At 40.4% G+C, this 72,089-nt stretch overlaps 1 long non-coding RNA gene across 3 annotated transcripts; it reads right to left on the bottom strand.

Annotated features, from left to right (window-relative positions):
• Nucleotides 1-34,542: 34,542 nt before the first annotated feature.
• LOC130273700 (uncharacterized) lies at nucleotides 34,543-69,288 on the bottom strand. 3 transcript variants are annotated; one of them, XR_008844086.1, is made up of 3 exons: nucleotides 69,167-69,288; nucleotides 39,981-40,095; nucleotides 34,543-35,338 (listed from the first exon to the last, which is right to left on the bottom strand). It is a non-coding gene; the product is annotated as an uncharacterized LOC130273700 (long non-coding RNA). The 3 variants fall into 3 exon arrangements; XR_008844088.1 differs by lacking the exon at nucleotides 69,167-69,288 and adding an exon at nucleotides 43,326-43,462; XR_008844087.1 differs by lacking the exon at nucleotides 69,167-69,288 and adding an exon at nucleotides 42,287-42,387.
• Between the last annotated feature and the right edge of the window lie 2,801 nt (nucleotides 69,289-72,089).

Genomic DNA, 72,089 nt, shown 5'->3' with positions numbered 1-72,089 from the left:
AATGGTGTCACCCCATACCTACCCCCCTTCCACATAATAAAGTTTTTAGCCTGTTGTAACGCATACCACTGGTGTAGCGCATTGTGAAAAATTCCAGTAAAATAATTAAATATACCAATTGCCACAGAATGGAAAAGCGCTAAAGAGGTTTTCACCATTTAAAACTACAACTCCCAGAATTACTTAAATGGGTACTCCACTGGAAATTATTTTCTTTTGAATCAACTGGTGCCAGGAAGTTAAAATCTGAATCCCTCAAGTAAGTAATTTACAAACCTGCTTAACTTTCTGGCATCAGTTTATTCAAAAGAAAATGTTTTGCAGCTGAGTACCCCTTTAAGCAGTGGTGAGGTTATGCTGGGAGTTAAGTTTCACTCATCTTAACTGCAGAACTTACAAGTGACTATAGCTCTGATAGAACATAATGAGGACAATACACAATAATATCAGTGACTACAGGTGACGTCTTCTCTATAGTAAGGAGAATACACGATGATATAAGTGACTACAGGGGACGTCTTCTCTATAGTGAGGAGAATACACAATGATATCAGTGACTACAGGTGATGTCTTCTCTATAGTGAGGAGAATACACAATGATATCAGTGATTACAGGTGACGTCTTCTCTATAGTGAGGAGAATACAGAATGAGATCAGTGACTACAGGTGACGTCTTCTCTATAGTGAGGAGAATACACAATGATATCAGTGATTACAGGTGATGTCTTCTCTATAGTGAGGAGAATACACAATGATATCAGTGACTACAGGTGATGTCTTCTCTATAGTGAGGAGAATACACAATGATATCAGTGACTACAGGTGACGTCTCTATAGTGAGGAGAATACAGAATGAGATCAGTGACTATAGGAGACGTCTTCTCTATAGTGAGGAGAATACACAATGATATCAGTGATTAGAGGTGACATCTCTATAGTGAGGAGAATACACAATGATATCAGTGATTACAGGTGACGTCTTCTCTATAGTGAGGAGAATACACAATGATATCAGTGACTACAGGTGATAACTTCTCTATAGTGAGGAGAATACACAATGATATCAGTGACTACAGGTGACGTCTCTATAGTGAGGAGAATACAGAATGAGATCAGTGACTATAGGAGACGTCTTCTCTATAGTGAGGAGAATACACAATGATATCAGTAATTAGAGGTGACATCTCTATAGTGAGGAGAATACACAATTATATCAGTGACTACAGGTGATGTCTTCTCTATAGTGAGGAGAATACACAATGATATCAGTGACTACAGGTGACGTCTCTATAGTGAGGAGAATACAGAATGAGATCAGTGACTATAGGAGACGTCTTCTCTATAGTGAGGAGAATACACAATGATATCAGTAATTAAGGTGACATCTCTATAGTGAGGAGAATACACAATGATATCAGTGATTACAGGTGAAGTCTTCTCTATAGTGAGGAGAATATAGAATGAGATCAGTGACTATAGGAGACGTCTTCTCTATAGTGAGGAGAATACACAATAATATCAGTGATTACAGGTGACGTCTTCTCTATAGTGAGGAGAATACACAATGATATTAGTGACTACAGGTGACGTCTTCTCTATAGTCTTTCCTTATCTAATTCAGATGGAACATACCACCGGGTCCAGCTAAATGTTCTCTCTGCAGAACATGACGCCCAGACGGCTCCTCACTATGTCAGCACATTCTGATCCTCTATATGAAAATAATTATTATTATTATAAACCTGCCAGACACTGTATCCTCTAAATATAATAAACTAGTATACACTAGGGCTGCACGATATATCGCAAAAACAATCGAATAGCGATTTTTGTTTTTTTGCCATATATCGATATGGCCCCCGGGAAAATTTGCGATTATCTGCCCGGGCGGATCCTGTGTGTGGCTGCAGCGCGGGCCGGCCAGGGCAGATAAAAACAAATTTAAATATTAAAAGTCTGTGTTTCCCAACCAGGGTGCCTCCAGCTGTTATGAAACTACAACTCCCAGCATGCCCGGACAGCCAAAAGGGCGCAGGGATAAAAAATAATAAAAACATTATGCTCACCTCTTACCGGTCCCTGCATCTGTACACCTCCGTGCGGTCCCGGTGTCTCTATACTAGCTGTAGGACCTTTACCTTCAGCTAATCACTGGCCGCAGTAGTGTCACATGTCAAGCCAGTGATTGGCTGAAAGGTAAAAGTCCTGAAAGGTCTGCAAACACACACAAACCTAGCGTGTGTGCTGCCGGGGAGGAGGAATGTGACGGGAATATGTGACAAGGGGTGGAGGTGGCAGAATGTTTAAGGGGGGGAAAGGGGGAATGTGACAGGGGGGCAGATTGTGACGGGGGGCAGAATGTGACAAGAGGGGGGAATATGTGACAGGGGGAGCAGAATGTGACAAGGGGGGGAATATATAACAAGGGGGGATATGTAACAAGGGGGGAATATGTAACAAGGGGGGGGGGCAATATGTAACAAGGGGGGCAATATGTATCAAGGGGGGGGCAATATGTAACAAGGGGGGCAATATGTAACAAGGGGGGCAGAATGTGACAAGGGGGAGGGGGAATATGTGACAAGGGGGGAGGGTGAATATGTTACAAGGGGGGAGGGGGAATATGTGACAAGGGGGGGAGGGGGAATATGTGACAAGGGGGAGGAGGGGGAATATGTGACAAGGGGGGGAGGGGGAATATGTGACAAGGGGGGAATATGTGACAAGGGGGGGAATATGTGACAAGGGGGGGAATATGTGACAAGGGGGGGATATGTGACAAGGGGGGGACAGGGAATATGTGACAAGGGGGGGGGGATATGTGACAAGGGGGGGGGAATATGTGACAAGGGGGGAGGGGAAATATGTGACAAGGGGGGAGGGGGAATATGTGACAAGGGGGGGGAATATGTGACAAGGGGGGAATATGTGACAAGGGGGGGAGGGGGAATATGTGACAAGGGGGGGAGGGGGGATATGTGACAAGGGGGGGAGGGGGAATATGTGACAAGGGGGGAGGGGGAATATGTAACAAGTTGGAGCAGAATGTGACAAGAGGGGGGAATATGACAAGAAGGGGAGGGGCAGAATGTGACAAGAGGGGGGGAGATGTGAAATGGGCGGTGGGCACAAAATGGGTGAATAGCTGTAAAATTGAGGAGATTGGACATGAAATAAGGGGATTTCACTATTTATTTATTACATTGCATCACATATCGAAATCACAATATTTAGGCCCATAATCGCAATCGCACATTTTTCTCATATCGTGCAGCCCTAGTAAACACTACACTCTATGATTATAAACATCACACACCGTGCCCCCAGCAGTAGCACCCCCATCATCCACCAGCTGATGCTATTATCACAGAACAGGGGGGTAGGGGGAATGCGGGGGTGGGGGGTGCCCTGGCAACACTCCCCAGCAGTAGCACCCCATCAGCCACCAACACCCCCCCCCCCCCATTCCCCCTATGGTAATAGAATCAGCTGCTGGATTATGGGGGTGCTACTGCTGGGGGAGGGTGCTGGTGGATGATGGGGGTGTTACTGCTGGGGGGTGCTGGTTGATGATAGGAGTGCTACTGCTGGGGGGGGGGGGCGGGTGCTGGTGCATGATGGTGGTGCTACTGATGGGGGGTGCTGGTGGATGATGGGGTGCAGCCTCATCATCCACCAGCAACACCTCCCCCCAGAAATAGCACCCCCATCATCCACCATGATCAGCAACACCTCCCCCCAGAAATAGCACCCCCATCATCCACCAGCACCCCCCCCTGCTGGATGATGGTGGTGCTACTGCTGGGGGGTGCTGGTGGATGATGGGGTGCAGCCTCATCCCCCACCAGCAACACCTCCCCCCAGAAATAGCACCCCCATCATCCACCGTGACCAGCAACACCTCCCCCCAGAAATAGCACCCCCATCATCCACCAGCACCCCCCCTGCTGGATGATGGTGGTGCTACTGCTGGGGGTGCTGGTGGATGAAGGGGTGCAGCCTTGTCATTCACCAGCAATAGCACCACCATCATCCACCAGCACCCCCCCCCCATCTGGATGATGGAGGTGCTACTGCTGGGGGGTGCTGGTGGATGATGGGGTGCAGCCTCATCATCTACCAGCAATAGCACCCCCATCATCCACCAGCACCCCCCCTTCTGGATGATGGTGGTGCTACTGCTGGGGGGGGGGGTGCTGGTGGATGATGGGGTGCAGCCTCATCATCCACCAGCAACACCTCCCCCCCAGAAACAACACACCCATCATCCACCAGTACCCCCCCCCCCCCCCGCTGGATGATGGTGGTGCTACTGCTGGGGGGTGCTGGTGGATGATGGGGTGCAGCCTCATCATCTACCAGCAATAGCACCCCCATCATCCACCAGCACCCCCCCTTCTGGATGATGGTGGTGCTACTGCTGGGGGGGGGGGGGGGTGCTGGTGGATGATGGGGTGCAGCCTCATCATCCACCAGCAACACCTCCCCCCCAGAAATAGCACCCCCCCTTCTGGATGATGGTGGTGCTACTGCTGGGGGGTGCTGGTGGATGATGGGGTGCAGCCTCATAATCCACTAGCAACAACCCTCCCCAGAACTCCCACAGCACCCCATTTTCTCTGTACCTTGCAGACTGGTTGCTGGCTCGGCTGCTCCAACTGTCCCCGGGCTCACTAGTGTGGGCGGCGGCGCGTCATGTTATCGCCGTCCATCTAGCTCCGCCCGGACGTGTGCCGGAGCTAGGGTGGGGGAGGAGTTTGGTGCTGTCAGCGCTGAGGACCGGGGGGGGGGGGGGAGTGCTGTCAGCGCTGAGGACCGGGGGTGGGGGGGCGGGGGGGTGCTGGCAGTGTGGTGTCACCCCATCAGCCTGGTGCCACCCGCACCCCGGTCACAACGCCACTGGGCAGCAGCAGCATCAGGAGTCCTGAAAGTGACCTGGTGACAGAGCGGGGCAGTGGGTACCCACTGATGAAGGTGGGTTTAAGAAGGAGCACTTGGCATCAGATGTGTCGCATCAGGGGGTGGCAGGATCAGAATTGTAGATGAGGCAGGCAGGCAGAAGAAACTTGTCTCTTTTGTCAAAGTGTTGGTGTGCACAAATAAGTATTGAGGATACGCATTAGCTAAAAACATTCGTTTTAATAATATTCTTAGGATAAAATATATGGACCCAAATTTTTTTTTAAATCAAACAACAGGTAAGGTGTGCAAAAAACACCACGTGCCATCTACACCACCAAGTATTGATGTGGTGCAAAAACCTCTAAAAGGTGGAAGGGAACAATGTATGGTCCATTGTAACAGGTGGGGATAAAAACTGACCCTGTAAGGCCCTACTCTTGCCCTATTAATTCCCTTCTTGACAACTTGGCAAGTGTTACTCGCCCTAAATAGGGCAATCCCACAAAGGAATCTCTCCCTGTTTCCACCTAAAAACACTGGGAAATATCAGGGTTTTTAGGGGGAAATAGGGAAGGGAACTTGCAAAGAAGGGAATTAATAAGGTAAGAGTAGGGCCTTACAGGGTCAGTGTTTACCCCCACCTGTTACAATGGACCATACTTTGTTCCCTTTCACCTTTTAGAGGTTTTTGCATCACATCAATACTTGGTGGTGTAGGTGGCACATGGTGTTTTTTTGCACACCTTTCCTTTTGTTTGATTAAAAAAAAAATTTGGGGTCCATATATTTTATCCTAAGAATATTATTAAAACTTAAAGGGGTAGTCCAGTGGTGAAAAACTTATCCCCTATCCTAAGGATAGGGGATACGTTTGAGATCGCGGGGGGTCCGACCGCTGGGGCCCCCTGTGATCTCTCTGTACAGGGGCCAGGCTCTCCGGCCAGATAGCGGGCGTCGACCACCGCACAAAGCGGCGGCCGACACGCCCCCTACCGCACGAAGCGGCGGCCGACACGTCCCCTCAGTACATCTCTATGGCAGAGCCGGAGATTGCCGAAGGCAGCGCTCCGGCTCTGCCATAGAGTTGTATTCTGACACGCCACCTTTGCCTGACACGCCACCTTCCCGCGGGCTGTCGGGGCTCCGTACAGGAGATCTCGGGGGGCCCCAGTGGTCGGACCCCCCGCGATCTGCAACTTATCCGCTATCCTTAGGATAGGGGATAAGTTGTTCACCACTGGATATCTCCTTTAAGTTTTAGCTAATGCATATCCACAATACTTACTTGTGGTCTGATGCAGGGGAATTTCTTTAACTGGGGAGCAGCATCTGAAATATTTTTTGCAGTATCCATATTTATGAAGTGTTGGTGTGGCACCCTGGTTAATCTACTCTGATGCATCAGGCATTGGTGGGTGGAAATCCTGCCTGATCCAAGTCTGATCCATCTTGACAAAAGGTCAGTCTCTCATTTTTGGTGGACAGGCGAGTTCTCCTTGGGGCTACTATGGCCCCCGCCTCACCAAAGACCCACTCTGATGGCACAGTACCGGCCGGGCAGGACAACTTTTCAAGGGCAAACTCTGCTAGTTGCAGATTTGGCTGCCCAGTAGTCCAGCGGATCTATACAATGTGTGTTGGCAGGGTCATATCAAGGTATGCCACCACCTGCTGGTTCAGGTCCTGTTCAAGGTCTACCTTCTGATGATGAAATGCTTCACTATGCAGGTGAAGAAAGATACTCATCAATGACTGTAGACTCAGGCTGCTGCTGATGGAGCTGGTACTGCTCCTGTCACCTCACCCCTCCCCAGCAGCCATGGCAGTGGAACATGAGCGCAGAGCCCCCCCCCCCCCCCCCCCCCCCGAGTCAGACCTGCAAGAGAATGGACGATGGCAAAGATAGGCATCGGCCAACTGACTACGTAGGATGTCTCTGTAGTAGGTCAGTTTTTCCTCCCTATCAGTGGGTGTAAAAATTGCCCCCATTTTGTGACGGTATCAAGGGTCCAACAAGGTGTGGAGCCAGAAGTCATCACAGAATGTGGAGGCGGAACCAGTGTGACCTGCCCAAGTTGCTGGTGTGGCTGTGCAGGAATCACATTCACGCAGTGGGCCATAAAGGATATTGTCCCTGACTGTAGTTACAGCTCGGCGCTCCCATGCACTTTGGTACACACCGACAGGCTCATGGACTGGCCCCCCTTCTGTTCCACATTTTTGTGCAGGGCTGGTACTGCTTTTTTCGCAAAGAATTGATGGCTTGGGACTCTCCGACTCGGCTCAGCACAAGCCATCAGTTCTTTGAAAAGTGCAGAGTCCACCACTTGAAAAGGGAGGGACTGCAGCACCAGTAACTTACACAGGAGCACATTCAGCTTCTGCACCATTGGATGAGTGGGCGCATACTGCTGTCTCTTGGGCATCGCTTTGCTGATGGATTGCTGCCGAAATGACTGACGAGAAGTTGGAGGAGCAGGAGCATCTGGACCGACAGAAGATGTGTATGACAGACAGCTCCCTTCGGCTGAGGTGGTGGAGCCTTGGCTGGCTGAAACAGGGAGCGGCGTGCCACTGGGTAATGCAGCAGGCTGGACTACCACATCAGAGCCACGGTTCTCCCAGGCCACTTTATGGTGACCCTGCATATGTTGACGCAGGGCTGTGGGGCCAACTGCCACTCTTCACCTTCTGCCGACACATCTTGCATGTGGCCATGTTAACATCCTCCAGATGCTTCATTAAAAACTGCCACACCCCTGAGTAGCTGATTTTCCCCCCAACAGTCCTTACTGACTGACTGCTACTGCCACTGACTCCAGGAACCCCTGTTCCACTACCTCCCGGGCAGATATGCTGCTGCAAAGCAGTTGATCTACCCCTTGCACCTTTGGCTCTAGACTTCCCACTGCTGCCACTATGCTGACTCCCAACCATGCTAATAACTTGGTGGCTCAGCTGCTGCCTCATGGGCAACCTGCAACCCTCTTCTCCTGATGAGGATGAAGCCCCTTCTGCACCCAGCTCCCAAGTGCGATCAGCTTCATCATCATCATCGAGTTGTTCTGCACAGGACTAATGTCCTCCTCAGGATCCTCAACGGTGTCTGTTTCAGGAGCCTGAGAGCTCACAACATCACCTCCCATGCCACTCTCATCACTACTTGCCCTCCTAGCAGAGGAAGCGGCTAATGTCTCCTCCAATTCTTGGCTGCTGACTGTCCTTTAGTAGATCGTCCTTACTAAGTAGTGAAGCTAACCCACAGCATACAATTCTTCCGTGGGGGAGGGAACAGCATAAAACAGAGACATTTGGTGAAAAGGGACTGCTTCCAGGCTATGCCAACTGAGGATTGTGTCTGAGGAACCCATCGACTGTTGACTGTGGGTGTCAGATGTCACTTGGGATGAAGTGGATGACCGAGTTAACCAATCAATGACGGCATATGGGTTGCTGGTCGAGACACGACAGCTAGCTGATATCGGGAGCTCAGGCCTCTTGCTAGTTGCTACGACTCCTGCTGCCACATGCTGCTAGTCTGCTGCGACCTCTGCCTGCACCTGATGAATTTAGGCCTCTGCCACTCCTCTGTGCATGTCCTGGCACTTCTCTGCCTGACATACTTCTACACCAGCTGAGTGCATGTATGTTACACTTATGAGAGGACAATACACTCCACTATGATTGCAACTGTATTAGGCTATGAAAGCAGGTGTGTAGGTTTGGCTGGCCTTTCAGAGTAACTAGGCCCCTATGACTTTAACAGGAACAAAATTGTACACCACGTAGGTGTATGTACAGGTTACACTTATGAGAGGAGGACAATATGCTCCACTACGCTTGCAACTGTATTAGGCTACAAAACCAGGTGTGTAGGTTTGGCTGGCCTTTCAGAGTAACTGGCCCAAATGAGTTTAACTGGAAAAAAATTAATCGGCCATAACCTTGGTGTATGTACAGGTTACACTTATGAGAGGACAATACGCTCCACTATGCTTACAACCTGTATTAGGCACTAAAAGCTGGTGATTATGGCTTTTAGTGCTCACCCTAACTGACCCCTATTAGCTTTAGAGTTTTAGTACACCCCAGTGCAGAAGTACAGAGTTGCTGTGTATTACAGCCCAGTACAGTATTATTAGGCACTAAAAGCTGGTGACTTTGGCTTTTTAGTGCTCACTCTAACTGGCCTGTATTAGGTTTAAAGTTGTAGTACACCCCAGTGCAGCAGTATAGAGTCGCTATGTAGTACACCCAAAAGTGTACTTTCTCTCTCTCTCTCTCTCGCCTGTCCCTGCTTTTCTGCAGTGATTTGGGCTTGTGATGAATCGCTGTTGTAAAGTTTTTTTTTCTGTGGAGCACACACTGTCTGCTCTCTCTGCCAAAAAATGCTGAAATTCCTGTCTGCAGCAATGGCTGACGATTATATAGGGCTGTGACATCACAGGGGCATCCCAAAATTCCCTGCCCCATGTCCTCACAAGTGGATCTGCCAGGCCCCCAGCCTGCAGAAAATTGTGTCCATGAAGCATTAAAACGAATCGCGGCGATATTCAGATTCATTGCAAAGCAAATTTTTTATGAAATTCGTTACGAATTTGAAAATGACAGATTCGTCATATTGGATTCGCTCATCTCTACTGTAAACCACCGCACAGTGCTCCAAAATATCTGGCTCTTCCATAGAGATACATGGGGGGGCATGTCAGCCACTGCTTTGTGCGGTGGTTGAAAGTAGTGATGAGCGGCATTGCCCATATTCGAATTTGTGATATTTCGTGAATATATAGACGAATATTCATCCAATATTCGCAAATTTTGCATATTTGTTATATTAGCATATGTGAATATTCGCATATTCGCGTATTGGAGGAAGAAAACAGTGAGGAGGTGGGCAACTTTACTACTGGTTGCTAGGGATGTTGTTGATAACCTCTGACAAGTGTATTGGCATAATTCTAATTGGCCCACAAGGGAAAAGAATGAATATGCGAATATTCAAACATGCGAATATTCGCACATGCGAATATTCACGTCTGCGAATATGCGCATATGCAAATATTCACATATGCGAATATGTGCATATGCAGGATAAAAGCGAATATTCGCAGTTTCAAATATATAGCAAATATATTCACAATATTCGCGAATTCGTGAATTTGCGATATTCGCAATAAAAATTCGAAATGCGAATATTCGCGCCCAACACTAGTTGAAAGTAATTGCAGACTGGAGGTCGCTCCATGCATGAGGAGAGGTGCCGGGCAAGAAATCATGTGGTGTCCTAGTGGTTGGACCCCGCGAACAGACACTTATCCCCTAGCCTGTAGGTAGGCAATAAGAACTTATGTACCGGAGTTCCCTATTTAAATGTAGGGTATCCCTTTTTCCCATTACGCTAGTTATTCATACATTGACATCTTATGGCTTCTGATAACCAATTGTAGAATGCTAGGACTTACCAGACCTGATCAATAGTTGTTAATTTTTCTTAAAGGAGTAGTCCAGTAGTGAACAAGTGGTGAACAACTTATCCCCTATCCTAAGGATAGGGGATAAGTTGCAGATCGCGGGGGGTCCGACCGCTGGGGCCCCCCGTAACCTCCTGTACGGGGCCCCGACAGCCCGCGCGAAGGGGGCGTATCGACCCCCCGCACGAAGCGGCGTCCGACACGCCCCCTCAATACAACTCTATGGCAGAGCCGGAGTGCTCTGCCATAGACCTGCCTTTGGGGCGTGTCAGCCGCCGCTTCATGCGGGGGTCGACACCCGCTATCTGGCTGGAGAGCCTGGCCCCCGTACAGAGAGATCGCAGGGGGCCCCAGCGGTCGGACCCCCTGCGATCTCAAACGTATCCCCTATCCTTAGGATAGGGGATACGTTTTTCACCACTGGACTACCCCTTTAAGTTTCTATTTGCTGGTTCTGAAGGTAAGTAATGACTCTTTTCCTTTCTCTTTATGATCTTTTTAGTTTCATACAGTGATAAAGTTTATATTTACTCCCTTTCTGTGGATATGACATATCTAAATTTCCAAAATATATTCCCAACTATTTTTCTTTTAAACAAGTTAATTAATAAAATCAGCAAGAGGAAAACATTTATACAAAGCATTTTTGTTAAATGTGCACTAAGGTAGGATTTTAATGAGTCCTTGTATTATATATACTATTTTACTAACATCTCTACCTCAAACCTCCACAGCTTCCAATGCGTTAATCAAAATTCTAATAAACTCATAGCTTCCCCAAATATTATGTGACAAAAAAGATAAATAAGGCTGAAGACATTCCAATATGACAGAATATATATATATATATATATATATATATATATATATATATATATATATAGTAAATTTGAGTAGCCGTATTAGTCCAGTGATGCAGATGCAAATCATAAAATGTTGCAGTATCTTGTAATACCTTTTTTATTGGACTAACAGCATTTTGTAGAGACAAGCTTTCGGGATTCATCCCTTTATCAAGTCCAAATTTGCTTTGGACTTGATAAAGGGAGGAATCCCGAAAGCTTGTCTCTACAAAATGCTGTTTGTCCAATAAAAAAGGTATTACAAGATACTGCAACATTTTATGATTTGCATATATATATGTGTGTTTCCTCTATGTTTAATTCTCATCAACACATGGCTGTTTGTTCAAACAATGACAGATCTATTTTAATTATACTCAATTGATAAGTGTGGACATTTTAAGTCTATGTAGACTGTAATTAGTGTTATTTATGTCCTACACAGAATGTGGGTTGAATCTTATGGTGCTATTAAGTCTTACTGTAATGCTTTGAATATTTTTATAGCCTTATTGTGTGCTTATCCACTCTTAGTTGGAGTTGCCTTTTTGACCCTCATTTGGTGTATGTTTTTAATTGTACTTATTTGGTATTACATATTGTGGTATTATTGACTGGTTTGTAGTATTCTGCTGTATTTGAGTCTCCACAGTTATGATAATGATATGTGGACGCAAATAACTTGACATGCATTTATAGATTTGTAATCGTAGTTGTCCGATGGGACTTCTGTGTATAATATTTCAATGTGGCCTGCTATACATCATGGAGTAATAAACAATAAACATGTAAAAGTTTTAGAAAAATAAAACAAGACATAGTAATTAGTGTTGCTCGCGAATATTCGCAATATGAATTTTATTTGCGAATATCGCATATTCGCGAATTGGCGAATATTCGCGAATATAGCACTATATATTCATAATTACGAATATTCTTTTTTTTTTTTTTTTCGTTTTTTTTCACAGTACACATAACAGTGATCATCCCTCTGCTTCCAGCTTGTGTGGTGTAAAGAAGGCTCTAATACTACTGTGTGAGACTGGTGTGCGAATTTTCGCATATGCTAATTTTCGCACACGTGAATATTTGCATATGCGAAAATAAAACGCGAATATTCGTGAATAGATGACGAATATTCGTCCATATATTCGCGAATATTCGCAAATTCGAATATGGCCTATGCCGCTCAACACTAATAGTAATCCCTAGAAACTGCTGTGACACAATTGTATTATGGTTCTTATTGCATTTATTGTCTCACCTAGGCATCTTCAGTACTATACTAATATGTATTGATTTTTAAAATGTTCTTTAAAAAAGAAAAAATTGCATTAAAGGAGTAGTCCAGTGGTGACTCAGTGGTGAACAACTTATCCCCTATCTTAAGGATAGGGGATAAGTTGCAGATCGCGGGGGGTCCGACCGCTGGGGCCTCCTGCGATCTCCTGTACGGAGCCCCGACAGCCCGCAGGAAGGGGGCGTGTCGACCTCCGCACGAAGCGGCGGCCGACACGCCCCCTCAATACAACTCTATGGCAGAGCCGAAGCGCTCTGCCATTGAGATGTATTGAGGGGGCGTGTCGGCCGCCGCTTCGTGCGGGGATCGACACCCGCTATCTGGGCCGAGGCCCTGTACAGAGAGATCGCAGGGGGCCCCAGCGGTCGGACACCCCGCAATCTCAAACTTATCCCATATCCTTAGGATAGGGGATAAGTTTTTCACCACTGGACTACCCCTTTAGGGAAACCAGAGGGATACAGTTATGTTAGGGAAGAATGACAGATCCTATCAATTTATCTATATAGGGGTATTGACATGTAAAAATCCCAAGGCAATAACAGGAACATACTAAAGAAATGTTTTGGATAAAATCTGTGTCACAAAAGGATAGGAGGCTGGGTTAAAGTAGAGTAGAAAAGGGTCCCAAAAATGGTAGGTCAGTATTGTGCTATATTTCCTAATACATTTGCTATATTAGATTCAAACTGACAGATGAATCAGCTCCACTAACCTGAATAAACAGGGTGCTAGTGTAGGTGATCCTGAGTAAAAAAAATGTATTGCTTACCCCAATCCCTTCAGCCGTTACCAAGATATAGCACAATCCTGCAATATGCAATTTAACTCTTTATTGCACTGGGGGTGGGTTTAAGGACTATCTACACTTCTGACCACCACATTATTTGTCAGTCACCAGGATTACGGGATGAACATCGTCATTCCACTGCTTCATTTCCTACAACAGATGGTGGAAACAATGGCTGATCAGGGTACTGGAGACGTGGCGCATACATCTTATGGCCACATGAGCCCTGTGGGGGCTGAACTGGAAGAGGAGGGGGAGGAGGAGGAGGAGGAGGGGGAGGAAGACAGTTCCTGTAGGTTGTGCTATATAACCTTTTATTACTTATAATATGATGTATTGTTTCTTTAATTATTCAGAGGGAAACAAAAACTCCACATTTGGTAAGCATCTGTAATCTGATATAAATGAACATTACCTGTGACTTTGGGACTATGCAGGGGCAGACTGACCCGCAGTTACTGTGGATTCAGGACTGAGCAAAGCACTGAGCAGAGCAGAGCGAGACTGCACACTGCACCCCCCCCCCCCCCCAATCAACCAGTCACAGTGTCTCAGCACTCAGAACAGTGACTCCGCACTTTCATCTGTTGTTCGGGACACAGAATGCTTCAAGACACAATTTTCTGCACTACATGTTTTTCTCTATGTAAATGTCCCTGCACTTCTCCTGCTCTGTGTATCATTAGCAGAGAAAGACAGCAGAGCAGGGATGAAGAGGACCTGATCGTTGGCTCCACCCCCAGCACAGGAAGAGGACAGGGCCGAGTGCTGACAGGCTTCCCGGGAACACATAGGAGCCACTTCATGTGAGGGTGAGTGATGTCCCTGTGGGCTGCCTCTTTCCCCTCAGATCAGCAGTATATTCTGGCTGGGTGATGTGTACAGTAGCAGCCCAGTGGGCTCACTTTCCCTTCTCCAGTGCCCACAGGTCACCAACACGTCACATTACCAGAACAATTTTTGGGAAAAAGCGTGGCAAAAATGGTGCAGCTTTACCGCGATTTTTCGAAATTGCTGTAAAACTGCGCCATTTTTGCCGTGATTTTTCAAAAAGATTGTTCTGGTAATGTGACGTGTTAGTGACCTGTAGACACTGGAGGAGGGAAAGTGACCCCATTGGGGTGGCAACATGTCAACACACTGCTTGTTTATTTATCATTAACACCTTAAGGGTACATTCACATGTACAGGATCTGCTGAATATTTTTGCTGCATATTTTGGGCAGCTGACTTTGCAACCCATTAGCTTCAATAGGTAGCAAAATCAGCTGCATAAAATATACAGCAGATCCTGTAAGTGCTTCTTCACAAGGACAAATCTGCAGTGTATTTTACGCTGCAGATCTGTTGGCAATGGACCCTACAGTGCTGCCTCCATCTGTGTCTGCTCATAGCGGCAATCCACCGCTACGAGCAGACACGCTTCAAGGTGCATGTTCGCCTCGCGGCCGCTCATCCTGTTCCCTGAGCTAGGCCGAGAGAAACCGCGATGTGTGCGAGTATACTGCGCATGCGTGCGTCGAACATGCACATCAAAGCGTGTCTGTTCATAGCAACAGATTGACGCTATGAGCAAACACAGATGGAAGCAGCACTGTATGGTCCATTGTCGGAGGATTCGTCCATGTAAATCAGCCCTAAAGACACAAAGCATACATGTACGCACAGTGCCTGCTCTCACTTCCACTCCTCCGGCTAATGCCAGACATCACCAATCAGGCTGATGTCCGCATAGGGGTGGGGCAAAGGTGTAGCCAGGGGCCGACTGGGGGCCCTTGCTTTATTTGGTCCGGGGGCCCTAAGTGTTGTCAGTCGGCCCCTGGGACCATGTTATTGATTTTCAACACCAAAAGGCCCAATTGGGTTGATATAGAAAAATAGTTTTAACAGGCCTCTACAACAAAATCTATATACGCAAGACAAAAATACATAATTCCTTTTTTATGATTTTGCCATTGGGATGAGATGGGGCACTCCGACATCAGGCAAAAGAAAATTCTGCAGGATTATATAACACTGCTTACCTGCCTGCCCATTTCCAAAAATCCATTTGTTTTGTGGGTATGTATTGCTCTCACTCTTTATCATGTACTTCCTTGTTGAGCTGTTGCAACAATTCCCAAAATGTATTACTTTCCCAAGCTCTTAATAAAAACCTTCCCAACCGGCCCATTCCTTTTCCACAGCATTCCTACCAGTTCTATGCCCAGAGCGCTACAGAACATTGCCCTATAGAGCAATATAGTCTGCCGAACTTTTAATCTTGGGATAACTTTTTTTTAGTTTTTTTGGGGTTGTGGAAAGAGAAAATATTTCATTGCTCACCACTCAGTTTGAATAATGTTGTAACTTTACTAACTGGGTCTTTACAATTCTAGTGATACTGTATCATATACAGTATGTGTATTTGTTGTTTTTACACTTTTGAATAACAAGAGCATTTTTGTAGATAGGTATTTTTTTTATTGTATTTTTAACTATGAGTGATAAACTGATAGGCAATCTATTAGGCTGTGCTTAGTTGGACCAAGCTGCCATTGCTTCCCAAGGTTAGACTCCAAACCTTGTTAAATATGTATCCAAAAATAGAAAAGCGGCACTTTATATAGATGTAAAAAGTGATTTTCTTCACCCATCCATGTTACAGAATGCTAAAAAGGCAAAAATAAGCATTTTTTTTACATAAATGGGTGAATAAACCCACTTTTTCACTTCTACATGGATACATGTCTAACTACCTAGGTGTCACAGTAGTGGGATTCTCAATAAAGATTCTATATCATTCATATAGATGGAATCATATTTTTCTTAAATTTTACAATACTGATAGTGGGTTAACTAGGATTTGTCAAGTGTAGTAATAGATGATGCTGTACTTGCCTACAGACAGATTTCTGAGTTATAATGTTCCTTCAACTTCTTTATGCTTATTTTGCAGATGACATATAATCATCACAATGGACATTAGGAGCAGAAAACTGCAGAAGAGAGATATATTCTTGTCTATTAACTTTTATATCCTCAGAAGTACTGTATATTATTTATGATCAGATAACTGCTCAAAGATCATTACACAGCGTGTTAGGTTTATGTGCCCCTTGCCATTTAAATAACGCTAAACCAAGATGGTGTCAATTTTCATTAATAGATTGGATCATCTTCTAAATGGATAGAAATGGAGAATTTTCCAGCTTGACATTTCTTCTCTCTATTTATGCTATACAGTTTTACAGAGGAATTCTACACGTTTTATACTTTCAAAGAGATTCAATTTGTCTGAAGCAAAACTTGCCGTTTTCTTGTCTATAAATGCTTTAAAGGGGTTCTCTGTGTTGGTACATTAGTGTGAGATCAGCACAATGAAAGGACGATGCCCCCCAAAAAACACAGCCATAGGGAACCAATTGTATAGGTGGCTGTGTCTGCTACTGCAGTCCTATTCAGCCCTCTTCAGATGAACTGCATTAATAGACACCTCTACGGACAATTTGATGCGTCTACACAGTGACAGGGAAGTACTCACAGGGATGTTACCAGAACACCTCCGATAAAACGAGAATTCCTTTCATTTACATTAAATAAACAGAATACTATGTAGCTTTTTGACCCATATTAGTGCATGTGTTTCTTTGTGAATCTTTTATTATTTTGTATAAAATTTGTTTTTCTTTACAATTTCCTATACCTATTCAAGAAGCAGAACCAGACGGGCAAAATGAAGAAGTCCATGGAAAAGTCTTATGTTAACTTCATATTAGTCTGTTACATTGATACTGATCTTTTCGAACCTATTTTTTACAGGGCTACTTTAATTCAGACATTGGTAGGTCTTTCTGTATATTTCTAGTCATTGCACAGCATCCCTAATAGGTTTGAGAATTTGTCAGACATACAGTATGTCTTGCATAAAGAAAGTGCATGTCTTGCATTTTCTTTATGGAAGACATAATGGAGCATTATCTGCACCAATAGTTATCACTGGACTTCCATTCCTTATTTTATATCTTTTCACAATATCTTTCTTATTGTGGATTGATGAAAACAAATCTTAATGAAGGCTAGAAAGACTTACAGTGATGAGCTTATTATAAAGTGTCCTGATCCTGGGACCCCAGTAACAGGCTGTTTTTGAAACTACAGAACCAGTCTTCATCTTTAGTAGTTCCCTTCCTAAGGTCCTAATACTGGCTTCCCGTATTCAATTGTCCACAGGTCTTAATAGAAGAGCAGAATAGGAAGACTCATCAGTAAATACACATGAAATATATAAAATATTGTATCAAATCCGTAATAAAGAAAAACTACTTGCTAGGATCAAAGCAACAGATGAAAACACTGTTATCTGCAGGATGATTCACCAAGAGTAGCTGTTGGCATCAGGAGCAGAACTAGCATTCGAGTGAGCAACTACTCATTTAGGGTGATTGTAGTTCCTATTTTTGCTTCTATTTCCTGTTTCTTGCTGTGCTGAAAACTACAAATCCCAGCATGCCACATGCCTTGCTGGTTTGGGTCGGCTCCTTTTTTTCCCCCCGCCCTTTACCCACCCTACTACACACTAATATAATCAGCCTTGGTTGGGATACACTGGCATGATCTCATGCACACCTGTCACCACCTGGAGGGGGAGATGAGGGGGTGTTGCCTATCTCTCTCATGCAGTTCTGAAAGAACAGAGAAAAAAAAAACCTCTGACATCTTGTCCACAGCCTAATCCTAACCTGTGGACAACAGTAAGAGATCCAGCACAGAACTACAGAACTTCCAGGCCCACAAACAGGCAAGAAAAAAAGACACATGCTACACAAACATATAATACATGTCAATTGCAAAAAACATGAACATTAAAAGAAGATGCAATATAGCCAAAAATCTTAACCACCGGAGTACCCCTTTAATCCATTCAGGATGCAGGGCGTATGGGTAGACCCTTGCATCCTAGTACTTAAGGACGCAGGGCATACCTGTATGCCCTGGTCCCTTTACCGGTGTTTGAAGCATGCTCACAAGCTGAGCACTAAGGATAGGGGATAAGTGTTAGATTGTGGCGGGTCCAACCACTGGGACCCCCAGCAATCTCAAGCCCCCGTCACCCCGGCTCTCCTCCTGAATGGGCCGTGTCAGGCACCGCTTTATGCCCCCTCCATGCATCTCTATGGGAGAGGCACTGCACTTGAATATCTCACATAGAGCTGCATGGAAGAGGAGTGTCAGCCACAGCTTTATGCGATGGTTAACACACTCCATTTAGGAGGAGAGCCTGGGCACCATGGGGGAGATCGCTGGGGGTCCCATCAGTCAGACACCCTGCAATCTGACACTTATACCCTGAGGATAGGGGATAACATTTTCTATTGAGTATTCCTTTAAGCATTACACAGTGCCCATTCAATTCATTGGTTTATTTGTTTAATGTGGGGCGAACTGAGCAAGCAACACTATTTTTAACTTCTCCTAACTGCCAAGAGAAAGTCCTAAACAGGAAATACCACTCTATGAACTCAATATGAAGATGAGATAAAACCAATTGTATCTACAATGTCAAGTCGGAACATTCTATGTCAGCCTCAAGAATTCTTACAAATTTATGTCAACCATGATCCTGCTACCCTCCAAGTCAAGTTAAAATATTACATCGGACTACCAAGATGTGAGGTTAAATGGGAGCAGATTTATAAGGCTTTTGGTTAAAAAAAAAAAGTTGAACTTAACCATTTATTAAAAATATTACAAATTATATTCCAATTACTTCCTCAGGATTGACACTAGAGTGCTCAAGGTAAAAAATGTAATTACATAGTCATAATAATGGACATGGAACATACTGGATATTTATAGAATGAAACACCAGTTCTATAATAAATTGGATTTGGATTTTGAGGCCTAGATGCAAATATATTGTGCAGTGCATGCAATTCTTGACAGTTTAATAAAGAACAGCAGAATTTCCCTATTACTTATCATTTTGTTCAATATTTCACTGTATAGCGATTTACCTTTGAAGACCCTTTCACAAGGAAAGTGCTATGTTCAGCATTTGGACTTAAACGGATACCCAGCAACTCACTGGCAGAGGTGGTGGCCAGCCATTATCTGAGCTGCAGTTTGAGCTAATGTGATCTGAAAAAGAATTATAACATATGACAGATCCTTTAAGATCAGTGCCCTCTGTCCTCCTAACAAAAAAATATATATAAATATTTGTCTCTCTGACAGGCTATCAAATCATCCTACTACAGATGGAATTACAACATTGTGGCCATTGTAGTCTAAAGCTTACATTTGGATTGCTATATGGTGTGGTCATATAAAACTCACTATTGTTTTGAGAGGCATCCACTAAAATAGTGTCTGTTATAGCTGTCCAATACCACTCTCAATATCTTTGACTGCTACAAACATTCATATCAACGTCAGCCACAGTGCTACACGACAGTTTTAATCATAGTGGGGGACATTTATTAAGGGATTTAGAGCTCCTTGTTGCTTACAAAAGCAAATTTTGTGCGACTATTGTAGGTATGTATAAAGTTGCAAATAGTCCTACCTAAGCAGTTTTCACTTTGCAGTGGTCAGGAATTTAGGAAATGCGAATGTTGCACGTCAGCAAAAAAAGTTGCAAACCCCCTTCATCAGACTTGGATTGCAAAAATGCCTTTTGACAGCATTTTTAAAAAGTCTGTTTGCAAAGCCCTGCTCCCCGGCCACCCACCCGCATCTACCACCTGTCTGCATCCACCACTCGCCCGCTAGCTGTTGCAAGACTACAACTGCCAGCATGTCCTTACTGTAAGGAGCCGGCGGGAAATATGAAATTACAGTGCTGTAGTTTTTGTTTTTTGGAATAAAAGTTTAACCCCTTAAGGACTCAGCCCATTTTGGCCTTAAGGACTCAGACAATTTAATTTTTACGTTTTCATTTTTTCCTCCTCGTCTTCTAAAAATCATAACTCTTTTATATTTTCATCTACAGACTAGTATGAGGGCTTGTTTTTTGCGCGACCAGTTGTTCTTTGTAATGACATCACTCATTATATCATAAAATGTATGGCGCAACCAAAAAACACTATTTTTGTGGGGAAATTAAAACGAAAAACGCAATTTTGCTAATTTTGGAAGGTTTCGTTTTCACGCCGTACAATTTATGGTAAAAATTACATGTGTTCTTCATTCTGAGGGTCAATACGATTAAAATGATACCCATTATTACATACTTTTATATTATTGTTGCGCTTAAAAAAAATCACAAACTTTTTAACCAAATTAGTACGTTTATAATCCCTTTATTTTGATGACCTATAACTTTTTTATTTTTCCGTATAAGCAGCGGTATGGGGGCTCATTTTTTGCGCCATGATCTGTACTTTTTTTTGATACAACATTTGCATATAAAAAACTTTTAATACATTTTTTATAAAATTTTTTTAATAAAATGTATTAAAAAAGTAGGAATTTTGGACATTTTTATTTTTTTTCGTTCACGCCGTTAACCGTACGGAATCATTAACATTTTATTTTAATAGTTCGGACATTTACGCACGCGGCGATACCAAATATGTCTATAAAAAATATTTTTGTACGCTTTTTGGGGGTAAAATAGGAAAAAACGGACGTTTTACTTTTTTATTGGGGGAGGGGATTTTTCACTTTTTTTTTACTTTTACTTTTACATTTTTTTACATTTTTTTTTACACTTGAATAGTTCCCATAGGGGACTATTCATAGCAATACCATGATTGCTAATACTGATCTGTTCTATGTATAGGACATAGAACAGATCAGTGTTTTCGGTCATCTTCTGCTCTGGTCTGCTCGATCACAGACCAGAGCAGGAGACGCCGGGAGCCGCACGGAGGAAGGAGAGGGGACCTCCGTGCAGCATTATGAATGATCGGATCCCCGCAGCAGCGCTGCGGGCGATCCGATCATTCATTCAAATCGCGCACTGCCGCAGATGCCGGGATCTGTATTGATCCCGGCACCTGAGGGGTTAATGGCGGACGCCCGCGAGATCACGGGCATCGGCCATTGCCGGCGGGTCCCTGGCTGCGATCAGCAGCCGGGATCAGCCGCGCATGACACGGGCATCGCTCCGATGCCCGCGGTTATGCTTAGCACGTAAATGTACGTCCTGGTGCGTTAAGTACCACCGCACCAGGACGTACATTTACGTCCTGCGTCCTTAAGGGGTTAATAAAACGTTTTGTGTCTGTTTTAAAAAAAATTTACTTCACAAGCTTAGTAGTGGAAACTAGCGCTAACCCCCAATTATTACCATGGTACTCCCCACCAAAGGGGTGTCGGGAAGAGCTGGTATAAACAGGCCTGGAGCATCCAAAAATGGTTCTCTTGGGTCTAGGCAGTAACAGGCTGGCATTATTTAGGCTGGGGAGGGCCAGTAACAATGGTCCTCGCCCACCCTTGTAACGTCAGGCTTTTACTGCTTGGTTGATATCTGTCTGAGAATAAAAATGGGAGAATCACACAAATGTTTTTTTTTTATGTTTAATTATTTATGCAAAAAACATAGGGTGTTACCCATATTTTCATTCTCAGGCGGATACAACTAAAGCAGCAACAGCCTGACATTACCAGGGTGGGCAAGGACCATTGTTACTGGCCCTCCCCGATACGGTCCGTGTCATCAGCCACACAGGTAGAGGATCCACTACCTGCTTCGTGACATCCACATCCAGGTACATGACATGCTCTCTGATGACACGTGTCTCAGGAAACGCCCAGTTTTGAAGCAAACCCCCATAGCAAACATCTTCTAAACTGGGCGTTTCCTGAGACACGTGTCATCAGAGAGCACTGCGACAGAAAAGAACAACCTTAACTTCAGAAGCTCATAAGTACTGAAAGGATTAAGATTTTTTAATACAAGTAATTAACAAATCTGTTTAACTTTCTGAAGCCAGTTGATATATATAAAAAAGTTTTTTCCTGGAAAACCCCTTTAAAGATGGGGGTATAAATAGTGGTTCCTTAGTTACTGTGCTAGAGGATCTAAATGATAATGGGGAGGAGGAGCTGGTCGATAAAAATGTAACTATGAAAGCTATCCTTAAAGAGGTCAGAGCCTGTAACCATTCTCTTATAGATCTAAACACTCAAATGGGATCTCTTTAATCTGAAGGAATGATAATAAGGGATGATATTAATAAAATTGGTGAGAAAACAAGAGAAATGGAAAAAGCTTATCTGGTAGTACAGAAAGAGGTGGATGATTTAAAACAAGAACAAATGCCTCTGAGGAAGGAGGTGGAGGAATTACAAGTGAAAATGATAGACATGGAGGACAGATCACGCAGGAACAATATTAGGATTGTTGGCCTCCCTGAAGATGTAGGCAACACTGATTTAAGATCTTTCTGTGTGAACTGGCTGCAAGAGGTTGTGGGTCCAGGAATACTATCCCCCCTTTTGCCCTGGAATGAGTTCACAGAATTCTTGCAAAAAAAAAAAAAACTCTAGGCAGCCCTCCTAGGACAGTGTTGATGAAAATAATTTCCTCCCAAGATCGGGACACAATTTTAAGGAAAGCGAGGGAAATTGGCCCTATTCAATACCAGGTTTCTAGGATCTCATTATATCTAGATTTTGCAAAAGCCACTTGCCTCATATAAAGCGGTGAAGAATAGATTGTTTGAGGCAGAGATATATTTTTTCTTATTATATAGATAGAATATAGAAGAATAGAAACTGGGCACTGTCTGGATTATCTCGGCAGGGTATACTCTTTTCAATGCAAAGTCCAAGCTACTAGATGGCAATGTGCGTCTGTGTCTGCGGTGCTTACAGTAGAAACAAAGCTCATTCATTCACAATCAGATCCATGGATTGGAGCGCTCACCTCAGACACCATTAGATGCAAATAAACTTCTTTATTGGATGTGCACATGAAGCGACATTGCAGGGAGGTGGAAAGATGGTACAGGAACGGGTGGGTGCAGCCGGTGGGTGACGGTCTGTATTCTGCGTCTCGCTCTTCGTCAGGCCCTTCATCAGGCCTCATGAAGATATCTTTTTCCTTATTATTTCCCGCTAAATTACAGGTGGTATACAAGGACAAAGTCCTTTTTTTTTAAGGATTATAATGAAGCACAGCAGTGACTTGATCAAGAAGGATTGTGAATGATGCAGCAGAACCTTGTTTTATCAATTTGTATAATGCATATGTGTAGTGGGAGAGGGGAGGGGGAGTGTTATCTACATGACATAGTTAGAGATCAGTATGAGAGGTGTGGATCATTCGTGGGAAGGAGAATGCCCAATGGAGGGGGTCTTGTTTTTTATTTTTTTTCTTAGAATGTACTGGTTAAAATTTTGGTGTGGAACGTGAGAGGTCTGGCAGAAGTGGGAAAGATGCTCGCTATATTCGACTGGGTTCAGAGGCATCTGCCAGTGATTGTCTGTCTAATAGAATCTCATGTGACAGAGGAAAATAAGGTGAGAATTGCAAGGAGGTGGGCACAAGTTGAATTTCATTCTACTTTTTCTACATATTCAGCAGGTGTATCCTTATATTTTCATAGAAGTATTCCAATTAAGATTATAGCGAAGAAGATAGCTAAAAGGGCACAATATGTATTCTTGCACATGTTTATAGAGACATTGGAATTGGTATTATTGGTTCTCTATATCAGGGGTTCTCAACCAGGGGTATGCGTAGCCCTAGGGGTATGCCAAGGGTTATGCGGGGGTACGGCAATTCGCTGACAAATACTGGCCATGCATTGGCAACTATTTGTCGCACAGAGCAGGGATTGGATGCCACAGTTCCTCCTTCAGCGGCCACTTTACGTGACCTGAAGTGGCTGCTGGGCCTGACGTGTGTGACGTCCCTGACGTTTCGCAGAGGTGCTGGAACAGCGCAGAAGGATGTCACCCACCAGTGCGGTACTCCGACTCCTGCCGAACGGGATAGACAAAGGCCTGGTAAGCATGTTAAACTAAGTGTAACCGCAGTATGGGAGGGTGTTATTGTATGTATCTCATATATTGGCCCAAGGGAATTGGAGGGTGGAATAATGGCACAAGGGGATTAAGATGGAGGAGGGGGATAATGGAAAATGGGGATTAAGATGGGGGGATAATGGCAAAAGGGGATAAGAGGGAGGGGGAAAATGGAACAAGGGGATTAATATGGAGGAGGTGGATAATGGGGAATGGGGGGGATAATGGCAAAAAGGGATCAGAGGGAGGGGGAAAAATGGAACAAGGGGATTAATATATTAATATATATATATAATATATATAATATAAGATTTTTCAATTGAAGTAATTTACAAATCTGTTTAACTCTCTGGAGCCAGTTGATATATAAAAAAAAGTTTTTTCCTGGATAACCCCTTTAAGATTCGAGAAAGTAAAAGGATAAGTGGGATTAAGAGTTAGGAAATGTAGATGAGGATGGTTATATACGTATATTTAAGAACACAGCATATTGCATGTCGAATAAACAATATCATTTTACTCAATTAACCTCTAAGGACCCAGGGAGTACCTGTACACCCTGAGTCCGCTCCCTTTCTATAACACATAGCAGGTCGGGCCCGGCCTCTAACAACAGCCAGGACCCGTGGCTAATAGCGTGCGGCACTGATAGCGGTGTCGCGCGCTATTAACCCTTTAGATGCGGCGTTCAAAGTTGATTGCCTCATCTAAAGTGAAACTAAAACTACCCCCCAGCTAGTTCAGTGGGCTGTTCGGGACCTCCGTGGAAAAATTGTGGCGTCCTAAACAGCTGGAGGACAAAAGGAGAGTGCCTACCTTCCTCCTTTGTGTCCAATTGCCGAACGATTGCTCAGTGCCTGAAATCCAGGCATGAGCAGTCAAGCGGCAGAATCATTGATCAATGTTGTCCAATGGGATGACAATGATCATTGTGTGGTAGCTTATCTCCGTGTTCATGTAGCTATCTTACTCCCGGCCAAATCCGTATACAGAATGTATATACTGAAGCATAGAGAAATAAATCAGACAGAGCCATTGTCATATGCTTCTGCGTTCTCTGTGTGCTTTTCCACTGTGCTTTATTTCAAATCGTTCAAGTTTATATCACCTTTGTCATTAACATAAGTCCCCACCCCCTGCTAGGGGGAAAGGCATGCCACTCCTGAGTCTTTCCCGGGCTTTCTTTGTTCAAAGTCTTCACACGATGGGAGGGGTGATATGAGACAGAGTAGATAGGGGAGGAGTGAACAAGTAACAGAAATGTGGAGTCTTCATCCTAAATGGGCATTTTACATATACAGTATATAAAATGTATATATACACTCATATAAATCTATCGCAATTGTAACAGATCAGTGTGTGCACTGGTATAGCCCCCTATGGGAGCTATAACATTGCAAAAAAAAATAAAAAAGGGAAAAAAAGAAAGATATTAAAGATCATTTAACCCCTTCCCTAGTAAAAGTTTGAATCACCCCCCTTTTCCCATATAAAAAAAACTGTCTAATTAAAATAAAAATAAACATATGTGGTATCGCCATGTGTGGGAATGTCCAAATTATAAAAATATATTATTATACCGCATGTTCAATGGCATACGCGCAAAAATTTTCCAAAGTATATATATATATATATATATATATATATATATATATATATATATATTGCACATTTTTAACACAGCTGCGACTTTAGAGCAGAAAAGTCACAGAGGGAAGGAGGTGGTGTTACAAAGTAGCATTCTGAAGTCATTTATTGGTTTTTGCTTATGTGTGCTAAAAAAAAAATGGGTGTTTTAAAGTGATTGTTTTTTGTTTATGTGAGCCAAATTTATCAACTCCCTGTGATGTATGATAAATACTGTATGTCACACATAAGCAAAACTAAAGCAAAAAAAAAGTGTCTTTACATCCACAACCACAGCCCTCCCATTTCTAAGGAAAAAAAATAAGCACTGTGCATACACAGTGGTGAGATATGTACGGTCGTCAAGAAGGAAGAAACATACAGTAACAGTGAGAGATGGCTGAAGATACGTCTCATGCTGAAGACATCTTTGAGTGATTAAATCTGAACTGTACCCTACAGCAATTGCAAACACTGTAAGTCATCATCAGGAACCTGTCAATTCACTACAAGGGCTGTTGTCTCACCATAATAGCTAACAGTGATATGCAGTTTCCTTTATTTCTTAACATCGTGTCATTGCTTTGTGAGAAAAACTAATGGTTAATTACTAATATTTATTTATTATTGCATATTCATTATCATTTTTTGTCGTCTGCATGGGGAACATGCAACTGTTCTCCTGTACATTTATTTCTCCCTCATGGGGCACAAGGCAATCCTCCTTTTTTGGCAACATGGGTGAGTGTTATGTGGGACATTTGTAAACGCCAGCCTTTCATTTGAGTAGGACGAGTTTGGGCACGGTAGTGGCGGGAGTAATGCTTATTATTGCTTATTTACTCCCCTTCTACAGTGCTATTACACTTATTTTTGTGCTGTAGTCTAATATTACTTTGCAGTTTATTACCACTTCCGCTCCCCATCTTGGTTTGCCATATGACATACACAGTGTTTGTGCATTATTATTGTGAGGAATTGCCTGCTTTGTCAGTATCTTTTGTTGTGTTTTGCTTCATCTTTGATTTATTTTGTGTATCATATATGTTTTGGATTTTAGTCTTCTATAATAAATCATGGTTTTAATCTTTATTTGGTGGCAGTTATTTTTTTATAATTTTTTTTTTCTTTGGTGTAAATCTTATTATTATATGCATTATCATTTTTTTGTCCTCTGCATGGGGAATATGAAACTGTTCGCCTGTACATTTATTTCTGTCACGAACCGGCAGGACTGGTAGTGGATCCTCTAGACCAGAGATGCGATGGCGCGGGCCGTACCAGGGGAACTGAGTCTAAGGGACTACTGGTATTAACCAGGGCCCGCCGCAAAGCGGGATGGACTTGCTGCGGCAGGTAGCCCCCAGGTCGTTCCCCCAATAGCGGCTCAACCTCTCTGGCAGCTGATATGACGAAGTACACAGGGAACAGGCAAAGGCGTAGTCGGACGTAGCAAAGGTCAGGGCAGGCGGCAAGGGTTCACATGCGAGTAGACGGTAGCAACGGGTTCGGCAATAGGCAAGGAGATACAGGCTAATAGGAACGCTTTCTCAGAGGCACAAGGCACAAAGATCCGGCAAGGGCAGGAAGGGGCAGGGGACTTTTATTACGAAGGAGCAAGGGTCATTAGCCAGTACACCAATCAATGGTGCGCTGGCCCTTTAAATTTACTGAAGGTGGCGCGCGCCCTAGAGGGCGGGGCTGTGTGCCGGGAAGCAGGGAGAGTCGGCGCAGGGAACGAGGCGCCGGGTAAGAAAGACTGGGATGCGGCGCGTGAGCGGGGACCAGCCGCCACGGCAGCTGCGTCCCCGACACAAGGGATCCCGTGCTCCCGGTCAGTGTTTCTGAGGGGGAGGCACAGGGATCCGGAAGAGAGGAGAGGAGACGAGGAAGCGGGCGCTCCGGTCCAGAGGTGGGGACCGGAGCGCTCATTGTGACAATTTCTCCCTCATTAAAAATATTTCATAGTAAACAGCAGCCACAGATTACAGTATGTTTACATTGTGCTGCTCTAGACTGTTACTATCTTCGTATACCTGTCTTACATGTTTTGTTTGTGTGTACATTTTTTACCCTGAGCGTCTCTAAGTCATATTTTTATTTTTCTATATGGTGAGGATAGAGAAACATGTTTCAGCTACATCACAGCTTAAAATGTCACCATAATGTTATATTGACATTAGTTGTTACAATAGTGGGAATACCCCCTGGGTGCTGCAAAAATAAATAAATACAATAAAAAGCCTATACTCCTTTGCCAAAACAGTTTTGAACAGTTGAAGCATGGACCCCATGAGACCTCTAAAACACTGATGTCCAGCATCAACTTTTTAAGCAATTTGTGCTCTTCTGTGGGACTGGACCAGTCAGACTAGCCTTTGCCCACCAAATACATCAGCAAGTCATGTGCATCCATAACACTTTTGCTGGTTTACCGATTGTCCTTCCACTACATACTGTATAACCTCACAAGACCTACCATTCTGAGAGGCTCTAAACAGATCCCTTTAAGCATCATAGACCTATTTTGATCTGGTTTTATCTACGTATAGGCACATGTTCAGGCCCCATACCTGCACTATTTACTCCTTTATTATGCAAAATAATTTAATAATAAACTATATCATGACATACAGTATAAAACTGTGTTGACCCCCAAGCCACTCAGATATTTTGAGATATTGCCCCATGACATTCAAGACCTCAATAAATGATAAATATCAATATTCTCCTTTATCACCCAGAGCACCAGATATAGTGGGTGTTAACTGTAAAGCCTGCTGTAGCCAGGGAAACTCTCATTTGCTCATGCAGTTCTAGCAGATGATATATAATAATTCCTGTAAAAGACTTGTAGAGAACAGAGAGGCTCTACACATAAAACTAGTTTGGAAAATGGCTCCCAGTGCCATAATGTAACAGTATATTCATATGGTATAAAAAAAACATGGGGGAGATTTTTAAAAAGGCCTGTGAAAAATGAAAGAAGCAATCTGGTTGCTATGGGCAACTGCACCACTCTTCCTTTAGACTGCATTCACACTACATTTCATCAATACGGGAACTGGATCCGGCTGGGGGATAGGAAAACTAGGCACTCCCGTAACCCAGCCAGACCCCGCCCCCATCTCATTCATTTGAATGAGCCGACCGGAGTCAGATAGTGACTCTGGTCAGCTCATTTTTTCCCCGTGTCCGGTTTTCTGGCTGGACTGAAAACTGCAGTATACCACGGTTTTCAGTCCAGACAGAAAACCGGATATAGAGCAAAAATGAGCCAACCGGAGCAACTATCTGACTCCGGTTGGCTCATTCAAATTAATGAGATGGGGGCCGGCCGGGTATGGGAAAACATGGCCCTCCTGTACCCCAGCCGGCCCCCCATCTCATTCATTTGAATGAGCTGAACGGAGTCAGAGAGTTACTCCGGTTGGCTCAATTTTGCTCTATATCCGGTTTTCTGTCTGGACTGCAGTTTTCAGTCCGGCCAGAAAACCGGATACGGGGAAAAAAGGAGCTGACCAGAGTCACTATCTGACTCCGGTTGGCTCATTCAAATGAATGAGATGGGGTCCGGGATCCGGTCCCCGTATTGATGAAACAATGTGAATGCAGCCTTACACAGGTTTTGATAAATCTCCCCACATGTGTATAAACTGCTTGGAACAACCACCTGCAAAGCAGCTTGCAAAAAAATCATGGTTTTTACAGGTGGTTTTGAAAGGTTTTAGTGTTTTTGTAAGTTTTTTGAGCCCTTCTTTTTTACATTTTATTTATTGATTTCAATGTGAGCTTCTAAGCAGAATTGCTGTAAAAAAAATACCATGCCAGTACCATACCAAGCATTCAATTGATGCCAACTGGAGTTAGAAACGGGCATTTCGGAGGTGTATTGAGCTTTTTTTTTGCCTTTGTGATCATAGATTAGTAATCATCCTTAGATTTAGATCTTTGTAATATAAAAGTTATTTTTTTTGTACTACATATTTTAGTTCTCTGAATTCAGCCTGCAGTCAAAACAAAGTAAATTTTCATTCAGTTTCCATGGATACATATAGGATATGTATAGATTTTTACAGTAATTGTGTTACATTTACTACAATTTTTACTATAATCACAATTTTTAAACAGAATCAGAGCAGGACAACCTGCTGATACAGGTTAAGAGGGAAGTTTACACCCCTCTGTAGTGATGTACAGTAACTCAAGGCCAGTGCAGAGGGGGCAGCTCAGCATTCACAAGGGGCACATTGTAGTAAAAACGGGTATTTGCATATCAATAAAACTAATATTACAAAGAAACAGAGCACCAGAGGGCCAAACATAAAATAGCAAAATCCTCAGTGTGAAATCCCATAGTGGTTTTGCCCATTTCCCATAAAACATAACAAAAACCTGGTAGGGGTGAAAGTACTGGGGATATGTAAATTTATACAACATTGGAGAGAGGAGGATATTATCAACATTTTTCTAAAAAAGAAACTTTATTTACTGTATATTATTACTTTAAATTGAGTTAATATCAACTTTTATTGTTTATTAATTATTATTAGTTATTATTATTATGATTATTATTATGACAATAGTAGTAGTGATAATAATAATAGTGAGTTTTTGTTTGGGGGGAGGGGAATATGCTTTTATAATATTAATCTCACAGCTTTAAAAGGTCCTTTTTGTAAAATGTATTTTTGTTTAGCATCTTGTAAGTATAATACAAGTAGGAGATTGCTATTTTGTAATCGGAACCTACAATGACCTCTTTAGTGTATCATAAAATACAGTATATCTCACAAAGACTCAATGAAAAGAGGTAGCAACCAAATGGGACTGTGTTGATCCCAAATATATGAGCATTGCCTTCTCATTTCCATTGCTATAATAAAAGGAAAGTTCTTCTAGGTCAGATGCCAATGAATCCTTTTTATCTGGTAAGCAGAGGGTGATGTATAGTGTGGACTACTGTGATACAGATACTTGGCTGGTTGGTGGAACGTTTGTGATTCCAGGAGTGTGGTATAAACCGGTGTGTAAATATGTTGGTGGTAGTATTCCTGCAGATTAGGTTCACCTACCACAACTTCAAAGGAAGTGGTCATCAGTATCCAAGCCTCAGGAAAGAAATTCTCAAATGCAGGAATTTTGGATAACCACTTTTTAAGTTTATTCAATAGTAGAAAAGAACAAACTCGGCACTGCTTCCTTAATTGTTAGCACCTGACATCCAATGCTTCTGCTGGCTCAACCACGTCTGATGGTGCTCACTGGTAATAGCAAAGTCCAATGCAAACAATCCGTAGAAAAGAGAAAAGAAAACCAGGGCAACTCACCAAGTATGTAAACTTCAAGCTTCTTTATTGATCCATGAAGGGTATAAACAGTGCAAGACACGGGTGGACAAACAACAGGGGGACGTTCGTTCGGGGCTACGGTGCCGTTTCGCAAGATATGCTTCAACTGGCCCACATCGTCTTCCAGCCGGAAACACATTTAAATAACCCTCCCCTCCGTTGCCATAGAAATGAGCCAAACAAAAGGTAAGTGCAATTAAAAATGTTAAAAACAACTGTGTGATACTCCTAAGATTTTCATTTATGTTAGTAATGCACTGAGCTCAGTACGTTCATTGAGACCTAAAGGCCCCATTGCTTCCAACCGAAGAATCCATTTAGTTTCATTTCTTAACAGTATTTCTTCTCTATTTTTCCCAGCAACACCATGTTCGATCCTTTCAAGTCCGGCAAAACGGAATCCATATTTTTCTTTAGAATGAAATTCATTAATATGTTGAATAAATCTAGTGGCTCCGATGCCGGTCCTGAGGGATCGAACATGTTCGCGGATTCTGTGAAATAAGGGCCTTTTTGTCTTCCCAATATAAAATAATTTACATTTACATACCAATGCGTAAACCACATGAGAGGATCTGCATGTAATACATTGTTTCACATTAATAGTATTACCTGCTAATTCTACAATTCTACATTTCATATTTAGAGAGCAAAATGAACATGAACCGCAAATAAAATTCCCTTTTGGGCGTAATTCAGACAGCCAATTCTGTCCCGCTGCGTTTTTTCCTTTTTTCAATAAGTCTCCAACTGTTTTAGTTTTCCTATATGTAACAATCGGTTTTTCATTAGTAATTACTGCTATGTCAGCATCTTCTTGTAAAATATACCAATTATTCATAATAGCTTTTTTCACTACATTATTAATAGGAGTATTTGAAAAAGAAAAAACGCAACGTTTGTTGTTTTTTCTGTCTTTCGTTTTCAGCAAAACTTCTCTTGGTATTCGATCTATTTTCTTTCTTGCATCTAAAATTAAATTAAGAGGATAACCTCTCTGTTCCAAACGATACTGTAAGTCATCTGCCTGTTTTTGAAACAGTATGGGACTGCTGTTAATTCGTTTTAGTCTGACTAGCTGACTGTATGGGATACTATTTTTGACCTGGGGGGGATGGGACGATTGATAATGTAACAATGAATTTTTGGCAATCGATTTTCTAAAACCAGATGTCACTATATTGCTATCCACAATATCTATCTGTACATCTAGAAATTCAAGATGTTGATCTCCAAATACATATGTAAAAAACATATTAACTCCATTCACTTGGTTAAGATATTCAACAAAGGCAGCAAATTCCTCCTGTGAACCATCCCAAATAATAAAGAGGTCGTCCACATATCTGAGAAAAAGTTTAATTTTACCAATAAAGGGGTTCTTGGATGTGAACACCCACTTGTCTTCCAAATATGGAGAGGAAAATATTGGCATAAGCACATGAGGTGGGAGACCCCATGGCTGTACCATGTGTCTGTCTATACCAATCCCCTCCAAATTGGAAGACATTATTACTCAACACGAATGTAAGGGCTTCAGTAACAAATTCAATAAAGTCAGGTGACTTACCCGTTTTCCGTAGGATAGTGGTCATAGCCTCCACACCCGAATCCCTTTGGATTCGGGTGTGGAGGCTATGACCACTATCCTACGGAAAACGGGTAAGTCACCTGACTTTATTGAATTTGTTACTGAAGCCCTTACATTTGTGTTGAGTAATAATGTCTTCCAATTTGGAGGGGATTGGTATAGACAGACACATGGTACAGCCATGGGGTCTCCCACCTCATGTGCTTATGCCAATATTTTCCTCTCCATGTTGGAAGACAAGTGGGTGTTCACATCCAAGAACCCCTTTATTGGTAAAATTAAACTTTTTCTCAGATATGTGGACAACCTCTTTATTATTTGGGATGGTTCACAGGAGGAATTTGCTGCCTTTGTTGAATATCTTAACCAAGTGAATGGAGTTAATATGTTTTTTACATATGTATTTGGAGATCAACATCTTGAATTTCTAGATGTACAGATAGATATTGTGGATAGCAATATAGTGACATCTGGTTTTAGAAAATCGATTGCCAAAAATTCATTGTTACATTATCAATCGTCCCATCCCCCCCAGGTCAAAAATAGTACCCCATACAGTCAGCTAGTCAGACTAAAACGAATTAACAGCAGTCCCACACTGTTTCAAAAACAGGCAGATGACTTACAGTATTGTTTGGAACAGAGAGGTTATCCTCTTAATTTAATTTTAGATGCAAGAAAGAAAATAGATCGAATACCAAGAGAAGTTTTGCTGAAAACGAAAGACAGAAAAAACAAAAAACGTTGCGTTTTTTCTTTTTCAAATACTCCTATTAATAATGTAGTGAAAAAAGCTATTATGAATAATTGGTATATTTTACAAGAAGATGCTGACATAGCAGTAATTACTAATGAAAAACCGATTGTTACATATAGGAAAACTAAAACAGTTGGAGACTTATTGAAAAAAGGAAAAAACGCAGCGGGACAGAATTGGCTGTCTGAATTACGCCCAAAAGGGAATTTTATTTGCGGTTCATGTTCATTTTGCTCTCTAAATATGAAATGTAGAATTGTAGAATTAGCAGGTAATACTATTAATGTGAAACAATGTATTACATGCAGATCCTCTCATGTGGTTTACGCATTGGTATGTAAATGTAAATTATTTTATATTGGGAAGACAAAAAGGCCCTTATTTCACAGAATCCGCGAACATGTTCGATCCCTCAGGACCGGCATCGGAGCCACTAGATTTATTCAACATATTAATGAATTTCATTCTAAAGAAAAATATGGATTCCGTTTTGCCGGACTTGAAAGGATCGAACATGGTGTTGCTGGGAAAAATAGAGAAGAAATACTGTTAAGAAATGAAACTAAATGGATTCTTCGGTTGGAAGCAATGGGGCCTTTAGGTCTCAATGAACGTACTGAGCTCAGTGCATTACTAACATAAATGAAAATCTTAGGAGTATCACACAGTTGTTTTTAACATTTTTAATTGCACTTACCTTTTGTTTGGCTCATTTCTATGGCAACGGAGGGGAGGGTTATTTAAATGTGTTTCCGGCTGGAAGACGATGTGGGCCAGTTGAAGCATATCTTGCGAAACGGCACCGTAGCCCCGAACGAACGTCCCCCTGTTGTTTGTCCACCCGTGTCTTGCACTGTTTATACCCTTCATGGATCAATAAAGAAGCTTGAAGTTTACGTACTTGGTGAGTTGCCCTGGTTTTCTTTTCTCTTTTCTACGGATTGTTCACTTTTTAAGTTTACTGAGAAAATTGCAGGATCACACTACAGAGATAACAGTTAGGTTCAGGAGGCAAGGTTACACTGGTGCACTGGAACATAGTGAGAAGCCACAGTTGCAGTTGACTGGAAATGCTGGCACTTGCAGTACTTCAGATCTTGACTTTGCACTGACTTTGAGAACAAACTGTACAGGTTCTGACTTGGACTGACTGACTGTTTGCTGACTTAGAGACTTGACTTTAGATGCTAGCTTCCTCTTTTTGCGTAGCAATAGGCTAGAGGCTTCCTACATGCGGTACATCTGTGAGACCTGGCTTGGCCCTTTTACACCAGTTACTAGACAGCAGATGGATTAACTCGATCACACAGAACAAAACTGGTTACTTCACTCATGGGTGTCATTTAGTCTTGCATACCACCAGGATCTTCATGAGAGCAGTCCGTGGAAACCAGAAAGGTCCCAGACGTGAGTCCATCACATGGATGGATGTAGCCTTGAGGATTGGCCACACCCTCATCAAAGTGCTATAAGATTCTTGCCCTAAAATGGTGTTCTCCTTCTAGTAGTGGGATCCGTGAGGAAGCACTTTAGTAGGTTCTTGACAAGTGACAGGTTGGCTGGGCTTGAGGCCTGCTGGCATTTGAGATATGAGAGAAGGAGACACTGAGGGAGATATTCCCTCAATGCTGACCAAGGCCAGACTGCTCTAACTTGGTTCTCCTATCTGTCTCATGAGACTAGGTTGGGGGCAGAGCTGGCTTGCCCTGATTGGCTGAGGACTGTTGCTGTGGTTACTCATTAGTCCTCTACAGAGGAAAACATTTAACTCTTACAGAGCAGTTATAGGCACAGTAGCAATGAATGCTGGAAAACACAAATAAATAATGCCTCAGAACACATGAAAGCTCAAATTAGGATCAGAGACATGCACATTAGGGGTAACAGCTACCCGACAGAGCTCAGGTAGTAAGGTGTTCTGTTCTGGGACACATTTCTACATAGCTGTGGTGTGGGGTGTGATGAAGTGCAGATGTTGTTAACCCTTGGTAATCATGACGCCAGGGCGTGGTTATCCTCTAGACCACCCAAGGTTTGGCCACTGGTTCCTGGGCCAGGCACAGGGCAAATAATCACTTCGATGCAAGGTTACGAAAAAATGGCAGCTTTATTGAGGCAGACAGATGATAACGTCTTTACAGCTCAGTTTAGGCTAAAGGAAATGACCAGTGAACTTTAGGAGACTTGTGGGTTCGCTGGGACTTGTAGTGGACTTGGAGTCAATTATGCAGTCCCACACTGACTTTAGACTTGACAGACTCGACTATGCTGACTAGACTTCTCCCCTGTATTTAGGCTTACCAGGCTTTGACTTTCACCTGTAGGGGGTTCCATGGATAGTGGCTGCGTGACTAGGCCTTGGTCTCCCTCAGTACAATCAGACACTCTCAGGTCTTCACTTCAATGCAACTCATCTTAGACTGGAACTGGCTAGCTCCTCCCTTCTATATGAGGGAGCAATTTGGAGGGGTCCCATAGGTCACCAACAAGTCACCTGGTCACTAGCACCTTCCCTGGTTACACAGAATTAGCAACAATATTTAAAGACACACATGCCTCAAACGATTAACCAACACCTAACATAAGAAAATATTACATATATAAAACTTGACAGTCCATAAGAGGGATGTGGACCCAGGGGACACTGACAGAGAATCCGCCACACAGGACGGATAAGTGTACAGGATGTACAGGAGGACAACTCCTGTACTGGGCCACCACATAACCATGTACAACTTCTTGGAAATGTGTCCAAATGTGTGCTGATGCAGCAGTTATTACTTGTATCATTTAACACATTGGAAAATCATGTTTTACTTACAATTACATGTAAAAATAATAGGCTCTCTCGATACTTTTTTTTTACAATAAAAAAAAAAAACCCTTAACAAAGTAAACCAATCAAAGTAAAGCTTTTATTTTTTTTTAACTGTTATGCAAAAAGGAAAACTGGTTGATATGGGGAACAATGACAGTTTTTCTTCCAGAGAGATTTAATACATTGGGCCGATTGTATCAACTGTACCCAGGCGCTTACAGTGCTTAGTTTCACACTAAAAAAAAAAAAAAAAAAAAAAATCTCCTTGCATCACAAGATGCTCCGTTAAGGTAGGGTCACATGGGGCAAATTTTGCTGTGTGTTTTCTGCTGTGTATTTTCCTACACATTAAAGTCAATAGGTAGCAAAATACGCAGCAGCAAATACACAGCAAAATATGGCCCTTGTGACCCTACCCATAACCACTTAAGGACCTAGGGCGTACCTGTACGCCCAGAGTCCGCTCCCTTTCTATAATGCAAGGCCATGGCATGTGAAATGTTTGAATTATAAAATGATATTGTTAATTAAACTTTGGTCACTTTTTATATAATGAAAAAATGAATAAAAAGTGATCAAAAAGTCCGATCAATAAAAATGGTACCACTAAAAACTTCAGATCACGGGACAAAAAATAAGCCCTCATACCGCCCCATACGCTGAAAAATTAAAAAGTTATATGGGTCAGAAGATGACAATTTTCAGCGTATAATTATTCCTGCATAAGTAGGGTATCATTTTAATTGTATGGTCCTACAGAATAAAGAGAAGGTGTCATTTCTACCGAAAAATGTACTGCGTAGAAACGGAAGCTCCCAAAAGTTACTAAATGGCATTTTTTCTTCAATTTTGTCACACAATGATTTTTTTTTTTTTATTTCGCCGTGGATTTTGGGGTAAAATGACTAATGTCATTACAAAGTAGAATTGGTGACGCAAAAAATAACCCACATATGGATTTTTAGGTGCAAAATTGAAAGAATTATGATTTTTTTAAAGGTAAGGAGGAAAAAATGAAAGTGCAAAAACGGAAAAACCCTGGGTCCTTAAGGGGTTAAATGAATACTCCGCCTCTAGACATTTTATTCCCTATTTAAAGGATAGGGGATAAGATGTCTGATTGAAGGGGTCCAGGCATTCTTGATCTCCGTGCAGTAACCTGACGTTCCCCATTGGACAGACCCCCCACAATCAAACATTGTATCCCCTATCCTTTGGATAGGGGATAGGATGTCTAGGGGTGGAATACCCCTTCCTTAAGAACTTAGGGTAATTGATTTTTTCAAGACTCTTTTAATTCCAGGATATGCTGTACATACTACTGGAGGCCTTTCTTATTCTCCAGCCTTATCGCCATGTCCCCTGTCACCCTGGGTGGAACACAAATGAATATTTGTAAATCAGGACTTTTTGAAATATTACATACTTTTTATACATTCTTTTCACATTCTCAAAACCAAGTATGTTTATGGAAGATGACATTTACAACCAATTCCCATACGAGCTAGTTCTTAAATGACTCTTAAATTAGAGATCTGCTACTGAGTTTTTAGAGCTGTAGAGAAATATATTTTATGTACCTTGCAAGTTCTGCATTGCAGTAAACAATGGATCGCACACCAGGGATTATATTAGCTGAGGCTACATCGGTATATTTTGTTTTCTAAATTTAGAACGGAGCAGGATAAGAGCCAACAGGCAATATCTTTTAGATTGCAGTGCATAGGTGCTGGATGCAATAAGAGTAATAAATACAATTCTTACTTTAAATATAGATTCTTCAACCACACTGGTGTAAGATAGACACCTTTTAAAATCAGTCTTTTATGTTCAGTCTTACATTAGAGGAGGTATTTTTCAATTCTGTTGTAGAATACATTTATATCCAAGATGAGGTAAATGACTAAAAACTATATTTACTATATACTAAACTTGTTAACCCCTTAAGGACCAAGCCCATTTTCACCTTAAGGACCAGGCCAATTTTATTTTTGCGTTTTCATTTTTTTCTCCTCGCCTTCTAAAATCCATAACTCCTTTATATTTTCAGCTACAGACCCATATAAGGGCTTGTTTCTTGCGTGAACAATTTTGCTTTGTAATGAAACCTCTCATTTTACCATAAAATGTATGGCAAAGCCAAAAAAAAATTTTTAGGGAGGAAATTTTAATGAAAACCACAATTTTGCGCATTTTGGAGGGTTTTGTTTTCACACTATACACTTTACGGTAAAAATGACATGTGTTCTTTATTCTGTGGGTCAATAAGATTAAAATGATACCTATGGCTAGATACTTTTATATTTTTGTACCACTTAAAAAAAATCTAAAAATTTTTGTACAAAATCAGTAATCTAAAATCGCCCTATTTTGAACACCTATAACTTTTTCATTTTTCCGTATATAGGGCGGTATGAGGGCCCATTTTTTTGTACCGTCATCTGTACTTTTTATAGATACCACATTTGCATACAAAGATCATTTTTTTTATAAATTTTTTTAAATAAAATGTGACAAAAAGCTGCATAATTAACATATTTTGATAATACAGACATTTACGCACGCGGCGATACCAAATATGTTTCTAAAAAAAAATTTACGCTTTTTGGGGGTAAAATGGGAAAAACTGACAAGTTTCATTTTTATTGGGGGAGGGGATTTTTTTAAAACATTTTTCAACTTTTATTTTACACTTTTTATGTCCCCATAGGGGACTATCTATAGCAACTCTTTGATTGCTAATACTATTCAGTGCTATGCATAGGACACAGCACTGATCAGTATTATCGGTGATCTTCTGCTCTGGTCTGCTCGATCTCAGACCAGAGCAGAAGACCCCGGGAGATGGCCGGAGCCAGGTGAGGGGACCTCCGGCCACCATGCTGGATGATCGGATGGCCGCACCAGCGCTGTGGGCGATCCGATCATCCATTCAAAGTACCGTACTGCCGCAGATGCCGTGGTCTGTATTGATCACGGCATCTGAGGGGTTAATGCCGGACATCCGCGCAATCGCGGATGTCGGCCATTACCGGCGTGTCCCTGGCTGCCGATAGCAGCCAGAACCTGCCGTGTATGACGCGAGCACCGTTCCGATGTTCGTGGTCATACACAGGACGTAAATGTAATACAAACCTTATGGCTGCCATTTATGTGCACTAGTATTTTGCACCAACAGAGTATCACATATTTTATAAATCTGTTGAAATGTATGATTTCAACATGCCATATTCTTTTGTCACAGTATTTTGATGCAATTTGTACTAGTGACAATAGTCACCATATTTTGATGCAATTTGTACCATAATTCTGCCACATATTTTCTTCCAATATGAATTTGTGTTGTGTAGCACAGAATATTTAAATTGTTGCATCAATCTGTAACTTCTTCTGCGTGCCTCAAATGTATCGTGCTGCGTTTGCCTTAAGTGCTTTATCGTCTTAGAGATATTTCTACTAGATTAGGCATAGTATTACAAATTACATGGTGTCATCCAGTACCTAGACATATAAAGAACTGGAAACCAATGTGCATGGACTAGTTTGACAGATAAGAATGGAATAGTGCTTACCCACTCCAGAGTGTCATATTGTCAAAATGATGTAGACAGCTGGTTGATGTATGGCAGACAATAGCATCTGGTGCTCCGAAGTAGCACTCATGGACTCACGTGTTAGACCATTATCCTTTCAAAAAAAATTAGAAACATCAGTTGAGCCAGGAAATGTCCATAGACATCATATAAAAATGCTAGATAAGTACTACAAAGCATGCTGTACATTCTATAACAGATATATTGTTATTGTTTATTTGTGAAACTAAATGATTGTGTCCTTTGTACAAATTATATTAGACAAGAGAAATGTAAGGGTACTTTTGACAGATATTATTGCATTTCATAAGATACACAACATCACACACATATGGAACAATAACCTTTTCATAAAAGCAGAACTCTGGTTTAAATTAAATTTTTAGGATCATGTAACATACAGTTATTTTGTCACACTAATGTCTAATTTTCAAAGTGCTCTGTATACTATACGTTCCTTAAATAAATGTCTAATTTTTACTTTTTTTTATTATCAATTAAAGAGGACCACAGGTCCTATACAGATACATATTCTTTCTTTTCTTACTTCTTTTTCTTCTGGTATATATCACTGCACATTGTTATGGGGGCAGACATCACTTCTCAGCTGTTTTTGACATGATTCACATTAGCCACATGGACTGTAGAAGCCCACAGTCAGGAGCTGACTCTTTGTCTACTATTGTGAAGTATTAAAGGGGTTATCCAGGAAAAAAACTTTTTTTTGTATATCAACTGGCTCCAAAAAGTTAAAAGATTTGTAAATTCCTTCTATTAAAAAAAATCTTAATCCTTTCAGTACTTATGAGCTTCTAAAGTCAAGGTTGTTCTTTTCTGTCTAAATGCTCTTTGATGGCACGTGTCTCGGGAACTGCCCAGTTTAGAAGCAAATCCCCATAGAAAACCTCTTCTAAACTGGGCGGTTCCCGAGACACGTGTCATCAGAGAGAACTTAAACAGAAAAGAACAACCTTAACTTCAGAAGCTCATAAGTACTGAAAGGATTAAGATTTTTTAATAGAAGTAATTTAGAAAATCTGTTTAACTTTCTCATATATAAAAAAAAGTTTTTTCCTGGACAACCCCTTTAAGCATGTTCTGCAACCTGTGCATAGGTTACGGTAAAGTGAGCGGGAGGAAGAAAGCTTTGACTATAACCTATTGTGAATGAGTGATCCCGTGATATATATATATATATATATATATACAGTATGTATATATATATATATATATATATATATATATATATATATATATATATACATATATATGTGTGTTATTTTTCATTGTAATTTTTCATGTAATGGTAATGAGGAGAATTCAGGATATTGATCTCTACACTAGAAGTGATTGTCCATTTTTAGGCTTTGGGGCCAGAATGGAAATTCAAGACTGTAGGATGAAAAAACAGTAGTGGAGTGGAAAACAGAAAAAACATCACCCACATTTCTTTTTTTAAATGAACAAATGTTTCAAAAAATTACATATGTATAATGTAAACATGATTTAACACTAGGTCATTTTTTGATGATACATTTCCTTTAACACAAAAGAAAATAAGGGGCGTTGGGAAGGGGTAACTTTTTTTTCATAGTACTTATAGTGGTAAAAACAAATCCATGAAAAGGTTTACATATATACATGTTATAAAATTACTAATATATAATACATATAATAATACATGTTATCATATTACTGATATATATGTTATAAAATTAGTTGTAAAGGCATAGGGCACCCTTACTTTTAGGCAACTCACTCTTAGTCTGACTTATTTATTAGATTTTTTCCCAATGCTAGGAGCAATATTATTTTGAGGAGGAAAATATGTAGAGTGTGGCTATTTGCATCCCACAAAATGTTTTGTATACAGTTTTGTATGCAAATTCATGTTATTTTTGCACATAAATGGCAATGGATTTCCCTGCTAACCATGATCCACTTTCTACAGCAAACTTAATATTTTGCTTATTTGAATGAAAGGAAATGTCCATGAAAAATATTGCAGACGGGACCTTATTTTCTTGTATATGGCTTCTTTTTATTTATTCCCCTATGAAAACCTGTGCGGTAGGTGGAGCTTCTGATTGTCACATGATTGGCTTTGAACTGCATTTTCAAGCAGTCATAAGTGCAGAAGGCCATTTCGGTGCTGCATGGAGAATCTGATCTTTAAAAAGTTGTCTCTTCTCTCCAGCACCTCACACAGTAGTGTATACAGAATAATATTCTTCCCTGCTGTAATATACTGTAGACAGTTATAGCAGAAAACCATGTATATTTACCTCATAATGGCCAGTGAATACTCCCTCATATATAAGTATGTAAGTGAACTGTATGTAGTGTATTAGCAGTATATACTTCCATCTTTTTTAGCTGCATGTTAACTGTGCGTGAGGAGAACTGAACAACTGAGCATGACCAGAAGAGATAACTGCTTACAGTAGGTATCCCATGGCAACAAGCAAAAAAACAAGAGAACATCCAGCGTATATTGGTAGGACCGGCTATTTATATCTGATAAATTATATTTAAAAATATGTTTCATTTCACATAATGCATCAGTTTTATCCCTTTAGGGTACATTCATACATACAGGATCCTGTGCAGATTTGATGTGCAGGATTTGTAACTGCAGATTAGAACCTGTGCATAAAATCCTGTGCATCAAATCGTGTGTACGTGTGAACGTACCCTTAAAGGCCCAGTTCAGCTTAGAGTAGTGAGTTCAGGTGGCAGGTTTCCTGAGTGCAACTACCTCCAATATGTATGTTTAAGGATGTGGTTATGGAGGTTTTTTAAATCTCCCCAAATTCTGATGCTGATGCTAGTCCCACCAATGTACTACATCTAATGGTGAACCAGTCCAGTCTGTCCTCTCTACGTCCCATTAGGCAAGTGGGCCTTCTGCTAAACTCTATTTTGGCACAAGCATTTAAATTTAAGGAATTTTTATTGTTATTTACTCTATATTTCCACCATTTGCAGGTATACATTTTTTTTGTGATATAACATTTCACACAATGTGGCTAAAACCCTGCTTTATCTAGAAGTCATCCAATATATTACTTTTATGTCTGTGTACTGTGTTTTTGTGTTTAAAATTGGAATGTTTCGTTTTTCATAGTGAAGAGGGTCACCGGAAAATATGACATAAATTGCCCTTGCTCTTCACCGTAGGTATAGTGTACTGTACTTTACTGTACTTATCTTATATGTTGCTCATAAACGTTATAATGCTTATTTATTGTTTACTAAGAGAACTGTGTTTTATGGTTTGCTGAAATGTAACTTACAGTTAATCGCATGCAGCACCTTACTTACCATAAACAGAATAGGAAGAAAGTCATTCAAATTGGACTTGGAAGTCTTTCAGTAGTTGTCATGGCAACTGACACCTGTGCTTGTTCTGAAATTACCCATCAAAGCCCAGCCATGAGTATTGAACTTTTCCACTGCAGAAGCATTGCATATGACAACAACAACAAAAATATGGTATCATTCTAGTCTATGCAGAGGAAGAGTTGCCCATAACAACCAATCAGATCGCTTCTTTAATTTTTAAATGGACCTCTGGAAACTAAAAGAAGCAATCTGATTGGTTGCTATGAGCAATGGGTCAACTTTTCCTCTGCACAGGTTTTGATGAATTTTCGCCATAGACAATAAAATGTGTTGCAGGAACACAACCTGCAAGTTACTTTTAGGGACTAAAAAGTCTTGTAGTAACAGCTGAGACGCTTAGAAGTTGTCATCTATTCTTTATCTAACTAAAATGATCTTTACTACGAAAACCCAATCTTTAGGGGAATGACTAGTTTGGGTTATGAATTTGCAGGTATTGTGATAATATTGTACAGCCAATGGTCATTGTGCCTTTGTTCTTTTCAATATATTATATCGGCCTCTTGATCTTTATTGAGCTGGGTTCACATACAGTCATGGCCGTAAATGTTGGCACCCCTGAAATTTTTTCAGAAAATGAAGTATTTCTCACAGAAAAGGATTGCAGTGACACATATTTTGCTATACACATGTTTATTCCCTTTGTGTGTACTGGAACTAAACCAAAAAAGGAAGGAAAAAAAGCAAATTGGACATAAGTCACTCAAAACTCCAAAAATGGGCTGGAAAAATGATTGGCACCCTTTCAAAATTGTGGAAAAATAAGATTGTTTCAAGCATGTGATGCTCTTTAAAACTAACCTGGTGCAAGTAACAGGTGTGGGCAATATAAAAATCACACCTGAAAGCAGATAAAAAGGAGAGAAGTTCACTTAGTCTTTTCATTGTGTGTCTGTGTGTGCCACACTAAGCCTGGACCACAGATAGAGGAGAAAAGAACTGTTTGATGACTTGAGAACCAAAATTGTGGAAAAATATCAACGATCTCAAGGTTACAAGTCTATCTTCAGAGATCTAGATTTGCCTCTGTCCACAGGGTGCAACATTATCAAGAAGTTTGCAACCCATGGCACTGTAGCTAATCTCCCTGGGCGTGGACAGAAGAGAAAAATTGATGAAAGGTGTCAAGGCAGGATCGTCCAGATGGTGGATAAGCAGCCCCAAACAAGTTCCAAAGATAATCAAGCTGTCCTGCAGGCTCAGGGAGCATCAGTGTCAGCGTGAACTATCCGTCAACATTTAAATTAAATGAAACGCAATGGCAGGAGACCCAGGAGGACCAGAAGAGAGCAAATTTAGCTGAAATGACTTTTTGGGGGCATGTCGCATTTAGGAAGCCCCTATGGTGCCATAACAGCAAAAAAAAATAAAAATAAAAAAAAAACACCTGGCATTCTATTTTAGAAATTTCCCCCCTCAAGGCACATAACAAGGGGTACAGTGAGCCTCAACACCTCACGGGTGTTTGGCGACTTTTTGGTAAAGTTGAATGTGTAAATGAAATTTAGTTTTTCACTAAAATGCCATGTTTTCCCCCAAATTTAAAATTTTTACAAGAGGGAATAAAAGAAAATGCCCCCCAAAATTTGTAACCCCATTTTTTCTTAATATGGAAATACCCCATGTGTAGATGTAAAGTACGCCCTTGCTCCTTAAGGACCAGGACATCAGGGCGCATCCGTACACCCTTGGTCCTTAAGGGGTTAGAAACAAAGCATTTTCCTTATATAGCTTATTTAAAAATGTTACTGCTAAAGATGTGAAATTAATGTTTAAGAACATGACCAATAGGGGTCTCTATCTCTTTAAGTACCAGGACGTCAGGACGTACCCACTCAATAACTGGCATTGACTTTCCCCGTGCCGCCGGGTTAGAGTGGTCCACAATTGAGGGGTCTCCAGTGCTGCAGAGCACATCAGCCACTTACTTTTAGAGGACTACAGGCAAGAGACAATCCACTATCTCACTCACCACTTCCCATCCCTGCACTGCCAGGGTAGAGTGGGACAAGTACAAGGAGTCTCCAGCTCCACAGAGCGCACTATCCTAATAGCCTTATTCAGCATTCAACCGGCACGGTGCTGCACACAGTATCTTCAAGATATTATTTAAACAGATACATTGCTACAAACTTCCAACTACCTAGAATTGTATGACATTGCATTCTGCCATTTACAGCATGACCTCTGTCTGTATGCACATAGTGCTACCTATATCCTGCTAATTGGGGTACTGTTATTACACAAGTTGATTCAACCATTTAATATATTTTTATTCAATGTTTTATTGCATGAACATTTTATATATGTTACTATATATCCTCTCCTATTGTGGTTGTCTGATGTGAGGGCCCTACAAAGGAGACCACAGGAATTACCATTGTTTTATAAATAAATAGTTTCAATACACTGGACATTTTACATTATTTTATATAATATACCGAAAGTACCGATTTATTTAAGTCCAGGCTTGAGGAAAGTATACTCCCACTACTCTATATTTTTATCATATAGTTTATTTAAAAATGTTACTGCTAAAGATGTGAAATAAATGTTTAGAAACATGGCCACTAGGGGGTCTCTGTCTCTTTAATTTTTAAAATGAACCCTGGTATCTAGGGCTTTTTGGTCATGACTACTACTAAGAAAAGCATCAAAATTCTATAGGGAGGGGAAGTGGGGGTGTGATTTTCTCTCTCCTTTGCTCACTCAGTGCAGTGTATAATTCATCTTTCAAATGTGTGAGGAAAACACCTGTGAGATCCGGACAAGATACAGACAGCTTGCAGCCTCTTCAGATGAGAAGCATTCCCATGCATAGTGACAAGCAATACACGGCTCTAAACTATTATTTATAAGCAAAATGGTTTCCTTGGTCATCTTTGAACTTATTTTTTGTGCATTTGCACCATATAAGTTCGCATGGCTGCTTTAGAGTTATAAAAAAAGCATGCATTTTGGTCACAAAGCTGGGAAAATGTAATAATCTTTATTTTTTGGCACAAAATGCAGGTTTTCTTCTGTCCTTGCACAATATAGTTTCACATGATTGAATTAGAGTTATATAGAGCATGCATGGCTGCATTAGAGTTATATAGAGCATGCATTTAGGCAGAAAGCTGTAAAAGTGTAAAAATGTTTGTGCAGATTTCATGACAAGGGGAGGGGGGGGGGGGGAGAGGAGCTCATCATACTCCAGGGGAAATGCCCCCAGCCTCTGAGAGAAATTCAGAAGACTGTTTACAGTTATACATAGATCAAAAGGTATTTTACTTATTAACACATTTATATTATTATGCATACAGGTCTTAGGGCACATTGCTACACTGATTTATGCATTTTTTTTATTTTCTTACTAATGACAGTAACGCTTTAACAGCTAAAGCTTTTTGATGCAAATGTCAGGTACAAGACGGAGTTACAATCCAATAGTATAAGACAGGGGACAATCAATAAGTCTGACTCACCTCTATCTGCTGCAGTGTTGTTATCAAATATTAAGACAGTCTTATGGAGGCACTATGCCAACATAGTAATGTCCAAAGTGCTACTTAATGGCAAAGAAGAAATGCCGCACTCAACAGTAGACGTGTTTAACTACTTTATTTAAAGCGATGACTATACATCAGGGCAAAAGGATAGAAACATAGCCGGGTGTACTGGATAGGACTATCCAGTACACCCCTGCTATGTTTCTGTCCTTTTGCCCAGATATACAGTTGTCACTATAACCCCTTAGGGACTGAGCACTTTTTCACCTTAAAGGGTACCTCTCATCAAATAAACTTTTGATATATTTTAGATTAATGAATGTTGAATAACTTTCCAATAGCATGTTAATGAAAAATATGCTTCTTTCTATTGTATTTTTCCCGATCAGTCCTGTCAGCAAGCATTTTTGACTCATGCTGGAGTCCTAAACACTCAGAGCTGCCAACCTGCTTTGTTCACAGCCAAGCAGGCTGTGAACAAAGCAGGCTGGCAGCTCTGAGTGTTCTCCTTTGTGAACAAAGCAGACTGGCACCTCGTAGTGTTTAGGACTCCAGCATGAGTCTGAAATGCTTGCTGCCAGGACTGGTAGGGAGACCCCTAGTGGTCATTTCTTCAAAGTGGAAAATTAAATAGAAAGAAGCATATTTTTTAATAACATGCAATTGTAAAGTTATTCTGCATACATTAATCTATTATATATCAAAAGTTTTTTTGATGAGAGGTACCCTTTAAGGACTGAGCCCTTTTTCGCAATTCTGACCACCGTCAATTTAAGCGTTAATAACGCTAAAACGCTTTTACCGAATATTCTGATTATGAGATTGTTTTTTCGTGACATAGTCTACTTTATTTTGGTGGTAAATTTATTTTCGGCATTACTTGCATCCTTTCTTGGTGAAAAATCCCCAAATTTCATGAAAATGTTGGAAATTTAGCATTTTTCTAACTTTGAAGCTCTCTGCTTGTAAAGAAAATGGATAGTCCAAATAAATGTAATTTTTATTCACAAATACAATATGTCCACTATATGTTGGCATCATAAAATGGACATATTTTTACTTTTTGAAAAATTAGAGGGCTTCAAAGTAGAGCAGCAATTTTCAAAAATGTCATGATGTTACAGAACTACAACTCCCAGCATGCCTGGGTGGTCTAGGCATGCTGAGAGTTGTAGTTTGGCAACATCTGGAGGGCTATCATTTGGGCACCACTGTAACAGTGGTCACCAAACTGTGACCCTCCAGATGTTGCAAAACTACAACTCCCAGCATGCACAGACAGCCTTTGGCTGTCTGGACATGCTGGGAGGTGCAGTCCGGCCTTCCTAGTGGTTGCCACAGTAAAGATCACATTACTTTCACTTTCATTTCTCTCCCCCCCCCCCCCCCACCGTCAATTCCCTACCTGAGCCATGATCTCCGCTGGATCGCCGGGCCCCACGCATCTGGTCCTCAGGTAAAGGCCTCCATCTTCTCCCTCCCATTCTGCCCGACATCCAGGTGGGCAGAATGGGGGGTTTCCATGGCAACCCCCTGTCCTGCACTGCCATTGGTCAGAACTCAGTTCTGACTAATGGCAGGGGATAGGAGGAGATCACAGCCCTGCGACCTCACTCCTATCCCTTAGGCTGATCGGGACTGTCACTGACAACTCCGATCATCCCTATTTTCCAGGTGATCGGGTCACCAGAGACCAGATCAGCCCGGAATTGGAGAAAATCGCATGTCTGAATTGACATGAGATTTTCTCCGATTGCCGACATGGGGGTGTCTCAGGACCCCCCTGGGCGATGTGCCGGGGTGCCTGCTGAATGATTTCAGCAGGCATCCCGATCTGGTCCCCAACTGGCTAGTGGCGTGGACTGGAATTCCCTCGGGTGTATCCAAATGCCCTCAGTCCTTAAGGACTTTAAAACGGGGGCGTGTGGATACGCCCGCCATCCTTAACAGGTTAAAGGAAATCTGTCACCACATTCACCCACACTAACCAGCAGTACTGGCTGGTAGTGAGGGTGACACTGATTAAAATGATACCTTTTGTGTCTGGATCCGTTGCTGTGTTCCGGAGATATCTTTATTTTTACTGAATATGCAAATGAGCAGTCTGGGGCATGGGTGGAGCTACAATCTCGGCCTCAGGCACAGTGACATCAGTGCTATTCAGTGCTCGGCCCGGCTTATTAATATTCACTTCATTCCCTGCTTTGTCTTAGTGTCTACTGCACAATGCAAAACTACATCTCCCACCATGCCCAGAAAGATAGGCATGCTGGGAGTTGTAGTTTTACATTGTGCAGTAGGCACGAAGACAAAGCAGGGAATGAAGTGAATATTAATAAGCCGGGCCGAGCACTGACATCACTGTACCCGTAGCTCCGCTCATGCCCCAGACTGCTCATTTGCATATTCAGTAAAATAATGACATCTCTGGAATTAAGCAACGAATTCAGAGACAAAAGGTTAGCGAGTTAGCGAGGGTGAATGTAGTGACAGATTTCCTTTAAATAAAGTAGTTGAACACGTCTACTGGTGAGTGTGGCATTTTTTTCTTTGCTGCAAGACGGAGTTATCCTTTATCGCTAAGGAAGAACACAAGATAATTGTGGAAAATGTTACTATATTAGAGGATGAGGGGGTTCCCAAAGTTCTCAGATTAATTTTTACCACATTGTCACATGCCTTTAGAATTTATCTGCATTTAAAATTTTCAAAAGATACACAGAGCTTTAAGGAAACCTGTCATCAGTTTTATGCTAACTAGACCTCGGGGTAGGTCCCAGCAGCCGCTCCCTGCCCAGCCAGCTTGAGTGACACATCTCTCCTTAGCAGTGGATATGAGTATACAATTTCCTGCTAGTGTTGCCTATAAAAAAAAAATTCTGCCTTCTGCCCTTCAACAAATCTGGTACTTAAAGGCCTAGCTACATTATATTCAATTACCATATCTGGATCTTGCCAAAAAATACCATTCCATTTCCACCAAGGTAGTTTGGCTGGTTTTTCCCCATTTTGCTGATCTGGTTGTTAAAGCATTACTGTATTTATTAAACAACTTTTGACTTTTGGCCAGACAAGTTAAAAGTTAAAATGTATATAGAAGAACGTAATGATACACTCACCTGGAGTTGATCCAGGAGTTCTATAATTTATTGCATCTGGAGGGGGAACAATAGCGGAGAGGGGAGGGAAGAAAAAGCCGGAGCTCTATGGAGCTTGCTGTTGACAGTTCCGTTTTGTGGGAAATTCTGCTTGTTAACGTGTGGTGGCACTAAAAAGGACCTGTACCCAACCCACAAGTGAAGAGATGTCACAATCATTAAAGGGGTACTCTGGTGGAAACATTTTTTTTAAATCAACTGGTGCCAGAAAGTTAAACAGTTTTTGTAAATCAATTACATAAAAAAAATCTTAATCCTTTCATTACTTATCAGCTGCTGTATAATACAGAGAAAGTTCTTTTCTTTTTGAATTTATTTTCTGTCTGTCCACGATGCTCTATGCTGACACCTCTGTCCATGTCAGGAACTGTCCAGAGCAGGAGAAGTTTGCTATGGGGAATTGTTCCTGCTCTGGACAGTTCCTGACATGGACAGAGGTGTCAGCAGAGAGCACCGTGGACAGACAGAAAATAAATTCTATGATACAGCAGCTAAGTACTGGAAAGATTAAGATTTTTAAATAGAAGTTATTTACAACTCTGTTTATCCTTTTGGCACCAGTTGATTAAGAAAAAGTTTTGCACCGGAATACCCCTTTAACCCCTTAAGGGTGCAGGGTATTTCAGTTTTTGCATTTTCGTTTTTTCCTCCTTACCTGTTTTTTCCTCCTTACCTTTTAAAAATCATAACCCTTTCAATTTTCCACCTAAAAATCCATATTATGGATTATTTTTTGCATCACCAATTCTACTTTGCAGTGACATTAGTCATTTTACCCAAAGATTCACGGTCAAACAGAAAAATAAATCATTGTGCGCCAAAATGTAAGAAAAAACACAATTTTGTAATTTTTGGGCTTCCGTTTCTACACAGTGCATATTTAGGTGAAAATGACACCTTATCATTATTCTGTAGGTCCACACGGTTAAAATGATACCCTACTTATATAGTTTTAATTTTGTTGTGCTTCTGGAAAAAATCATAACTACATGCAGGAAAATTTGTACGTTTATAAATGTCCTGTTCTGACCCCTATAACTTTTTTAATTTTCCACGTACTGTGTGGTATTAGGGCTCATTATTTGCGCTGTGATCCAAAGGTTTTATCGTAACCATTTTTGTTTTGATCGGACTTTTTGATAACTTTTTATTCATTTTTTAAATGGTATAAAAAGTGACCAAAAATAACCTTTTTTGACTTTGGAATTTTTTTACATGTACGCCATTGACCGTGCCGTTTAGTTAACAATATATTTTTATAGGTCGGACATTTACACACGCGGCGATACCACATATGTTTATTTTTATTTACACTGGTTTTTTTTTATGGGAAAAGGGGGGGGGGTGATTCAAACTTTTATTAGGGAAGAGGTTAAATGATCTTTATTAACACTTTTTTTTAACTTTTTTTGGCAATGTTATAGCTCCCATAGGGGCCTATAACATTACAAACACTGATCTTTTACACAGATCACTGGCGTGTATTATCACGCCTGTGATCAGTGTTATCGTCGCTTGACTGCTCCTGCTTGGATCTCAGGCACGGAGCAGTCATTCGCCGATCGGACACCAATGAGGCAGGTAGGGTCCCTCCCGGTGTCCTGTAAGTTGTTTGGGATGCCGAACAGCCCGACTGAGCAGCTGGGATAGTTTCACTTTCGCTTCAGACGCGGCATTCAGATTTGATCGCCGCGTCTGAAGGGTTAACACAGGGCATCACCACGATCGGTGATGTCCTGTATTAGCCGCGGGTCCCGGCCGTTGATGGCCACCGGGACCGCCGTCATATGACGCGAATTTGGAAAAAAAATCATTGGATAACCACTTTAAGATAAAAATATTGATGGCAATTCTCACGGTTATAGCATGCAAATAAAAAATAGCTGATCAGTGGGGGTTCTAAGAGTCAACTGCTTACCAATCTGATATTGATGGTCTATCTTTAGAAGTATATTCTTATATTATTATTCTTTTCTAATAAAGCACTGCTGTGATTATGGAGATGTTACTTACACACACTATGAGGCTTCTCTGTGGCCCCGTTCAGTCATCGATCCCTGCATGCAGCCAAATGGCTTATCGGCCATACATGGCTGACTATAACGAATCAAGTGACAATACACGTCACCATACCTCCTCCACTGCTCCTGCGCTCCATGCTAAAGCTCAGTGTAGTGATATGGAGGAGGCACAGTGACAATGAATAGGCATAGTGTTATATGTATGGTAGTGTTGAGCGACACAGGCCATATTCGAATTTGCGAATATTCGCGAATATATGGACGAATAATCGCATATTCATAATACTCTCGTTTTATTTTCGCATATGTGAAAATTCGCGAATGCGAAAATTAACATATGCGAAAATTAGCATATACAAAATTAGCATAAGGGAAATTCGCATATGCAAAAATTCGCACACCAGTCTCACACAGTAGTATTAGAGCCTTCTTTACACCACACAAGCTGGAAGCAGAGAGGGGTAATCACTGTCATGTGTACTGTGAAAAAAAAAAAAAAAAGAATATTCGTAATTACGAATATATAGTGCTATATTCGCGAATATTCGCGAATTCTCAAATATGCGATATTCGCGAATAAAATTCGCATTGCGAATATTCGCGAGCAACACTAATGTATGGATGATGCAAAAGATTGAACACTGATGGGAGCAGAGCCAAGTTATGTAAGAGAACAGGGCAGCAGAAAAGCCTCATAGTGTGCATAAGTAATATCTCCATATTCACAGCAGTGATGTATTAAAATGTAATAAAGGTGGCCAACCCTATTGAAGGACCATCTTGTAGGAGGGAAGAAGGGTTTACTTGAAGCTTGGGACAGAAATCGGTTGAATTTAATATTTTTTTTAATTATCTTTCTATAGTCTTGGAATTAATATTATTCAAATATTATGTATTAACCTTAAGGTATTTAAGAGTTAACTGATGATTTTACCTACTTTTAATTCCAAGCCTGCAGCATTGATTTTTGTAACTAAGATCAGCAAAGGTTTAATCTGTCCTACTTAAGAAAGTGATCACTTTCTCTGTCAGCTGATCTGTAGCTGTCAATAGATGTCCATGGCGTTTAGTGCTAATAAATGATCTGCTTTTCCCAAAAGACAGCAAGAATAAGAAAGGTTTAGCAGTTATGTTAAGAACTATACAGCACTTCTGGAGAGAACTGACTAATTATCCATGAATAATGTATCCTATATAGACATGTTTCTGTTATCCATCGACACATAAAGTTTTTTGCGTGCTTGTGCTAGTTTGTTATATATCTTTTGGGACTAAAACTTCTCTTTCTGTACCAAATATTTGCAAGTGGAAGGTAGTAGTTATTGAAGCACACATGCATTCTTCAAGTCACATGTCAGACAGGACCATCTCAAATGGTACATAAACACCAAATGGAACAAATTTACTAAAACTGTCTGAGGGTGCCAATACACCTTATATTAGTAGGTCGATAGTATAAACCTAGACTAGACAGTCTAAAAATGCATCATTTCAGGCTATATAATCCTAGCTTCTGATCCGCTAATAAACCTTTGTTTGCAGAGGGGAAATGCGTCGGGACCTTTTGGTTGGGAATGTTTTTGGTTAGGGTAAATGTTAAAGGGGTATTCCAGGCCAAAACTTTTTTTTATATATCAACTGGCTCCGGAAAGTTAAACAGATTTGTAAATTACTTCTATTAAAAAATCTTAATCCTTCCAATAGTTATTAGCTTCCGAAGTTGAGTTGTTGTTTTCTGTCTAAATGCTCTCTGATGACTCATGTCCCGGGAGCTGTGCAGTTCCTATGGGGATATTCTCCCATTATGCACAGCTCCCGGGACGTGACATCATCATTGAGCAGTTAGACAGAAAACTTCAGAAGCTAATAACTATTGGAAGAATTAAGATATTTTAATAGAAGTAATTTACAAATCTGTTTAACTTTCCGGAGCCAGTTGATATATATAAAAAAAGGTTTTGCGTGGAATGCCCCTTTAAGCAACATTGATTATTATGCTATTTGGCTTACCTGGGTGATGGATGTCTCCACCGCCCTTCTTAGTGTTTTGGTACTTGGCATCCACCACTCTGTTTTTTATTTCTTTCGGACGTTTGGTCTTACAATTCCTGGTGGTCCTAGTATGTGCAAATACCCTTTAATAGTAGTGAGTATATTTATGTCATTAGAACAAAAATGGTGATGAGATACTTTTTACTTGAGGTTGTATGGAGATACACTGAATCTCTACAGTATATTGTTTTTTGTTCACCATTTTGCACCTTACTGCCTTGTATGTAGTAGTTATGTCCATAAACTCTTACTTTAAAAACTCCAGACTTTTTTTTCAGATATAAAACAATGTACACAGGTGTTATAGTGAAATGTGTAAGAATCATACCATTGTCACACTTTAAAAACACAGCATGTAACTAAAATTGACACATAGGAAGTGTCCTTGCAATAGCTTCCTTTTACATAGCCTAAAAGTGGAAAAGTTTTATAACACTCTTACAACAGAAAAACATGTTGACAACAGAATTATCATAGAAGTACATAAATGTAGAACAATAAAGAGATGCTTATACATAGTGACAATAATTACAGTACTTAAACGTTCTATATTAAAAAGAATGTATGGAAACTTTCTATGCAACATACCGTACATTAGTAAGTGAACTAGGAAAACAATGTAGGCCTAATAATTCAATTTAACTGAATAATTGTAGAGAATTATTGAATGAACAGTGAAAATATTCTTGCACGCATGAGAGACATTTTCCAAGGACATAACCATAAATCATACTGGCATCAGATACAAAGTGTCAAAAAGGGCAGGAAGAATACCTAAATAAACCAGATTAGATAGGAGAAGCATATGGTGAGGAGGACCATGTATGCCACATTTTTGTAAATCCCTGGTGTTTGCTTTCATGGAGGGCTGAGGGCTAATATATGAACATTTATTCCTTGTATGGTATCGAATATTGAGCAAGACCATGAGATTTACATTTTTTATTTATTTGATTTTGTCATAGAAACAATGTGTGAGACCGGTGTTCTAAAGTCATGTGGTGTTTATTCTAAACCAATTACAAGTAACACTGATAATATGGAAAATACCTCAATTTATGTAGATTGAATCTTATAACATGACCAGAATATATAAAGCAAATGTTCCCTGGAAACCTCAATTCCACCAGCAAAATAGGAATGATACTGGGATGGTACAGATTAGAAAGTTTAATGGGCACTTAGTGTACCTTAATCCCTAAAGGACACCAGTCGTAAATGTACTGCACCATGACATACAGTATTTCACATAAGTGAGTACACCTTTCACATTTTTGTAAGTTTTTTATTATATTCATTCATGAGACAACATTAAGTTAATGACACTCCATTTTCCATTTAGGTGTGCATTCACGTTTGTTGCCAAGGTTTAGGCATTAATGGCTGTGTGTTATTTTGAGGAGACACAGCATTTAACACTGTCAAACAGAGTGAGCATTTACTACTTAATATTGTAGAGAGTCATTTGTTCAGTGCTGTCACATGAAAGGTTGCAGGGCTTCGGGGACACTCATCGGACCACCTTCAGTGCAATTGTGGTTGTCCAATAAGTGAAGATGGCGCTCCATGACACTCTCCAGGAATCTGCTTGTATAGTCAGGAATAATATGTGCTATAAATTGTTCATTGCACAAGGACAAAACCCCTTAAAATTTGCTAAATTGCAGGCCTTGAGGACACATGAGATTTTACATTTTCTGCTTGTACGAAAAATAGTCATGACACACCAAATTAATGGTTAAATAACATTAACAAGATGTCTACTTTATGTTTCCATCATTTGATAAACATTATTTTGCTTTTTTAAAATGTTAGAAGGTTTATAGGTTTAGTATCAATTTTCCAGATTTTCAAGTACATTTCAAAATCTGATTTTTCAGGGACCTGTTCAATTCTGAAGTGAAATTGAAGGGCCTGTATGTTTGATACCCCTATAAATAATTCCATTTTAAAAACTGCATCCCTTAACGTAGTAAGAATGCCATTAAAGAAGCATATTAACCCTTAAGGTGTTTCACAGAAATGGAAGCAAAGTGGAGGCAGAATAAAAAATTTGTTGTTTTTTTTTTTTGCAGATTTTTCATTTTAATCCTTTTTTTCTGGGTGGATATTGGGGCCTCCTTTTAATTTAGGATATTTTACTGGCATCATATAAAGTTGCAGAGGCCTTGGGGAACAAAAATATTTTTGGGAGACAAGTTGACACTTTCATTGGTACCATTCTGGGGTATCTGTGACACTCTGAGTTTTTTATTTTATTTTTTATGAGGTGGTAGAAAGAAAAAAAATATATTATGTGGTTGTTTTTTTTATAAATAAAAATGTTGGTCGTTTGTCATTAAATATAAAAGATATGTTAACTTCACTCTGCAGATTATGGCAATACCAAATTGATATACTTTATTTATATTTTATTACATTTATACCATAAAATCTATTTTTGGGGAAAAAAAATCATGTTTGTAAATTGCCGTATTCTGTGAGCCATAACTTTTTTATTTTTTCAGCGTTCACCGACACAATTGTATGAGGACTCTTTTTGCGTAAATAATTTATTTTATTAAAAACATTTTCTACACATTTTTTATTTTATATTCATTTTTTTAACACTTTACTTTTACTTTTACTATCATACACATAATTCAGTGGAGTACACATCTGTACTCCACTGAATTATGCCTGTGAGTTTTACACTCACAGGCATAGTAAAGCAGATCAGACACTACCTTAGGAATAGGCTGATCGGCTTCTGTAGCCATGACAACAGAGGCCATTTTCAGGCCTCCGGTTCTCATGGCAACCATCAGCGCTCTTCTTTCACCTTGCAGAGCGCCAAACCGGAACAGAGGGGGCTCCCTCCCTCTGTAACCCTAATAGACACTGCTGTCACAGTGACTCCTGCGTCTAAAGGGCTTACTTAGGATGAGAGCACAGCTCCAATCCTGAGTGCTGCGGCTGACCTCCTCCGATGGGGCCCCCCTCTCCTCCAATCACTTCACTGTGTGAAGCAACGGAGGAGAGGGGGGAAGGAGGAGACCCGTACTGATGGACCAATAGGAGCGATTGCTGTCTCAGGACCACTGCGATTGGTCCCTGGCTGGCTTCAGGGATGCTCAGCTCTGCAGCACGGCCAAGCTTACTAAACTGTCACAGCGCCCGGCGGCGCTGCGTTTAATGTCATCAGGTACATGTACATGGTGATGCGGCAAGTCAGGCTTAATCACCACGCACATGTCCCTAACTTTGTGGGAAGAAGTAAAAATTGCCTTATTCTGACCGGCTATAACTTCTTATATTTCTGTATACACCACTGTGTTATTTGTAGTTTTCATTGACAACACATTTGCGTATTTGTTACTTATTGATACATTTTTATTCATTTTCTAAAATGTGATGTAACCAAAAATGATAAATGTTGGCCTCTGGTATTTGTTTACACTGTTCACCATGCAGTGATAGCAAATATGGTATGTTAATGTAATTTTTTTTTTTTTGGGAAAATGTTAACCCCTTAAGGACCAAGGGCGTACAGGTACGCCCTTGGACCTGCTCTACTGATATAACGCGGGGTAACCCCGCGTCATATCATGGCGGGCCCGGCGTCATAGTGAAGCCGGGACCCGCCTCTAATAGCGCGCAGTGCCGATCGCGGCACCGCGTGCTATTAACCCTTTAGCCGCGCGCTCAGAGCTGAGCCGCGCAGCTAAAAGTGAAACCGAAAGTGGCCGGCTAGCTCAGTCGGGCTGTTCGGGATAGCCGCGGCTAATCGCGGCATCCCGAACAGCTGACAGGACAGCGGGAGGGCCCCTACCTGCCTCCTGGCTGTCCGATCGCCGAATGACTGCTCAGTGCCTGAGATCCAGGCATGAGCAGTCATGCGGCAGAATCGTTGATCACTGGTTTCTTATGAGAAACCAGTGATTAATAATGAAGATCAGTGTGTGCAGTGTTATAGGTCCCTATGGGACCTATAACACTGCAAAAAAAAAGTGAAAAAAAAAGTGAATAAAGATCATTTAACTCCTCCTCTATTAAAAGTTTGAATCACCCCCCTTTTCCAATAAAAAAAAAAAACACAGTGTAAATAAAAAGAAAAATGAACATATATGGTATCACCGCGTGTGGAAATGTCTGAATTATAAAAATATATCATTAATTAAACCGCTCGGTCAATGGCGTGCGCGCAAAAAAATTCCAAAGTCCAAAATAGTGCATTTTTGGTCACTTTTTAAATAATTTAAAAATGAATAAAAAGCGATAAATAAGTCCTATCAATGCAAAAATTGTACCATTAAAAACTTCAGATCACGGCGCAAAAAATGAGCCCTATACCGCCCCATACACGGAAAAATTAAAAAGTTATAGGGGTCAGAAGATGACAATTTTAAACGTATTAATTTTCCTGCATGTAGTTATGATTTTTTCCAGAAGTCCGAAAAAATCAAATCTATATAAGTAGGGTATAATTTTAATCGTATGGACCTACAGAATAAAGATAAGGTGTAATTTTTACCGAAAAATGTACTACGTAGAAACGGAAGCCCCCAAAAGTTACAAAACTGCGTTTTTTTTTTCAATTTTGTCGCACAATGATTTTTTTTTCCGTTTCACCGTAGATTTTTGGGCAAAATGACTGACGTCAGTACAAATAAGAATTGGTGGCGCAAAAAATAAGCCATCATATGGATTTTTAGGTGCAAAATTGAAAGAGTTATGATTTTTTAAAGGCAAGGAGCAAAAAACGAAAATGCAAAAACGGAAAACCCCCCGGTCCTTAAGGGGTTAAAAGAGAGGATTTCCACTCCCGTGAAAAACTTTTTTTTTTATTTTTTTTTTTTAGATCAACTGGTGCCAGAAAGTTAAACAGATTTGTAAATTACTTCTATTAAAAAATCTTAATCCTTCCAGTACTTTTTAGGGGTTGTATACTACAGAGAAAATGTTTTTCTTTTTGGATTTCTCTTATGCCATGACCATGGTGCTCTCTGCTGACCTCTGCTGTCCATTTTAGGAACTGTCCAGAGCAGGAGAAAATCCCCATAGCAAACATATGCAGTTCCTAAAATGGACCGCAGAGGTCAGCAGAGAGAACTGTGGTCGTGACATAAAAGAAATCCAAAAAGAAAAACATTTCCTCTGTAGTATACAGCCTCTAGAAAGTACTGGAAGGATTAAGATTTTTTAATAGAAGTAATTTACAAATCTGTTTAACTTTCTGGCACCAGTTGAATAAAAAATAAAGTTTTCCACGGGTGTACCCCTTTAAGTCCTCATAGGGTACTATTTATAGCAATCTTTTGATTGGTAATAATGTTTAGTGCTATGAATAGGGATAACACTGATCAATGTTATCTTCCAGAAGGCAGACAATAAAAGAGGATTGCTAAAGTGGCCGTGAGACTGGTAAGTGGAGCTCCAGCCGCCATATTGACTAATCTTGACTAATCTTTTTATGTCCCCCTAATACTTGCTGTATTGATCACGGCATCTGAAGGGTTAATAGTGGACATAAGTGCGTTCGCTGATGTCTGCCATTATTGGCGGGTCCCTGGATGCTGATAGCAGCCAGGAGCCATGGTCTATGAAGCGAGCGCAGCTCCTGCATAGTCCGGACAGGACTCAGAACATACCTGTACATACAGATGTGCCAAGTACCAGGCAGCCAGGGCATACAAGTATGCCATACATCCTCTTCTAGGGATTAAGAGGTCAAAAGAGGTCAAAAACAACAAGCAGAAAAAAAAAAGCTCACTATCAATAGACAAGATCATATTGTGATATTGCCTGTTAATGCTTTTGATCATGTCTGTATAGAGACTCAGTTGAACCTTTTATACAGGTTGCTTCCTCTTAGTGTTCTCATTGTGTTTAGTGAACTTTCTAGGCCCACACATTTAAGATCCAGCTGAGGGAATTGGTGAGGTAAAGGTTTATACATTTTTGGTGACCTGTCACATTTTGGGCTAACAATAAATCAGTTGTCAACTTTTTGCTCTTTTTCGTTCATCCTGTTCATTTGTGTGTATGTTTGTTCTGGATGAGATCAATAATGCTTTTGTTACCCACAATGCATTCCTTTACCATTCCACAATGAATACATTTCCAATGACTGAAGTAATGAGTGTACAATAAAAAGCAACATTTTGGAGAAAGCAGAAGTTAAAATAATGACTGTGGCTGGTAGACTGCAGAACTTGTCCTTACCTATCTTTCCCCTCTTACTTCCTCTAACCTGAACTTGTAGTAAAACAAAGCTATCTACCCCTATAATCGTCCTGCACTAGCTTTAGATTAAACTATATAAAAAAGGTCTTAAATCCCAGAAAACACTATTGCCAGGGAAACAAAATAAACAAGGCTCTATGATTTCCAAAATATGTAAGATGAAGATGAAACATGAAATATACAAGGAACTCAAGATAAGAACAAGGAATAAAACAGGAAACACACTTGGATATGCTTAAGCAAAACTTAAAGTCTGCACAGATTGTCAGACTCTTCATCCTTTCAAAGCCTAAAAAATGTAAGTCAACCTAAACATCCAGATCTGATCAATGAAGATAACAGCTATTATTCTGGAACTGGCTCAATGCTTAGAACACAGGAGAATAAGAAATAGTAGAAGGATTCCTGCTATACATACCAGTGCATCACTTCTATTCTAAATAGTGGACAAGATATTTTTTCTGTACTTTTGCCATTTATTTTAACTAGTCCTCTATCAAGTGTTATGTTCAGAAGTTTCAATATGAGCTTAACTAATACAAAGGGTTGTGGGTGGCTCACACTATAAAATACAATGTATATCAAGGTTGCTGTGTTGCACGATTCCCCTTTGTGCCAAAAAACAAACAGAGAAGTTACACGACTGAATACAGCCCTCTAAGTATGCATATACTACTAAATGTACCACTAAAAATAAATAAAAATAAATAAATAACTGATATGGCTAGTTTTACTTAAAATGTTTATTAAACTATTAATTAAAAGATACGTAAATAGCAGGGCCCTTGCCACAGACGAGATACATAAATTAGCAATAAATGATGAGAGTAAAAATATGATAAAACCAGTATTAAGTCCAATGAAAGACCGCCTGCATAAAAATGTATATAGTCACTTTTTGGATACAGTCTATGATGTAATCACATAGGTAAGTTAAGCATATATAAACATATGCATTGCACCACTCACCACCCGACAGCCGGCAAATAGAGCGAGGTCCCCGCAGCTTTCAGAGGCTATATGTGATCTGGGTAGCAGTACAGCGAGGTAAAAAGCCGTTCTTCCTAATGCTTGCAGATTGGCACGGACATGCATCCGGCCTGAAATGTTAGTCTGCGGCTCCGGAGAGTACTGCTTGTCATGATCTGATCTTGCTGCAGGATCGCACGGACGTGCATCTGGCCGTGATGGAAGAGCCGTGGACAAGCAGTACCATCACGGCCAGACGCACGTCCTGCAGCAAGATCAGATCGCGACAAGCAGTACTCTACGAAGCCGAAGACTAACATGTCCGTGCCATCCTGCAAGCATTAGGAAGAATGGCTCTTTTCCTCGCCGTACTGCCACCCAGATCTCATATCTCCTCTGAAAGTTGCGGGGACCTGGCTTTATTTGCCGGCTGTTGGGTGGTGAGTGGTGCAATGCACCAACTGTCTCATATGTATATATATGCTTAACTTACCTATCTAATTACATCATAGACTGTATCCCATGAGTGATTATATAAATTTTTATGCAGGCGGTCTTTTATTGGACTTAAAGGGGTATTCCAGGATTTTTTTTTTATTTGACTATGCTACCTGGGCTGTAAAGTTAGTGTAGTTCATAATATAGTGTCTTTACCTGCGTGTGATGGTTTTCTCACAATTCTTCTGTGATTTTCATCCCAATATTTATTTTTATCAGCATACAAAATTACTGCTGTCTCGGATTTTTCCCAGCTTGCAATGCGGTCGAGACCTGACTCACTAGTCAGCTGATGAGAGGGATCCTGTCTGCTTCAATGGGTGGAGAGAGCAATCTGCAAGTAATGCAACAGCTGTAGGCACCCTGATTGACCACAGGTCTGCAGCTCATTTATGTTTCAATGGATGGGGTGGCTGATGTGTGGGAAGGAGGAAAATGGTATAATGGGATTTGTGCAGATCCTTCCTAAGCATGTCCATTACTGTCTGCCAGGTACGTACTAAAATCACCTTATGCTGGATAACCCCTTTAATACAGATTTTTATCATCCTTTAACTCTCATCATTTATTGCTAATTCATATCTATGGCCTTGACGTGGCGAGTGGGCTTGTACTTTTTGATCAAAAATATATACTAACAACCTGTTAGTTTTTGATATTATGCTGAGAAGCAATCAGATCATTATACAAGATTGTAGATGTACACCATGTCTGTTTTTCTACCCGAATTCACACTGTGATTTCTATCCCCTCCTTTTTCTTTGTTTTAACATGTGCTGCACTCTTCCCCACCCCCTCAGCCCAACCCTATATAAGCAGTAGTTAGCTGCACATGGGCCATTTCTTTCCTAGCAGCCTCCCAGTCTGACTGGGAGAGCATGGTAAGTGAGCTATTACATCCCTGTTCACACTGGTGTGGTGCTGTGCGGTATCCGTTGCTGCCGTGGCGCCGTGTCTGCGGGGGGGTGCGGCCCATAGACTGGTTTGAGTGGCATTGGGGCCGCTCTGCCGGTGGGTCGTTTCCCCCTGTGGGCATTGGCGTCGCGGCGGTGGTGGTCGCCGCCCGGTGCTGCGCCATTTTATGCTAGGGACGTTAGGGACCCACTCTGGATAGGTGGCCTTGACGTGGCAAGTGGGCTTGTACTTCTTGATCAAAAATGTATACTAACAACCTGTTAGTTTTTGATATTATGCTGAGAAGCAATCAGATCATTATACAAGATTGTAGATGTGCACCATGTCTGTTTTTCTACCCGAATTCATATCTATGTATCTCGTCTGTGGCAAGGGCCCTGCTATAGACGGGACTTTCAATTAATAGCTTAATAAATATTTTAAGTAAAACTAGCCATGTCAGTTTTATTTATTTTTATTTTAGCAGTACATTTAGTAGTGTATGCATACTTTGAGGGCTGTATTTAGTCGTGTAAATTCTCCATAAGCTTAACTAGCCCTATGGGGATTTAAAGGGGTACTCCCCTGGGAAACGTTTTTTTATAAAAAAAAATCAACGGGTGCCAAAAAGTTAAACAGATTTGTAAATTACTTCTATAAAAAAAATCTTAATCCTTCCTGTAATTTTCAGCTGTTGCATGCTCCACAGGAAGTTCTTTTCTATTTGAATTTCCTTTCTTTCTGACCACAGTGCTCTCTGGTGACACCTCTGTCCATTTTAGGAACTGTCCAGAGCAGCATAGGTTTGCTATGGGGATTTTCTCCTACTCTGGACAGCTCCTAAAATGGACAGAGGTGTCACCAGAGAGCACTGTGGTTATACAGAAAGGAAATTCAAAAAGATAAGAACTTCCTGTGGAGCATACAACATCTGATAAGTACAGGAAGGATTAAGATTTTTAATAGAAGTCATTTACAAATCTGTTTAACTTTCTGGCACCAGTTGATTTACATTTTTTTTTCCAGGGGAGTACCCCTTTAAGTAAATATACAACTGTTAACTGACTATGTAGACAAACATAAACGTTACTCCACCTGTAAGAGATATGGTAAATGATAGACTGATCATTCTAATTAGTTATAGAAATCTAATTTGGTACTTACTCTTAATGACACCATTACTTTCAGGAGATATTAGCAGAATCTTTATAGACTATAACATAACATCTAAAAGAGATTCATTAGCTTCTGTTGCTCCATGCTTCTACCTATATCAGTCAAATCTATTAAGTAGTTAAGTTGCTTCAGTTAAAGAGATTCTGCATTTTCAAAGAGCAGTTCAATACATTCTTTATTCTGTCTAGGCTTTGTTTTACATTTTGCTAAAAATACAACTCTGATATTACAAAGAATGAAATCAACAGACAAATCTGCAACAAAATTTGCGTGTATCACACACAATGAATATTCAAGTATGATCTATATTCAGAGACACAAATAGACTGCAGGAGTTTGTAGTATTAGCTATCCCCCCGGTGTTTATTTAGAGTTTACACTGTTCAGTACTGCTCTATAATGTCCTTCATGTTTCAACTTTGTTTTACTTTGCCCTGCCTGTCTTTCTGTATCCTTGATTAAAATGTATTATTGTATTAAAAGAACATATTTGTTACATCATTATTTACTGTAGCACCCTGGGATTTGAGAAGATTTTAGGATATAATTGGAAAACCTTTGGATTGAGTAATAAGGCACGCTGAAGTGTACAAAAAATAAGCCACCTTCACACACACACGTTTATCAGCTATAAATTTCAAGAATTGTTTTTTTTTTTTTTTTTTCAAGAAAGGGTATTTAGTGGCATATTTCCTTTAATGTTTGTACCATTTTTTCTTTTTTAAAGCGCTACAGAGAAGCCTACGAATAAAATACCAAAAACCTCACCTATAGCATGTAGAAATTATAAATAAAAAATATTTATGTGAACCAGTCCTCAAAAGCACAGGGGAGAGAAAAAGGAAAAGACTAGTGGAGATGGGATCCAAGAAATGGTCTTTATTATATAAAAAGGATATATATGACCAATCGCCTAGCAGGGCCCTTGCTAAAGGCGAATGGAATATACTGGGTAAAAAATAGATATAATAAAATATACAGAATATAGTAGGATTAAAATTAAATAAATATGATGGGTAAGTAGCACCAAAGAAAATTCATTAATTAAATATCTGCTGCATATATCAGGAGAAAACGTTCTCAGTCCATGTAATTCATAGGGATATTTCAATGAAAAATCCACAAGAAATGTCCAGAATGAAAAGTCACAATTAGTTTGGGTGTGTCCGGAGTAACGGTATATGGTAGTGAGTGTAGCGACAATGGCTACAATAGGAAATTCATGGACAGGTAATGCAGACAATGTGGCAAACACTGTCAGCGATGAAGATGTCAAGTCTCGGTGCACAGCACCTGAGGACTCCAAATTTCTACATATTACATTAGGCCTTTTGGGTGAAGGCAACACCTTTAACCTCAAGTACATTATTTCTTTTATCCTAAGTGAGCTACACATATTTTACATTTCCTACTTACCTATAGCATGCCAGTAATAAAAAAAACATAAAAAGCCACCAAATGCCACAAAATTATTAATTGAAATACATATATTTCCATGTAGAATACAAAAAAATCGATCTAAGATTCAGTTCATGAACATGTCGCTTCCAATCTTTATGGTAAAAAGCACTATTCTACACATAACATTGCCCCCACAGTGCTCCCATAGTGTCAGAATTGTCCCTCTTTATAATAGGCCTTGTTGACTTCTACTTGTTGGAATGGTATTTAGCTGCTACAAGGCATGCCAGCTGGACTGCAGGGTTATTCTTCAATTCAGCTTAAGCAATGTCTTACTCCTTGCTTTGGTTGACTAATGGGATCAGTACATTGTGTTCATGCCAATATGGGCTAATATGGGAATCTTGGCCTTAGCAATGGTATAAAAGACATTTTTAAAGAGGCTTTCCAAGAAAACCTCATAGTTAACTCTATAGCTCCCTTTAAAAAGAATGTATCAAAAGCCTGCAAATTCACCTAACTTCACCTTTCCTTGTTGTGAGAGCAAGCAGGAAAGGGACATCACCAGAAAAAGGAAGAACAGCACAGAGCGCAGAGCAAAATATATGACAGCTACAGTATCGGGGGGAGCCGGTAAGGTTAGTATGCAAGCTTTTGTTTAATTGCTGGGTCATACATTTAAAGAGCACCACTCATTAACTTTTTACATTTTATAATCCTCCCAATTCACTTCCCCCATCATGATAAACCACCTCCTGCCTTTATTTTTTATTATTTGTTAGTTTTCTACCTTGATATTGCTTTGTATTTTCTGCTCAGCCTCAGGTTCATGTTCACAGACTGGGAAGGGGCGTTACACAGCAGACGTGACATCATCTGAAGCCATACAGGGGAGAACTTCCTCTCTCACTCCCCAACCAACAGCAAATGGAAGTTAAGTGTGAGAGGAGCTATGATTGGATAAGGATGGACACACACAACCCTCAGCACTCCAGACAGCATTTCCTGATTTTGGACTTCTGCCAGGCTAGCAGAAGTCCAAAGTCTGTGCAAAAGATGGGGGAAATGTGCTCTGGACAAGTGGGCAGACACCTAGTGGCAGCTTTTTTAACCCCTTAAGGAGGTTTTTTGCGTGACCAGTTGTACTTTGTAATGACGTCACTCATTTTACCTTAAGTGTATGGTAAACCCCCAAAAACATTTTTTGGGTAATGAAATTTAAACGAAAATCATAATTTTGAAAATTTTGGGGGGTTTCATTTTCGCGTTGTACTTTTGTATGGTAAAAATGACATGTTTTATTTATTCTCTGGGTCAATATGATTAAAATGATACCCATGGTTACATACATTTCTATTATTATATTGCTTTTAAAATATCTCAAACATTTTTTTACAAAATCAGTGTATTTAAAATTGCCTTATTTTGACCACCTGTAACTTTCTCATTTTTTTGTAGTCAAGGATGTGTGAGGGCAAATTTTTTGTACCATGATCTGTTGTTTGTTTTGCTACCATGTTTGCATATATGTGACATTTTGATCGTTTTTTATATAAAAAAAAAAATTTGCAGTGTGATGTGACAAAAGAGCAGAAATGTTTTACTTTTTTTACATTTACGCCGTACGCCATAGGGCATCAATAACATTCTATTTTTATAGTTCGGACATTTACGCATGTAAAGATACCAAATATGTTTATTATTTATAGTTTTTTACGCTTTTTTGTATTAATATGGGGAAAAGGGCTGATTTAAAACTTTATTGGGGAGGGGCTTTTTTTTAAAAATGTCACTTTTATTTTCACTTTTTTACATTTATTTTACACTTTCTTAGTCCCCCATAGGGGACTATTTATAGCAATCATTAGATTGACAATACTGTTCAGTGATATGCATAGGACATAGCACTGATCAGTATTATGGGCGATCTTCTGCTCTGGTCTGCTGGAAGGCGGATGGAGGCAGGTGAGGGGACCTCTGTCCGCCATCTTGGCTGATCTGATCCCTGCGGCAGTGCCACGGGTGATCAGATCAGCCATTATAAGTGCTGCACTGCCGCAGATGCCATGATCTATACTGATCATGGCATTTGAGGGGTTAATGGCAGACATCAGCATGATCGCTGATGTCCGCCATCACCGGCGGGTCCGTGGCTGCTGACAGCCGCCGGGAATGAAGCGAGCGAAGCTCCTGCACTCGTGTCACAGTTGTGTCGTAAATGTACAGATGCTATGCAGTGCCGTACATTTACGGCACATGTCCTTAAGGGGTTAAACACAATGAAAACATATAAGACTTCATTTTTTTAAAACAAAGTATATTAGAAAGATTTTTTATTTATTTATTTTTTATTTACAATAGCAAAAATTTGTTTTAATAAGAGTGCCTATTTAAAGTTGAAGTTTTGCTGACAAACCAGTGCATACAATGGTTCAAGAGAGTATAAATATTTCCTTTCTAAAGACCAAAAAAAATTTGTGGTAACCACATTCCAAGTGCGCAAACTGAAAGAGCAAAAAGGAACAGCAAAAGGTGAGAAAATACTTGTTGTTTCTATTGTTATCTACATGTACAACTTTCTTACAAAATACTCCTGTTTGAGGTTATGTTTATAGAAGCTGCAAGTTATTGCTTATTAACAAAGGTTTGCAGTAAACTGTGATTGCCAGTGTACCCATTGCAAGGTCTACATGCTTAAAAGGGATTTTGTTATTCCTGTGAAGTCTGAATGAATCGGTGGTTTGACAGCTATTCTTCCTTACCATGGTTGTGTTGTTGATGAGGAGCATGAGGCAAGATGCCATCAATCTAGTGATCAGTGGTGGGTCCCAATAATGACGTAAAATACATTTTTAAATAATTAATATGAATGAATATGATTAACACACTACACCATAATAGTATGATGTAGTGAGTCCCCATAACATGTCGTACTATTACGTCACACAACTGGGTAATGCACAGGTGGTTCAATTGCCAAGATCTGAAATACCTCCAAACCCTGCCATTTAACCTCTTAGATGCTCAGATAAGTGTTTAGGAAAATGAACAAAGACCCCAATGTCTGCCATGCGCATACGCCTGTACCATCCCAGTGATGTAATATTAAGACCTGGTGTAGGAACTGAAGCTCACCACCACATACTATTTCAGTGCAGTGCTAAGGTTCTAAAATGTTTTTTTACATGAATTGTATTTATAATTAATAAAGGTATATAAATGATAAATAGCTTTAGCCATACCACTGCTTGTCCAGTGTAATACTGGTAAGCACAATACAATGCAATATGAAAGTTTTGCCATGCATTATAGAAGTGAACAGAGAACTGGTTTAGGACAAAATCTAACTTTAAGTTGAAAACAATGGCAAAAAATAAAAAATAAACCATATGATAAAATGAACACATTAAATGAACACAAACTTTTTATATTGCAACACTACTAAAACATAATGCAAACCCGGATTTCAAAAAGTATACACATTATATGGTATATAACAAAACAAGCCTTTACTTACCTCCAGCGCTCCCTTGATGCCTCTGGGGTCCTGCTCCCGTCTTAAGTCTGGGGTTCTGCTCCAATACCCTGCAGCGATCGTCTACCTAAGCTGCAGCTTAGCTAGGCAATCTCTGCGGGGGACTGAAGAAGGATAAAACTCTTATAAATAACATATTATAAATAATATAAATAACATATAAATAATATAAATAACATTTATTTTATAGCACATGATGAATACAATAAAAAAAACATTTTTTAAACCCCCTCCCAAAAAATAATAAAAGCTAATAAAGGAAAACTTTTATTAGTTTTACCTGCACTAACCTGTTGGTATAGATGTGTAGTGTGGTGACACTAATTATATTGAAACTTACCTGTTCCTGATGCATTACCACGTTGGCCCATTAGCCACCTCATTTTGGCAAGCAGGCTTGGTGTGCGGGGGCGGAGCACCATGATGTCACTGCTGCTGCTTCCCCAAGTCTGCTCACAGCCTGATCCAGCGTAGAAGCAAGAATGGAAGAACAGCCATTACCAAGTGTATTGAGCTTTGCCTGGTAAGCAATGGGAAGGGTGAGCGTTGTAGCTCCTTCAGTCATATTTAAGCAGATCTGATATTGATAGGCCATCAATACTACAGTCTTGATAAAACTAATTTAATTATGTTGCCCTTTTATTATTATGTTATAAACAAAATTTGAAGTATACATTCAGCATGAAAGGTAATACAGTATGTAAACCTCACACTGTAAAAGTGAGACAGGAATTGCTTTATGTTAATAATGGACATGGTATTTAATATTAAATGTTAAGGGGTGGTGTCTCATTTTAAAGAGCCCAATGACATTTATGAGCCCTTCCCGTGTGTTAGATTTGTCAAACTGTAAGACATTTAAAAACATTGACATTTATGGTAATAACATTCAGTTGTATCCATTCAAATCATTTACAGAATTGCCACTAACCATTTGTGAGCTGATGGAAAATAAATCTCCCTTAAACAACACTAGAGTCACACATTAATAAACTCAGCTTTGTTGTCTAGGCAACTAGTTGAAAAGAATGATGCAAAATTATACAATTGCTCCATTTGGTTGCCAAGGAGACTGACATTCAACGTAAGATATTTAGATAAACTTTTCTCTACAGCTTTGCATTTACTACTACTGGATTAATTGCCTCAGTCAGAAATGTCAGAGTATCAAATGAAAACTAATGATTACTGGAGTATTAATTTACATAGAGATGCAGAATTCTGTATACATTATAGGACACTAGAAAAAAATTCGGGTCGGCATTACTGACTCCAACATGGAGTTTTAGATCCTACAGAGGCACAGGTGTATTGCTTCGGTATAGTCCATTAATAAGGGTGCTCAATCCAAAGAGATAGCGATAGCAAATAATCCCATATAGAAGGAAATAGATGGCACTTTGCAACATGGATGAAGTAAAGGATTGTATTTACTTACATGAGACAGGACAACGACATCGGTATAGGGGAGGGAGCAGACAGATTGGAACAAAGTCTGCTCCCTCCCCCTATACCGATGTCATTGTCCTGTCTCACGTAAGGGAATCAAATCCTTTACTTCATCCATGTTGAAAAGTGCCATCTATTTCCTTCTATATGGGATTATCTGTATACATTACGTAACATAATAAATGCAGAAGAGATTGGCTATTGTCTATGTCCCAAAGGATGCATATAAAGACTTCAATAATAACATGGAAGCATGCTGAAAATCATTATGCAGGCAGTAATGAATTTCTACTCTAGAAATAATAACCTACAGCAATATTTAGGTGAATCATTAAAGATATCACCATTGCACAAAAAAGTGATAATGCAATAAGCAAAAACTAAAACAACCCATTGGTTCTCCATAAAATTTTCGCATTAAATGGTGAAATTAAAGTTAAAATACCTAGTGTCCTCCTTTTAAATTTTTTCATGGTTCCTCTGATTCTAGGTCTCCTCTTTATTTTAAAGAGGACATTAGGCAATAGAAACAAATTAGATGTTCACATCATTGAATAGTTTAGGGTACCCTGACATTACACCTTTTTACAGTTTTCTGATAAACCCTTCTGTTCCTGGAATTTGTGGGTTTATAATTTGTCTGATAGTTCAGGGAATAGTCAGATGGGCGTCAACTTAATCTTAATAATTGGAAAAAATATCAGGGCAAGGATGGGATGATACATTCAAGGGGTGTGAATGTTTTACATTGAGGGGAATGAATGCCTAATACACACGCTGATTATATAATCCCACCAATAAATTGGTATTCATTCTGCCGCTGGAACCCCCGCTATCTCCCTGCAGCACCCTATGCGGGAGCTGCATCTCCAGTTTTGGAAACCTCCGGGTTTCCGGGACTGGGGACGTGACATCACACCATGCCCCCTCCATTCATATCTATGGGAGGGGGTGTGACGGCCATCACTTTGATAGGGGATAAAATGTTTTTGCCCGGAATACCACTTTAAGGTGAAAATGAGCTGTGTCCTTAAGGGGTTAATAATTGGAATGAATATCAATTGATTGGTGGGATTATATAGTCATTGTGTACCCCTTTAAGGACGCAGCCCGTTTTTTCAATCTGACCACTGTCACTTTATATATTAACAACTCTGGGATGCTTTTACCTTTCGTTCTGATTCCGAGAATGCCTTTTCGTGACATATTCTACTTTAATAAAGTGGTAAATTTTTGTCATTACTTGCATCCTTTCTTGGTGAAAAATCCCCAAATTTCATGAAAATTTTGAAAATGTAGTATTTTTCTAACTTTGAAACTCTGCTTGTAAGGAAAATGGATATTCAAAATAAATTATATAATGATTCACAAATACAATATGTCTACTTTATGTTGACATCATAAAGTTGACATGTTTTTACTTTTTGAAGACATTAGAGGGCTTCAAAGTATAGCAGCAATTTTCAAAACTGGGGGCCATGTTGCATTTAGGAAGCCCCCATGGTGCCAGAATAGCAAAAAACAAACAAACAAAAAAAAAAACACATGGCATACTATTTTGGAAACTACACCCCTCAAGGAACGTAACAAGGGGTATATTGAGCCTTAACACCTTACAGGTGTTTGACGACTTTGCATTGAAGTTGGATGTGAAAATGGAAAATTAGATTTTCAACACTAAAATGATGGTGTTACCCCAAATTTTTCTATTTCATAAAGGGTAATAGGGAAGATGGACCCCCAATTTTTTTATTTTTTTTATGGTTTAAATAATTTTTATTGGATTCTTTTTGAGAAATTTACAACAAAGGAAA

This window comes from Hyla sarda, chromosome 5, assembly GCF_029499605.1.
Source record: "Hyla sarda isolate aHylSar1 chromosome 5, aHylSar1.hap1, whole genome shotgun sequence".
Taxonomy (NCBI): Eukaryota; Metazoa; Chordata; class Amphibia; order Anura; family Hylidae; genus Hyla; species Hyla sarda.
Note: the sequence above shows the minus strand (reverse complement) of the source record. Positions and strands in the feature narration are given on the sequence as shown.